Raw genomic sequence first — 71,657 nt, forward strand, 5'->3', positions numbered from 1 at the left:
AAGATCCCCCCTCAATCTTCTAAATTCTAGCGAGTACAAGCCAAGTCTATCCAGTCTTTCTTCATATGAAAGTCCTGACATCCCTGGAATCAGTCATGCCAGTCTAGTTTAGTTTAGAGATACAGCGTGGAAGCAGGCCCTTCGGCCCACCTAGTCCACACCGGCCAACGATCATCTGTGCACTCGTTCTATCCCACTCGCTGGGGACAATTTCACAGATGCCAATTTACCTATAAACCCGCACGTCTTTGGGATGTGGGAGGAAACCGGAGCATCCGGAGAAAATCTATGTTGTCATATAAACTTAGGAAATAGGTGCAGAAGTGGGCCATTCGGCCCTTTGAGTCAGCACTGCCATTCAATATGATCATGGCTGATCATCCAAAATCAGTACCCCGTTCCAGCTTTTCCCCCCCATATCCCTTGATTCCGTTAGCCACTGGGAGAATGGGGTCACAAGGAAAATGTGCGGGCTCCATACAGACAGCATCCGAGGTCAGGATCGAATCCGGGTCTCTGGCGCTGTGAGGCAGCGGCTCTACCCGAGGGTTCAGCGACGGGGCAGAGAAGGGCCCGAATGCCTTGTTGCCGATACGACTCCTCATGTTCGGCGGGACGACGTCATTCTTTCCTTTCATCGTTTTGGGCAAAAACAAACAGACAGAAACTGGCAGCAACAGACTGAGAAATCCTACCTTCTGATTGGTGGGTCGCAGGTCAGGGGTGACGGTGAACACATTAATCAGCACTGTGTGAGGGAGAGAGAGAGAGAGAGAGAAAGAGAGAGAGAGAGAGAGAGAAAGCAGCAGTGAATATGTTGAACAGTTGATACTTAAACCAAACAAGTACTGAATGTTACCCTGATCCCAGGGAGAGATAGGTTGAATGGTGGAGTAGACTTGATGGGCCAAATGGCCTAATTATACTCCTATTCCTTATGACCTGATGACTTTATGACCTTCCATTCAACCCTGTGAGCTTAACATGCTCCTTCAATTCTTGCACCTCGATTAGATTCAAGATTCAAGAGAGTTTATAGTCATATAGGACAATGAAATTCTTGCTTTGCTTCAGCACAACAGAATATCGAAGGCACGAATACAGAACAGATCAGTGTGTCCATATGCCATTGTATAAATATATATTATCCCCAATTTAATTGATTAGTGCAGGTGTCAGAGGTTATGGGGAGAAGGCAGGAGAATGGGGTTAGGAGGGAGAGATAGGTTGAATGGTGATGTGGGCTTGATGGGCCAAATGGCCTAATTATACTCCTATTCCTTATGACCTGATGAATTTATGACCTTCTATTCATCTCCATCCCCTTTCCCCACCCTTTCTTCCTCCTGGGGTCTAAGACAAGGTGATGCATCCTGAGATACAGGTGATGGGGGTTGCAAAGGTGGGTGTGGTGGGTCCACCTTTCTGCTTTGGTTTATAGACGGGCTTGTCCGTCTGGATGAACACTGAAGATCCCTTGGAGTCGATGGTGACGGTTGTGAAGTTGTGGAAGATGTATCCACTGTCGGTGAGATGCCGGTTGCCCCACACCTTTAGCTGAGCCTGTCCACTGAAACCTTGCGGTACCTAGAAGACAAAGGAAAGAGGTTTAGTGGGGACATTGGGAGGGAAGTGATTGCATGGATGGTGGCGCAGCGGTAGATTTGCTCATCACAACGTCGGGTTCGATCCTGACCTCAGGTGCTGTCTGTATGGAGTATGCATGTCCTCCCTCTGACCACGTGGGTTTTCTCTGGGTGCACAGGTTTTCTCCCACACTCCAAAAACATGCAGGTTAATTGGCTTCTGCGAAATCGTCCTACTTGTGTGGGATAGTGCGCATGGTTGCTGGTCAGCACCGACTCGGTGGGCTGAAGGGCCTGTGTCCGTGCTGTATCTCTAAACTAAACTATATGACTTTACAGCACCCGACAATGAAGGGTCCGTCAGATATCCAGACCCAACCCACCAGATACCTGTACCAGCCTCAGATCAACATTTGTAAGAAGGAACTGCAGATGCAGGTTTATACCGAAGATAGACAAAATGCTGGAGTAACTCAGCAGGCAGCATCGCTAAAGAAAAGGAATAGGGGACTGTAGCCTGAAGAAGGGTCTCGACCCAAAACGTCACCTATTCCTTTTCTCCGGAGATGCTGCCTGACCCACTGAGGCACTCCAGCGTCTATCTTCAGTGTAAACCAGCATCTGCATCTCTTTCATACGCACTTCATTAACAGTCTATTAATGGTGGCAATAAAGCTATTGCACACCACAAGTAGCCATAAATTACAACAAGATTTGCCTTTTAATGGTGAGTGTGAGGAGATAATCGCTCGCCGGGCGGCACGGTGGCGCAGCGGTAGAGTTGCCGCCTCACAGCGCTGGTGACCCGGATTCGATCCCGACCACGGGTGCCGTCTGTACGGAGTTTGTACGTTCTCCCCGTGGGTTTTTTCCGAGATCTCCACGCTGTATCTCTAAAGCTAAAAACTAAATCTGAGTGTCATGGCTTCGTCTATAGCCCGCAGGGAGCGTAGTTCACCCAGCTGAGTGGTAGCCAGCTTGTCGAGGGTTGTTAGACCTGTACTCATCCAGGCAAGTCGAGTGTTCCATCATACTGCTGGCTTCTGCTTTGTAGACAGTGGAGAGACGAACAGGAGCCAGACTGTGACTCACCCGCTGAAGGACACCCAGTCTCCCCTCTGTTCTCGTCTGTTCTCATTCCCACTGGTTCAGATGAGAACCGTGGGCGGGCGGCAGCATCTCCAGGATGTTGACGATGGGGGGGAACAGGCCCTTCGGTCCACGCAGTCCGCGCTGACCAGCGATCACCCCGCCCATTAGTACTACCGTACACACTTGGCTTTACAGTTTACAGAAGCCAAACCTGTACGCCTTTGGAGTGTGGGAAGGAAACCGGAGCACCCGGAGAAAACCCACGCAGTCACGGGGAACACGTGCAAACTCCACACGGGCACGGCGACCGAGGTCAGGATCGAACCCGGGCCCCTGGCGCTGTAAGGCAGCAACTCGACCCCTGCCCCACCCTGTGCCGCCCTCTGCAAAAGTCACGCCTTTGAATACCAGATCTCCCTGAAATAGTAAATCCGACAAGGCCCCCCATGGCAACCAGCGATGGGCATCAAGGGTGGAGGGTGGTTGCCATGCAGATCCCAGCTGTGGCGCCACCATTGGTGGGAGGAATCAACCACAACACCACATGTGTACATACAACTTCCAGCACAGCCACTCCTGCAGGAATTGATGAGATAAATTCAGGGGATGTGTACGCACACGCACACACACACCAGAATGTAATGCAAACTCAACACAATCTTGTTTTCTTTGGGCATCCACTCTGTCAGTGCAGTTATTGCAGTGCTGTCATTAACTGCCTCACTGGCAACCTCTGTTGACAGATATTAGTACCGCAGGCACATTCCATCAATGCACCCAGTGTAGCTCCATCTGTTCAAGAGTCAAGAGTGTTTTATTGTCATATGTCCCAGATAGAAGAATTAAATTCTTGCTTGCAGCAGCACAACAGAATATGTAAACATAGAACACTGTAAACAATATGATAAACGAGAGAATTAAAAATAACAATTTCAGTGTGTGTGGGTATATATCCCCACGATCCTGTTTATATCAATGGGACGACGGTGGAGAGGGTCAAAAACTTCAAATTCCTGGGCGTGCATCTTTCCGGGACCCAGCACACTGATGCAATTATATAGAAGGCACATCAGCGCCTCTACATCCTGAGAAGATTATGGAGAGTCGGTATGTCAAAGAGGATTCTCCTGGACTTCTACAGGTGCATGGCAGAGAGCAGTCTGACTGGTTGCACCGTGGCCTGGTTTGGCAACTTCAACGTCCAGGATCGGAAAAGACTGCGAAAAAGTTGTGACCACAGCCCAGTCCATCATCGGCTCTGACCTCCCCACTATCGAAGGGATCTATCGTAGTCGCTGCCTCAAAAAGGCAGCCAACATCATCAAAGACCCACACCATCCTGGCCACACACTCATTTCACCATCGCCATCGGGGAGAAGGTACAAAAGCCTGAAAACTGTAACGTCCAGGTTCAGGAACAGCTTCTTCCCTCCAGCCATCAGGCTATTAAACACGACAACATATAAGCTCTGAACTACAACAGACTATTATTATTATTGAACTATATTTGTTTATTTATTAAGTATGTGCGACTATGTGTACACACACACTGAACTTTTTTTCTCCCGTTATGTACTGTGTTTACATATTCTGTTGTGCTGCAGCAAGCAAGAATTTAATTGTCCTGTCTGGGACATATGACAATAAAACACTCTTGACTCTTAACTCTTGATATACATATACTCACAAATACACATATATACAGTAGATAGATCATATATAGTGGGAAGATGCTGGTTTCAACCGAAGATAGACACAAAATGCTGGGGTAACTCCAGAATACTGCTCAGAGAATCACCTGAAATTTTTCTTATTTTAAATAACCCCATTAGAAGCAAAATATAATGTCAGACACAGGAAATTGCAGATTCTGGAATCTATAGCAAGAAAACAAGCAGCCGGAGAAACTCAGCGTGTCGGTCAGCATGCATTGAGGGAAATGGATAGGCAATGTTTCGGGACCTGAAAGACTATTTGTTCGTTTCACTCCACAGACGCTGCCTGACCCGCTAGGTTCCAAAATGTAATGTCAAACTATGAGAAATGTTATGTCAGCCTCAGATTGTGTATGGTTTATAGAATCATAGGTATTTCGGTACATTGGCTCACAGTATCCAACATAAGCAGAGTTTAGTGAATTCCACTTCCTAGCTTTAGGTCTGTTAAGGGCCTGTCCCACGAGCTTGCGACCTGCATGCGGCAAGCGTGACCAAACCGGAAGGGGGACCGCGTGGAGGTCGAGTGATCCCGGTACAGGGTCCGTCCCACCAGCATGCGGCGAGTATGACCAAACCGGAAGCCGCGCGGAGGTCGAGTGAGTGACGTGAAGTTCGAGCAATGTCCGCGGGAAGTTCACGCGTGACGTACGGCGTCAAGATGGCTGCGGGCCGGCCGCGCGGAATTTTTGAACACGGTCAGTTTTTCGAAGCCCCGCGCGATGTCGGGACCAGCTCCGCACAACTCCATACGGCTCCGGCGATCGAAGTGGGACCGGCCCCGCGAGGCCGTACGGCTCAAGCGACCACGTTAGGTCGCGCTTGCCGCATGGAGTCGCGTGCTCGTGGGACAGGTCCTTAAGTCTGCAGGTCATAGCTCAGTTTACCTTAATTTTACTTTAGTTTAGAGATGCATTGCAGAAACAGAAATAGATGGAGAGTGGGAAGATGAGTTGAGTTTATTGTCTCGTGTACAAAAGTACAGTGAAAAGGTTTTGTTGCGTGCTGACCAGTCACCGGGAAGACAACACGTGATTATAATCGAGCCATGCACAGTTTACAGGTACATTACAAAGGGAATAAAGTGAAAGACGTTTAGTGCAAGATAAAGTCCGAACAAAGATAGTTCGAGGGTCTCCAATGAGGTAGATGGCAGTTCAGGAGTCTGAAGAAGGGTTTCAGCCCAAAACGTTGCCTATTTCCTTCGCTCCATAGATACTGCTGCACCCGCTGAGTTTCTCCAGCACTTTTGTCTACCTTCGATTTTCCAGCATCTGCAGTTCCTTCTTAAACATGAAGTCTATGCCTCCAAGTTACTCATCTCACTGCTAAGGGAAATGTCCTGTTTACCCTGCCTAGGCCTCTCATCATTTTATACGTCCTTCTGTAATGTGGTGACCAGAACTATTGAATTGCTCTAGCTGTGGCCAAACCAGTTTTATTCTATTCTAACAAGGTCTTCCTACTCTGGCATTACAAGCTTCAGCTAATAAAAGCAAGTCCCCGTCCCTAACCCTTCCTAACTTATTGACCCGTAATGTTCCTGTCAACAATTTCTTCACTTGCACTCCGAGAACAGCATGGCCTCCACTAATATGTTACCTCGCATTTCTCCAATTCATCCTTTTCTGTCTACCTATTTAGAAACATAGAAAACAGGTGCAGGAGTAGGCCATTCGGCCCTTCGAGCCTGCGCCGCCATTCAATATGATCATGGCTGATCATCCAACTCAGTATCCTGTACCTGCCTTCTCTCCATGCCCCCTGATCCCTTTAGCCACAAGGGCCACAACTAACTCCCTCTTAAATATAGCCAATGAACTGGCCTCAACTACCTTCTGTGGCAGAGAATTCCAGAGATTCACCACTCTCGGTGTGAAAAATGTTTTCCTCATCTTGGTCCTAGCAGATTTCCCCCTTATCCTTAAACTGTGACCCCTTGTTCTGGACTTCCCCAACATCGGGAACAATCTTCCTGCATCTAGCCTGTCCAACCCCTTAAGAATTTTGTACGTTTCTATAAGATCCCCCCTCAATCTTCTAAATTCTAGCGAGTACTAAGCCGAGTCTATCCAATCTTTCCTCATATGAAAGTCCTGACATTCCAGGAATTAGCACACTGAAGCCTTCCCGTGGCCTTAAACTTTCCCCCTCACTGCACCGTGGCCCAATGGTTGAGTTGCCGCCTTACGGCGCTCGCAACGCTGGAGACCCTGGTTCGATTCCGACTACTGCCCGTACCGAGTTTGGACCTTCTCCCCGTGACCACGTGGGTTTTCTCCGAGATCTTCGTTTTCCCTCCCACATTCCAAAAAGACGTTCTTGGTTTGTCGGTTAATTGGCTTAGTATAAGTGTAAATTGTCCCGAATGTGCGCAGGGTAGTGTTAATGTGCGGGGATCGCTGGTCGGTGTGGACTCGGTGGGCCGAAGGGCCTGTTTCCGTGATGTATCTAAACAATAAACCGCATGCTGACTTTAGCATCAGCTTCTAACTTCCTCGCTCTGACCTCTGCATTTACTTGCAAATAGTTTTATCTTCATGATCTCTCAGGAGTGCGCACAATCTGCTCCCTTTCCAGGTCAAGGTGATTTGGAATTACAGTGCAGGACCTGCAAACTCTGACAGAGAAGGGGCAGATGGTTTTTGGTGCAGCAGGTGGGTGAGTTGTTCGAGATGTTACGCGCTCCCTCCACTGTCATGAAGATTTGACATGTTTAGTTCCTGCCTAGTTCTTCTTAAGGGGTTGGACAGGCTAGATGCAAGAAGATTGTTCCCGATGTTGGGGAAGTCCAGAACAAGGGGTCACAGTTTAAGGATAAGGGGGAAATCTTTAAGGACCGAGATGAGAAAAACATTTTTCACACAGAGAGTGGTGAATCTGTGGAATTCTCTGCCACAGAAGGTAGTTGAGGCCACAGTTCATTGTCTATATTTAAGAGGGAGTTAGATGTGGCCCTTGTGGCTAAAGGTATCAGGGGGTATGGAGAGAAGGCAGGTACAGGATACTGAGTTGGATGATCAGCCATGATCATATTGAATGGCGGTGCAGGCTCGAAGGGCCGAATGGCCTACTCCTGCACCTATTTTCTATGTTCTATGTTTCTTCCCCATTTTGAGCAGACATGGGCCAGGGAGCTCCAGGAATGTGTGAGGTCAGTTTTTCTCCCCCCCCCCCCCAGTCTATATTGAAACTTGAAGGACATGGCTGAAGTGTTTTCTCCTTCATCCTTGTAGTCTCTTGGTGTGACAGAGTTTGGCGAAGAGTGGAGGCATGTTGAGAAGATCACTTGTCTACTGGGGCTCCTTGTGGGTGATCGGAGCCCAAACGCTGAGGATATTGGCCCAGAGAGGGTGTCAACTTTGGTTTTGCCACTCCACAATGGCACTTGAAACGACTTATCCGGTCGCTTGCGATGCCTTTGCAGGCGAGAGGACTGGGATCACTACTCCTCTGCAGGCCACAAGATCAATGCCAGTTTTAAGCACTCTTTCCCTTGGTTGACCCAAAGACGTGCTTGCACGCTGGAGGCGATAGTGAGTTTCCTCATCGATGTCTGCCTTCAACCACAGATCCTTCCTGAGATATGGAAAGTGATCCGCATTTTCCGAGGACTAGTCTTGGACCTTGGTCATCGGTGGCGGGCAGTGGTGGTGGCTGGTGGATCAGCTTGGCAGAGGATCTTTGTCTTCCAGTGGTCTAATGCAAGGCCCGTTGATTCATAGGAATCTGTAATGTCTTGGAACTAGGTCTCTGAATGAACACATACACACGTCATCTGTAATTCAATGATTGATGTAGGTGAAGATGAAGGTTGGGCAATTTCTTGTTCGTTTGTAAATTAACTCCAAGTCAGCATCAACCATCTATACTTACCAAGAAAAATAAAGAACTGATCCCTATGGAGCTCCACTATAGTCATTAAAACTCTCAACTATAGCCCCGTGCTTTGTTGTTGAGCCAATATTAATAAAAGATGCAAACTTTCCCTTGGACTCTGTGGGGATTAAACTTTGTGAACAATCCGTCAAGTGGAAAAGGCCAAACACTTACTAAGAGTTACTGTACAGCCGTCCACCAATGCCCTTCAGTTTTGTTTAGTTTAGTTTGGAGATACAGCACATAAACAGGCCCTTTGGCCCACCGAGCCCGTGCCAGCCCAGTGATCTAGCACTATCCTACACACTAGGGATCATTTACAATTTTACCGAAGCCAATTAACCTATAAACCTGCACGTCTTTGGAGTGTGGGAGGAAACCAGAGCACCCTTCCACACAAGAGCCGTCATCTGGTTAGAACGCAACAAAGGCTTTTCACTGTAACTCGAGACATGTGACAATAAACAAAAACTGGACTGGTCAATGGCTGTCAAATGGCTTCTGCCACAGCTAAGTATGTGTATATGTGTGTGTGTGTATGTGTGTATGTGTGTGTGTGTGTGTGTGTGTATATGTGTGTGTGTGTGTGTGTGTGTGTGTGTATGTGTGTGCGTACATGTGTATGTGTGTGTACATGTGTGTGTGTGTGTGTGTGTATACGTGTGTGTGTGTGTGTGTGTGTGTGTGAGTGTGTGCGTGTGTATGTGCGTGTGTGTATGTGTGTACATGTATGTGTGCATGTGTGCATATGCATGTGTGTGTGTACGTACGTGTGAGTGTGCATATGCATGTGTTTGCATATGCGTGCGTGTGTGTGTGTATTTATATAGATATATATATGTGTGTGTGTGTGTGTGTGTGTGTGTGTGTGTGTGTGTGTGTGTGTGTGTGTGTGTACATATATACATTTCTTGTTTATTATATTTCTGACACAGTACCACATTAACATATCCTGTTGTGCTGCTGGGAGTAAGAATTTCATTGTTCTGTCTGGGACAAATGGCAATAAAACATTATTGACTCTTGACTCAATAGTGAGAAGACAAAGTTAATCTTTTCCTGGGTTCCAAATTGGTTTCAAGTGATCTCCATGAAAACACTTCGCAGGGAGTCTGAATATCACAAGACCATGATCAAAAGGAATAGCCGAGAATATGTTTGGGATTACAGGAGCCATTAGGGCCTGACCTGAAGGAATTCAGGCTGTGCTACTTGTCACAAAGCATCTGAGATGAACAGGCTCCGTTTAGTATACAGGTTGGTGCACAACGTTAGGTTGAGGTTTGTCTGTTTGGGGTTGGCAGTGACGTTCATGAAGCTGTGATTACACTCACAGTGGTCAGTGATTCATGCCTTGGACACAATCAGCCGTGACATGCAGTCAAAGTCAAACCCAACCCGTAACCAAGCAAGCTTGCGATCTAGCATCTAACAGGCACCGACACTCCCTACAACAGATACCACCTCTACCCTGGGACAGGGGTCCACAGACCCTGACACTCCCTCTGACAGACCCCAACTTTACACCGGGACAGATCCCAACTCTCTTCTGGAACACGGAATGCACAAACCAACTGCCTGAGGTGCAAGTACCTAACGTTCACGAGATTGATCCCTGGGATAGTGGGACTGTCATATGAGGAAAGATTGAAAAGACTAGGCTTGTATTCACTGGAGTTTAGAAGGATGAGGGGGTGATCTTATAGAAACATATAAATTTATAAAAGGACTGGACAAGCTAGAAAAATGCAGGAAAAATGTTCCCATTGTTGGGCCAGTCCAGAACCAGGGGTCACAGTCTTAGAATAAAGGGGAGGTCATTTAAGAGAAAAAACTTTTTCACCCAGAGAGTTGTGAATTTGTGGAATTCCCTGCCACAGAGGTAAGTGGAGGCCAAGTCACTGGATGGATTTCCGACAGAGTTAGATAGAGCTCTAGGGGCTAGTGGAGTCAAGGGATATGGGGAGAAGGCAGGCACGGGTTATTGATAGGGGACGATCAGCCATGATCACAATGAATGGCGGTGCTGGCTCGAAGGGCCGAATGGCCTCCTCCTGCACCTATTTTTCATGTTTCTATGTTTTTATGTTCTCCTTCCCTTGCCACGGTTCCCACCCACACTCCATTTGCATTAACCAAGTGATCACCAGTCTGTGATGAGGAAGGATCTTGCCCAGCCCAATTAGGACATCCATTATTACCCAGGCTTCAGCTACGAGCCATTGTGCAAATGCAGTCTCTCCACGGCTTCAGCAAGGTGATTACTGCTGCACTGGCTGCCACACACCTCCTACAATCACTGTACAAACAGCCACGGGGGAATCAGGCCTCCTATGCTCCTCACGTTCTCCGGCCCACTCCCCATCTCCAACCCACCTGGTGCAACATATTTGGGATCAGAGGAAAATGTTCCATGACCCAGGCTATTGGAGAGGAATAGATCGGATAAACGCGCAGAGTCTTTTGGCCAGAGAATGGAATCGAGAACCAGAGGAGATAGGGGAAAGATTTAATAGAAACCTGAGGGCCAACTTTTTTTTTTTAAACAAAGGGTGGTGGGTGTACGGAACAAGCTGCCAGAGGAGGTAATTGAGGCAGGTACGTTTAAGAAACATTGAGACAGGTACATGGATAAGACAGGTTTAAAGGGATACGAGCCAAATGCAGGTGGGACTAGTGTAGATGGGGCATGTTGGTTGGCGTGGGCAAGGTGGGCCGAAGGGCCTGTTTCCACACTGTATCACTCTATGAGAGATCGCAGGCACAGCTCGGCTGATGGATGGAAGAATAGAAGCCTCGGCTTAAATTTCACCTTTTGCTTTCTTCTCCAGATGCTGCTGAAGTCTCATGAAAGTGGCCAACAATCTCAGACCAGCTGCACTCTGGGGGGGGGAGACAATGAAAGGATGGTAGATGCTACATTGAGCACCAGTGTCAACCCGTGCCTGTCTCCACAGGAGGAAGATAGGGACACAAAATGCTGGAGGAACCCGGCACCTTGGACGGCATGGTGGCGCAGCGGTAGAGTTGCTGCCTTACAGCGGCTTGTAGCGCCAGAGACCCAGGTTCGATCCCGACTACGGGTGCTGCCTGTACGGAGTTTGTACGCTCTCTCCGTGACCTGCGTTGGGGTTTTCTCCGAGATCTTCTGTTTCCACCCACGTACAGGTTTGTAGGTTAATTGGCTGGGTAAATTGTCCCTAGTGTGTGTCAATGTGCGGGGATTGTTGGTCAGCGCGGACTCAGTGGGCCAAAGGACCTGTTTCCGTGCCGTATCTCTAAACTAATCTAAACTAAACTGTTAGGAAAAGTGATCAGTAGGGAGGTAGAGGGAGTAAGACTGAGAATAGACACAAAAAAGCTGGAGTAACCCAGCGGGTCAGGCAGCATCTCTGGAGAGAAGGAATTGGTGACGTTTCGGGTCAAGACCCTTCTTCAGACCGAGAGTCAAGGGGAAGGGAAATTAGAGATATATGGACGGTGATTATGGAGAGATATAGATCAAATGAATGAAAGATATGCTAAAAAGTATCAACGAGAACGGAACCAGGCCATTGTTAGCTGAGGGCTTGGTGAAAACTAAGAAACGGACAATGAAACTCAACAGGACAACTTTGAACCTCGTACAACAACTTGGGTGGGGGAGGGAGGTTGGGAGGGAGGTTGGGAGGGACGGAGAGAGAGAGAGGGGATGCAAGGGTTACTTGATGTTAGAGAAACCAATATTCATGCCACTGTAAGCTGCCTGAGACTGAGATGGAGAGATTGACAATAAACTAAACAGAGAATGAGAGGACAAGATGGTGAGGCCACAGAGAGAGAGAGGGCAGCGAGAATGGTGAATGAAGGAGAAATTTAGGTCAGAGCAGGGATGGATCAAGAGGCAGGGGGGGCATCGTGAATTACAGGGAAAGATACTGCAGATGCTGCAATCCTGAGCAAAAATAAATGTGTTGGACTAAACTCAGCGGGTCAGCCAGCATCTGCAGAGGGAAATGGATAGACGGTGTTTCGGATCGGGACCCTTCTTGAGACTGATGAGAAACTTTGGAAGTAATGGGATAATCTGAGGGTGAAAAAAAAAAGGTATTCTTGGAGAGAAACATAGAAAATGGGTGCAGGAGTAGGCTATTCGGCCCTTCGAGCCTGCACCGCCATTCAATATGATCATGGCTGATCATCCAACTCAGTATCCTGTACCTGCCTTCTCTCCATACCCCCTGATCCCTTTATTCACAAGGGCCACATCTAACTCCCTCTTAAATATAGCCAATGAACTGGCCTCAACTACCTTCTGTGGCAGAGGATTCCACAGATTCACCACTCTCTGTGTGAAAAATGTTTTTCTCATCTCGGTCCTAAAAGGTTTCCCCCTTATCCTGAAACTGTGACCCCTTGTTCTGGAGCGAGGGACAACAAACGTCACACGCAGAATAATAAGCACAGGATCTGCATTGTTGCCAATTTCACCACAAAAAAACCTCTGGCCAAAGCCTCTAGGCTCCTTCTCCCAACACCAATCTGTCTGTAAATAACGGCAGCCTTACCTGTAATGTGACTGTCCCCTTTTCTGCAAAAGAAGAACAGACAAATATGTGTTTTGATTACCCGAATACTCCACAAATACAGAAACACCCTTCATTAAAGTTGGGGATGAAGCAAACTTTCTGTGATCCAAACTCACCATAGACGGAGCCCTGACTATGAGCCACAGTTTCTCCTTTCACCACCAGTTGGACGTGGACATTGGTTTCTGATAAAGGCTTGAATATTGTAAAACTGACGACGGCATCGACCCCTGCCCTGAGGACTGAGGGAGCAGTCACCAGGTAACCCCTAGAACAGAGCAGCAGAAATCCGGGTCAAACTCTGCCAAGCACACACACACACACACACACATGCGCACGCACACACACACACGGGCACGGGCACACACGCGCACACACATTCGCATGCACACACACACACGTGCACACACACACACACAAGCACACACACATTCGCACAAACACACATACATGGGCATATGCACACACACACACACACACGTGCGCACGCACACACACTCCAGAACATGCCGCAATGCAAACTCCCCTTTCTCTCCCTCTCACTTTCTCAGCATGCACGAGTGCACACACACAAACACGTACACACATGCACGCACACACAAACACACACACACCAGAACGTGCCCCAATGCAAACTTCCCTTTCTCTCTCTCTCTCTCTCACACACACACACACACTTTCTCTCAACATACACACGCTTTCACATTCACTTTTTGTCACAGACACACTCATTCTCAAACACACCCACAATATCTCGCTCAAGTGCTAATTCCACACACACGCACACACTCATATGCACGCGCTCACTTTCCCTTGCACACTTCTCTTCATGTGCACATACATGTTGTCTTGCATGCACACGGTCTTTCACACGCACACTCTCACGTGCACTCACTTTCTGTCACACACGTTCTCCTGCACACACACACCCACTTTCTCTTGGACAGGCACACACTTTTTCACAGACACACACACTTTCTCATTACCACACACACCTCACGCACACACATGCATTTTCTCAGGCACGTGGACTCACACACAGACAAACCTTCTTACAGACACTCACTTTCATCTGCACATGTACAGCTTATCATGCAAACTTTCTCCTAAACTGCCTCACACACTCACCCTTTCTCACACACAAGCCTTCTTGCACACACACCTTCTGATGCACACCAGCATTTTTGCATGCGCACAAACTCTCCATGTACACATTCTCACACACATTATCACTATTTGCCCACAATCGCACAGCTATTTCCCCACACATGCACACGTTCTCTCACGCACACACACATTCACTCACATATGCACACACATATTTGCACACACACTGGCACTCACACTTTCCCACATATGCACCCACTCTCACGTTTTAACACGCGTTTACACAATATTCACTCACACATTCCCACTTAGGGTCGCATTTCTCACACACATGTACACATTTTCTCACACGCATTCACACATTTACTCTAAAACACTCAGACTCACATATACTCACAATTGCACAGAATCACTTTCACTTTCACTCTCACACACATTCTCCCACACACATTCTCTCATAGGCATCCCCACTACTCTCTTACACACATTCCTACTCTCCCATACATCCACACTCATTCACGTGAACTCGTACACACTCACACACACACATTTGCACTAACTCTCTCACACACGTGTTCACACTTACTCTTTCGCACCCATTCATACTTACTCTTCCATACACACTGACTATATCACACCCATTCACACCTATTCTCTCACACCCATTCACACTTATTCTCTCACACGCGTCCACACTTATTCTCTCACACCCATTCACACCTATTCTCTCACACCCATTCACACTTATTCTCTCACACGCATCCACACTTATTCTCTCACACCCATTCACACATACTCTCTCTCGCATTCACACTTACTCTGTCGCACACACGCGTTCCCAAACACGCGTACATTCTCTGTCTCTCTCTCTCACACACACACACACACACACACACACACACACACACACACACACAGAAACACTCACTGTTTCTGTTGGCACCAGGAGAGGAAACAGTAGCCCACGAGATTGGCTAAAATCCACCAGCAGCGGCTGAGGCGCCTCATTTCCAGAGCTGGGAATGAAACGCGTTTCCAACGCCGTGCGCTCAGCGAGTGCCGAGGGCCATGGAGAGCGGACAAGCCGCAGCCCGGAGCCACCTCGGCTTCAGCTCCGCGGCTTCAGCTGCTCGCTGCGGGAACCAGCGAGGAGGGGAGGGAGGGAGGGGAGAGGGGGGAGAAGGGGAAGGGGAAAGAGAGAGAAGGAGGGAGGGGGGGGGGGGGGTAGAGAGAGAGAGAGAAAGAAAGAATGGGAGGGAGAGAGAGAGAGTGAGAGGGAGAGGGGGGTGGAGAGGGAGAGGGATAGATAGATAGATAGAGAGAAGGAGAATGAGAGGGAGAGAGGGGGTGGAGAGGGAGAAGGAGGGGGAGAGAGAGAGAGAGTGAGAGAGAGAATGAGAGGGAGAGGGAGAGGGAGAGGGAGAGGGAGAGGGAGAGGGAGAGGGAGAGGGAGAGGGAGAGGGAGAGGGAGAGGGAGAGGGAGGTGGAGAGGGAGAGGGAGAGGGGGAGGGAGAGGGGGAGAGAGAATGAGAGGGAGAGGGAGAGGGGGAGAAAGAGAGAGAGTGGGAGATAGATAGAGAGGGGGAGTTATTTTTCGCGCAGAGTCCCGGCCTGTCTAGATGCTACTCGCAAGGCTGCCCGCAGTCGCTGTGTGTGTGCGGGACAGAGGAACCGCTCGCCGGCGCAAAGTTGCAGTCTGGGCTCTGTCCGCTTTGGGATGGGGGGAAAGGGCTATTGTTTCTGCGGATGTCTCTGAGCTTCCGTGCGGTTGGTTGGCTGCCTGTCCCCGGGACCGATCCCTCTGCCCGGCCACACACGTCCCATTGGCTCTGGCCCGTCCCTTTACGCCAATCCCAGCCCCCCTGGCTCCAGTTGTCTGCCCGCCCCCGGAGCCGGCAACTTTTACTCAAGTGGAAACTGACCGGTGAAACTGACAGACGGCGCCGCCGGGGAACCCCAGCCCCTCACCCCCCCCCCGGGGGGACAACCCCGAGCACAAGGCTCCCGTCTGAAGAGCTGTTCATCTTTCCCCAGGGGAAAAAAAGGGGGGATCTTATAGAAACTTACAACATTCTTAAGGGGTTGGACAGGCTAGATGCAGGAAGATTGTTCCCGATGTTGGGGAAGTCCAGAACAAGGGGCCACACACAGTTTAAGGATAAGGGGGAAATCCTTTAGGACTGAGATGAGATGAGAAAAACATTTTTTTTCACACACAGAGAGTGGTGAATCTGTGGAATTCTCTGCCAGTTGAGGCCAGTTCATTGGCTGTATTTAAGAGGGGGTTAGATGTGGCCCTTGTGGCTAAAGGGATCAGGGGGTATGGAGAGAAGGCAGGTACAGGATACTGAGTTGGATGATCAGCCATGATCATATTGAATGGCGGTGCAGGCTCGAAGGGCCGAATAGCCTACTCCTGCACCTATTTTCTATGTTTCTATGTCTAAGAAGGGTCTCAGGTCAAGTCAAGAGAGTTTTTAAGAAGGAACTGCAGAAGGTACACAAAAATGCTGGAGAAACTCAGTAGGGTGCAGCAGCATCTATGGAGCGAAGGAAATTTATTGTCATGTGTCCCAGATAGGACAATGAAATTCCACAGCACAACAGAATATACTAGGCATGAATACAGAACAGATCAGTGTGTCCAGATACCATTGTATAAATATATACACACATATGGATAAAGCCGAAACATCACCCATTTCCTTCCCTCCAGAGATGCTAGACAAAAAATGCTGGAGAAACTCAGCGGGTGAGGCAGCATCTATGGAGCGAAGGAAATAGGCGACGTTTCAGGACAAAACCCAGTTCTTCAGACTGAGTAAGTCAGCGGATCGGACAGCATTGATTTCTCTAACTTCAAGTAACCATTGCATCCTCTCTCTCTCTCCCTCTCTCTTATCTCTCCCCCAGCCTTGTCCATGTACAAGTTTCAATGTCGTCCTGTTTAGTTTCATTGTCTGTAACTCATTTTCACCTCCTCGCCCACAGCCAACAATGGCCTGCTTGTGTTTCCTTGATCAAGTCACTTTTTTTTGTTGCATATCTTTCATTCATTTGTTCTATCTCTCTCCCTTTCTATCTCTGGTTTCCCCTTTCCCCTTGACTCTCAGTCTGAAGAAGGGTCTCGACCTGAAACGTCACCTATTCCTTTTCTCCACAGATGCTGCCTGACCCGCTGAGTTACTCCAGCATTTTTGTGTCAAGAGTCAAGAGAGTTTTATTTGTCATGTGTCCCAGATAAGACAATGAAATTCTTGCTTGCTGCAGCACACACAGAATATGTCAACATAATACAGGACAGGAGATAAAAGTTCAGTGTGTCTATATACTATGCTAGCTTCCTTAGAAGACTTAGGAAGTTTGACATACCTCCCCCCCCCCCAATAAAAAAACCTCTCACCAAACTCTACAGATACACCCTGGAAATAAAACATGCTATTGGAGAGAGACACAAAGTGCTGGAGTAACTCAGCGGGTTCAAGCAGCATCCCTGGAGAAAAGGACAGGTGACATTTCGGGTCAAGACGTCACCCATTCCTTTTTCTCCAGAGATAGACAATAGGTGCAGGAGTAGGCCATTCGGCCCTTCGAGCCAGCACCGCCATTCAATGTGATCATGGCTGACCATCCCCAATCAGTACCCCGTTCCTGCCTTCTCCCCATATCCCCTGACTCCGCTGTTTTTAAGAGCCCTATCTAGCTCTCTCTTGAAAGCATCCAGAGAACCTGCCTCCACCGCCCTCTGAGGCAGAGAATTCAGACATGCTGCCTGTCCTTCTGAGTTACTCCAGCATTTTGTGTCTTTATCTTCGGTGAAAACCAGCATCTGCAGTTCCTTTCGAAGCGTTTTATCGGGCTGCGTTACAGCATGGTTTGGGAACAGCTCCATCCCAGAAATTGAAGAGAGCTGTGGACGCAGCCCAAACCATCACAAAAACATGTCTGAAGACTGGTTTTCTCCAGGGATGCTGCCTGACTTGCTGAGTTACTCCAGCACTTTGTGTCTATCTTTGGTATAAACCAGCAACTGCAGTTCCTTTCCACACACAAGCCAACCTCCATTCCATTGACTCCATCTACACTTCACTCTGCCTCGGCAAGGCCAGCAGCATCATCAAGGACCAGTCTCGCCCCGGCCAGTCCCTCTTCTCCCCTCACCCAACAGAAGTGTGAAAACGCACACCTCCAGATTCAGGGGCAGTTTCTTCCCGGCTGTTATCGGGCAACTGAACCAACTGTGGGATTCTCTGCCACAGAAGGTAGTTGAGGCCAGTTCATTGGCTATATTTAAGAGGGAGTTAGATGTGGCCCTTGTGGCCAAAGGGATCAGGGGGTTTGGAGAGAAGGCAGGTACAGGATACTGAGTTGGATGATCAGCCATGATCATATTGAATGGCGGTGCAGGCTCGAAGGGCCGAATGGCCTACTCCTGCACCTATTTTCTATGTTTCTATGTTTCTATCCTATCACCAACTAGAGAGCGGTCCTGACCCACTATCTACCTGGACAAAATTGCTGGAGAAACTCAGCGGGTGCGGCAGCATCTATGGAGCGAAGGAAAGAGGCCACGAAACGTGGCCTCTTTCCTTCGCTCCATAGATGCTGCCGCACCCACTGAGTTTCTCCAGCAATTTTGTCTACCTTCGATTCTCCAGAATCTGCAGTTCCTTCTTGAACACCACTATCTACCTCATTGGAGACCCTCGGACTATCTTTGATCTACCTTGCACTAAATATCATGTATCTGTACACTGTGGACGACTCGATTGTAATCATGTACAGTGTTTCTGCTGAGCGGTTGGCACACAACAAAAAGCAATTCTCTGTAACTTGGGTACACTGGGTGATAAAATACTAAACTAAACTAAACACCTCTGTTCCTTTTACCAGGGCTGGACCAAACAACCGAATCTCCTCCGCGCAAAGGACACAAAGTGCTGGAGCAACTCAGCGGGTCACACAGCTTCTCTGGAGAACATGGATAGGTGACGTTTCGGGTCGGGACTTGGACAATCAGTCTGAATTAAAGTCCCAACTCCGGAAGGTCACCTGCCTGTGTTTGACCCTCATCGCTTTGTCTGTATCCGTGTATCTGTCGCAATGTTTCTCAGTCACTGCCTCAACTACCTCTTCTGGCAGCTGGTTCCATACACCCACCACCCTTTGTGTAAGAATGATACCCCCCCTCAGGTTCAGTATTAAATGATGGGTCTTTGGCTGGAGATGAGGAAAAGCTTTTTTACCCAGAGAGTTGTGAATCTGTGGAAATTCTCTGCCTCAGAAGGCAGTGGAGGCCGATTCTCTGGATGCATTCAAGAGAGAGTTAGATAGAGCGCTTAAAGATAGCAGAGTCAGGGGATATGGGTGAGAAGGCAGGAACGGGGTACTGATTGGGGATGATCAGCCATGATCACATTGAATGGCAGTGCTGGCTCGGAGGGCCGAATGGTCTCCTCCTGCACCTATTTACTATTGTCTATTATGGAGGGCACTGTATAATAAAATAATAATAATACTAATAATAATGGATGGGATTTATATAGCGCCTTTCTAATACTCAAGGCGCTTTACATCGCATTATTCATTCACTCCTCAGTCACACTCGGTGGTGGTAAGCTACTTCTGTAGCCACAGCTGCCCTGGGGCAGACTGACGGAAGCGTGGCTGCCAATCTGCGCCTACGGCCCCTCCGACCACCACCAATCACTCACACACATTCACACACATTCACACACAGGCTGTGTGTGAATATGTGCCCAAGGACACAACGACAGTATGCACTCCAAGCGGGATTCGAACCGGCTACCTTCCGGTTGCCAGCCGAACACTTAGCCCATTGTGCCATCTGTCGTCCCAACTAATGAAGACAATCATTTATTTGCATCTTCGTTGATCTCTATGGCACAGTCTGGGACCTTTCTCCATTGTCAAAAGTGTTTTATTGCCATTATGTCCCAGATAGAACAATGAAGTTCTTCCTTGCAGCAACACACTGTAAACAATATAATAAATGAGGGGAAAAAAAGATGCAAGCAGCGGAACTAATCCATCATATCACTGCTAGAGTATCTCGAGTGAGCCTCCTACTTGCCCGATTGCTCAGACTGAACATGGCACCCACTCACCTCCCTCCCTACCCCACGACCTGTTCTGGTTTTGTTTCGGCTCCACTGCCCTGTGTACAAGTTGAACATCTAAACAAGCAAACTTCAAGCTCCAGCAGTGCCACAGTCTCCCCCTGCTGCCCAACTGCTGTAACAACGAGCGGCAATCCGCCCCTCTGCTCTGTGCTGGCCCTGACACTCTACACAGCCACCTGGGAGGGAGGGAGGGAGTGGCTGGAGATGTCGGGCAGGAGGAGCAAGGAGCCGGTGGGAGGGTGAACCAGGGTGAAGCCTCCAGCGCCTTCAAGTTCGACTGCGGGAGCCGCCCCCGGGAGGCTGAGATGCCCGGGCGAGGAGAGGAGAGAGGAAGGGACGCGGGTTCGCTGGCCGAGCCGGCCAAAGGCGACGGAGCCTGGGGCTCGCCTGGATCGAGCGGGCGGACGGAGCGGACTTTGGAAACGGCGCCAAAACATGGCGGCGTAAATATGCGGTAGAACTGCTGCCTCACGGTGGATCTGCAATCATTCATTATAATTGCTCCACTGTGGTCAAAGGAAGAGCATTCACGTCGTGGCCCTGTTTTCACCAATCTTTCCACCACCACGCACAAGAAACATAGAAAATAGGTGCAGGAGTAGGCCATTCGGCCCATCAAGCCTGCACCGCCATTCAATATGATCATGGCTGATCATCCAACTCAGTATCCCGTACCTGCCTTCTCTCCATACCCCCATACAAGAAGCGACAAGACAGACACCATTGTACGCAGATGCCGAGAGATGCGTTCAGCTCTGACTGAACAACTTCTAACCGTGTGTGTGGACTCGATAAGAAGAAGATTGTTCCACTCTTGTACACATCTCCTCCAAAAGCAGCATTTCTTACTCTAACTAAGCTCTCCTTTATCCCTGTACTGTATCTGCAGACTAGGGACGGTTTGATTGTGATCATGTACAGTATTTCCGCTGACTGGATAGCACGCAACAAAAGAGCTTCTTTCCACTCTACCTCGGCACACATGACACGAAACTAAACCCCGGGTACCGTCTGTAGGGAGTTTGCACGTTCTCTCTCGGTGACCACGTGGGTTTTCTTCAGGCGCTCCGGTTTCCACCCACAACCCAAAAGCGTGCAGGTTTGTAGGTTAATTGGCTTTGGTAAATTGTCCCTAGTGTGTAAGATAGAATCAGTGTAGGGGTGATTGCTGGTCGGCACGGACTCGGTGGGCCAAAGGGTCTATTTCCATACTGTATCCCTGAATAAAAACACCTCCAATCACCCTCTCCCACCATTCCCTTTCTCTTCAAGGTTTTGCATCTTTGCTTCAAACATCCCTCTGTTCACCTCAACCCCTCCTTGCACAACAAGTCCACACTGGGTGTGCAAGCAAAGAATTGTACTGTGCCTTGTCACATGTGAAAATAAAGTGTTCCATTCAATAACGTATTCCATTCTATTCCATTCAATAGACAATAGACAATAGGTACAGGAGTAGGCCATTTGACCCTTCAAGCCAGCACCGCCATTCAATGTGATCATGGCTGATCATCCCCAATCAGTACCCCGTTCCTGCCTTCTCCCCAAATCCCCTGACACCGCTATTTTTAAGAGCCCTATCCAGCTCTCTCTTGAAAGCATCCAGAGAACCTGCCTCCTCCGCCCCCTGAGGCAGAGAATTCCACACTCACAACTCTCTGTGAGAAAAAGTGTTTCCTCGTCTCCGTTCTAAATGGCTTACTCCTTATTCTTAAACTGTAGCCCCTGGTTCTGGTCTCCCCCAACATCGGGAACATGTTTCCTGCTTCCAGCGTGTTCAAACCCAGCGTGTCCATCCATCCTTCCCACTCCCTGGGTAAACTTCTTCTTGCGAATGAAACATAAATAAACCAAAGGAATAGTTAGATCTCGAGCCGGGTGTTGTCCCTGGGTAAAGTGGCTTCCACATAATTCCCCATTGGACATCCTGATTGATTTAGACAGCATTGAGTCCAGATCTTCCTGAATCTTTACTGAACTATCCGACCAACAACTAGAGAGCAGAGTTTAAGAAGGAACTGCAGATGCTGGAAAATCGAAGGTACACAAAAATGCTGGAGAAACTCAGCGGGTGAGGCAGCATCTATGGAGCGAAGGAAATAGGCAACGTTTCGGGCTGAAACCCTTCTTCAGACTCCTGAACTGCCATCTACCTCATTGAAGACCCTCGAACTATCTTTGTTCGGACTTTATCTTGCACTAAACGTCTTTCACGTTATTCCCTTTGTAATGTACCTGTAAACTGTGCATGGCTCGATTATAATCACGTGTTGTCTTTCCGGTGACTAGTCAGCACGCAACAAAACCTTTTCACTGTACTTTTGTACACGAGACAATAAACTCAACTCATCTTCCCACTCTCCATCTATTTAATTTATTCAATCCCATCAATTGGACGTTCTACCAAGATCACCATCTATTATCCATCACTAACAAGGCTGGTCGTTTCGTTCAGTGTTGTTCATTATTGTCATGTGTACCGAGGTACAGTGAAAAGCCTCTTTGTTGCGTGCTAACCAGTCAGCGGAAAGACTATCATGATTACAATCGATCCGTATACCGTTTAGTGCAAGATAAAGTCTGATTTAAGATAGTCCAAAGATCTCCAATGAGGAAGATGGGAGGTCAGGACCGCTCTCTAGTTGGTGAGAGGACGGTTCAGTTGCCCTGATAACAGCTGGGAAGAATCTGTCCCTGAATCTGGAGGTGTGCTTTTTCTTGGCTGATGGGAGAAGGGAGAAGAGGGAGTGACCGGGGTGGGTCTGGTCCTTGTTCATTGTTCATCACCTGCTCAGTTTTACAGCACTTTGTGTTTTTATAGTAAACCAGTGTCTACTGCAATGTTCAGTGCAAGATAAAGCAAGTTCCTTGTCTCTTATTCAATTCCTGGTGTGACAGCTCCACCTACTGTTGACTACAGGCAAGGCAGTATAGAGGGCAGGATTATTGGCACACTTTGTTGGCAATCCAATTTATTTAAAAATATCCAGATATAATAATAATAATAATAATAATAATAATATCTTTTATTGTCATTGCACGTCAGTGCAACGAGATTTAGTATGCAGCTTCCAACTGATGTAAAAGAAAAGTAAAATAAATAAATAAGCTGTGTGGCATGACCATCCGAGGGAGGCAGTCCAGGGGGGATGGGGGGCACTCAGCAGGGCCGGTTCAGAGCCGCTATAATAAAGCTGTTTCTGAGTCTGGAGGTTCGGGCGTAGAAGGCCTTGTAACGTCTGCCGGAGGGGAGTAGTTCGAACAGTCCGTTACAAGGGCGTGAGGAGTCTTTATGGATGCTGACGGCCTTCCTGAGGCACCGTGTGTGGTAGATGCCCTCCAAGGCTGGTAGCTCTGTCCCAATAATCCTCTGCGCTCTGTGGACGACGCGCTGAAGAGCTCTCCTCTCCGCCTCCGTGCAGCTCATACCACAGAGATGCCATACGTTAATATGCTCTCTGTGGTGCAGCGGTAGAACGTTGTCAGCAGCTGTTGGAGCAGACCAGTCTTTTTTAATGTCCTCAGGAAGAACAGTCGTTGCTGTGCCTTCTGTATTCTGTATTCCCCATTTATAGGTTTGTTTTTTGTCCTTAATTTCCCTCTCTTTACACCTCCTCCAGGTAGATCAGCTGCCATTAACAAGCCTTTACCACCTTGGCCTTGGCCAGCATATCTTTGACCATCTCTTGATAATTATCCTAAAGACCTCATCCCACTTAGGAGACCGAAACAGCAACCTCTGGTGACCTTGCCCGCCACCCTAAAAAAAAAATCAAGGTCGAGGTGACCTGCAACCTCCTACCACCTCCCATGCATATGTTGAAAACCTTCCTCGACTATGAAGAAAACCGGCTTCGACTAGACCTGCGACTACAAAAATGATCGATTTTTAAAAGGCAACCTATTTTTAGTCGAGCCCGGTTTTAAACATGATGTAAAAATAGCAGCAACCTAGATGGAGCCTCGACCAAAACCTCCTGTGACCTCATGGAAACCTTGGGTGACGGGCAAGGTCAGCAGAGATTGATGTTTAGGTCTCCTAAGTGGGACAGTGGCCTAAGTTATTTTCTCTCCCTCCTCAAAGTCATAGAGTCATTGTGTGGAAACAGGCCCTTCAGCCCAAGTTGCTCACGTCGACCAATATGCCCCTACACTGAATATGGACCACCTCCGCTGATTTCACTGGTATCATGTTCTCTACCATCTACACTGGTGTCATGTTCTTATCTTCAGTTTTCCTAGTTGTCATAATAGATAATCAGTCTGAAATCTCAGTCCTGCTTCTCTCTTCACTGAGTGCTGAGTGGTCTACTGTGTATTTCCAGCATTGTCTGTGTTTATACTGGAATTTTAGGCATTTTTTTGGGTATCCGAAACAAAATTCTAATATTCATTAAACAACACAATGTCAGGCAGCATCTGTGGAGAGCATGGATAGGTGACGTTTCAGGTCGGGACCCTTCTTCAGACTGACGGGGGGAGGGGGTGATGAAAGCTGTGAAAGAGGGGAGGCAGGATGAAGTGCAGCAAGTAATAGATGGACACAGGCGAAAGGAGCTGGGTTAATGGTTGGATCAACGACTAATGATTAAAACAGAAGGTGTGAGACAGCAGATCGTAACCATATACTCAGGACATTTACAAAGTCATAATAATAGAATCCAATGGGTTTTAAAAAAAATTAGATTTGACAGATTGAAGTGTATTTTCTGGACGTGACTAGCTGGGTTGACAAAACAGTAGTCAGTTTATTGGATCTGTGTTATGCTGGCAAGGCCGAAATACCTTTGCGGAGATGGTGGTACTCTGCCTTCTTCAATCGCTGTGGTAATTCTGCTGAAGGCTTTGGTTTTAGATAACAATTTTAATACAACTGATCATCTGGATGCTTTAGTTACCAGGTTCAGGAATAGCTACTTCCCCTCAGCCATCAGGCTATTAAACCTGGCTCGGACAAAACTCTGATTATTAGCAACCACTTTCTGTTATTTGCACTACCAGTTTATTTATTCATGTGTGTATATATTTATATCATGGTATATGGACACATTTATCTGTTTTGTAGTAAATGCCTACTATTTTCTGTGTGCTTAAGCAAAGCAAGAATTTCATTGTCCTATACAGGGACACATGACAATAAACTCACTTGACTTGACTTGACTAGTTTGTTTAATTTAAAGATAGTGTGGAAACAAGCTCTTCGGCCCATCGAGTCTGCGCCGACCAGCGATCCCCGCACATTTACGCTAACCTACACGCACGAGGGACAATTTACAATTATACCAAGCCCATTAACCTACAAACCTGTACGTCTTTGGAGCGTGAGAGGAAACCGGAGCACCCGGAGAAAATCCACGCAGGTCATGGGGAGAACGTACAAACTCCATACAGACAGCACCCGTAGTGAGGATTGAACATGAGTCTCTGGCGCTGTGAGGCAGCAACTCTACCGCTGCGCCACCGTGCCGTTCCATTTTCCCTGGAATGTCGGATGTCGAGGGGAGACGATAGAAGTATATAAAATTATGAGAGGCATAGATGGGGTAGACAGTCAGAACCTTTATTCCCCAATGTGAAATTGTGCAACACTAGCGGGAGTAGCTTTAAGGCGAGTGGGGGAAAGTTTAATGGAGATGTGAGGGCAAGTTTTGGGGACCTGGAATGCATTGCCAAGGGTAGTGATGGAGGCAGATAGAATCGCCTCTCCCTATAGCTGAGGTCCTCAAGTCCTGGCAACGTCTTCCTAAATCATCCCTGAACCCTTCTCATGTCCACCTTGTCAAAATCCTCTTGTTTAGGGGGAGGAAGAGAACTGACACACCAGCACCTTGGGGCACATGGACTATATGGACATTCTCTCTGGATCACCGAGTGGGGATCCTAAAGTGAGTAGGGAACAGTGGAGCAGTGTTTGTTACTGGGCTCACAACCCAATGCTCTTGGCAAACAATCAAATCCCACAGTAACTATTGTAGAGGTTAGATTGAATGACTTTGAAATTAAATGAAAAAAATTATCTCATTAATAGTGACTAATATCCTTCCTTCAGGGTAGGTAACCTGGTGCCGTTACCTAGCTGCTTTATGTGTTTCTGGATTCACAGCAATACACGCAGAGTTGTTGCCTCACAGCGCCAGAGACCCAGGTTCGATTCCGACCTCGGGTGCTGTCTTTACGGAGTTTGCACGCTCTCCCCATGACCTGCGTGGGTTTTCTCCGAGTTCTTCGGTTTCCTCCCACACTCCAAAGACATACAGGTTTGTAGGTTAATTGGCTTGGTATCAGTGTAAATTATCCCGTGTGTGTAGGATAGTGCTAGTGTGCGGGGATCGCTGCTAGTCGGTGCAGATTTGGTGGGCCGAAGGGCCTGTCTCCACGCCATATCTCTAAATTAAACTAAAGCTGACAATTCACTACATTCAGCAAGATAATGATAGAACTTAGAACAGTACAGTACAAGAACGGGCCTTTGGCCAAGTTAAATCATCCCATCTGTTTTTACACAATCCATCTCCCTCTATTCCAGGGGGTTCCCAACCTTTTTCGTCCCGTTTACCCCTGGCAACTTTAATAGCACATAACAATGTTATTTCACTTATTTATGAACAACTAATGATGAACAGATACCGGTATACCAGAACCAAACACAGTCAGTCAATGAGAGAAAATATGTACAAATCCAGAATCAACAAATGTACCCCCTGTAGGCGATATTTACCCCAGGTTGGGAACCCTTGCTTTATTCCTTGCACTTCCATGCATCTATCTAAAAGGCTCTTAAACGCCACTATCGTATCTGACTCCACCTCCCCTAGCAATACATTCCAAGCCCCCACTACTCTCTGTCTAAAAACTTTCCCCACACATGCCTGTTAAACTTTCCCCCCTCGCATCTTATAGCCATGCCCTCTAGTGTTGGACGTTTCCAACCAGGGAAAAAGCTTCTGACTGTCTACCCTATCTACTTACTTTGTTGGCTGCCAAATACACAGTTTCTCTGCGGATGTTAAAATATTTTCAGTTATAGGCAGAAACCACATGGAAACAGGCTCATCATATTTACACCACCCATACATTTTTACACCAATACTACCCTAACTCATTTCATTCTCCCCACAGTTTTAAATTAGAGATTAAGTGTGGAAACAGGCCCTGCAGCCCAGAGTCTGCACAGACCATTGATCGCCAGCTCCACTCCCTACACACTAGCGACAATTTACAGAGGCCAATTAACCTACAAACCCACACGACGTCTTTGTGATGTGGGAAGAAACTGCAGCATCCGGAGAAAACTCGGGCCTGTTCACAGGGAGATCATGGAAACTCCACACAGACAGCACCCGATGGTCAGGATTGAACCTGGGTCTCTACCTGCTGCACCTCTCTGCCGCCCAAATTCACCCTGTCACTGACGCATTTGGGGTAATTTTCAGTGGCAAATGGACCTACACAACCTGTACCATTTTGGATGGTGACAGAAATTCAGACAGCACCAGAGATGGTGCAGCTCCACTAGCTGCGCCACTGTGACACCCACTGTGCCATTTTTCATCTCAACGGCCATTTTCCAGGAGGGAGCATTGGCGTGCAGGGTGGTCCGTTTTATTAACATCACACAACAAACATTAAAAGAAACAATAAAAGTTTACCTTAAAATATTTTTAACAAAACAATTTTTGTACAAAGAAAAGAAAGTACTGAGAAATCAAAAATTATGGGGAGAGCCACTTAAATTGACCTCTACAGTCTCGGGCTATCTGGATGATGTTTAGGGCAGTAGGTGAGGAGAGCCCGTTCAGCGGTTGATCGATGGCATCTTGCACCCCTGGATGATGCTTGACCTCGTCCTGCCTCTCTGTTTTATCGTCACCAGTTCCAGCAATTCCGGTGCGGGCTGGATGTCGGGGTCGGGCTCCACGTAGCTGCTCTTCTGGAAACACACCGAGTCCCCGTTCACCTGCTGCCCGTGCCGCCGGCAGAGGTCGGCCGCTGTGTCCCCGGTGTCCACGGCCAGGATCTCCGCCAGGGCCTGCAGCGGGTAGCGGCAGTTGCAGCAGCTGTAACCGTGGCTGAAGGCGCGGAGGAGCCTGTGCTGCAGGCTGGCGATGTGCCGGTACACCGCGCAGCTCTCCACGAAGGGCAGGCTGCGCACCGCACGCAGGCAGCGCACGTAGTTGCCCTCTGTCAGCGCACGGTTAATGCCCAGTGCCGTCCGCATCTCCGGCGAGTCTTTGATGTGGGAGGGCAGCTGCAAGGCGTGATGGAGGGCTTGATCCGAATCTGTGGGGGGGACAGGCAGAGTCTGTGCTAACTGCATACAGAGGTAGCCAGGATACACATTCCCACTAACACCCTCTCCCTTTACCCCACACTTCCACCTCCACCCCTCCCACCCCATCCCCCTCTCCCTCACCATCCCCACCCTTCACACCTTTCCCTCCTCTCTCCCTTACCCCACACCTCCCTCTCCTTCTCTCTCTCCACAGATGCTGCCTGACCCGCTGAGCATTTCCTGTTTTTATTTCAGTTGCCAACATTTGTAGATTTTTTTAATTTTTCACTTTCCACTGTCTCTGTGTTCCCCCCACTCCCCCCTTCACTGCACTCTCCCACCCCCACCTGCCTCCTCCAGCGCTTTAGCTCCTCCCCAACACTCCATCCTCCACACCACTTCCCTTCTCATCTACCCCTTCCACCCATCTCCATCTTGCTCGCCCACCGCCCACTCCCTCATCCACCTCACACTCTCACCCCTCCCCATCAACTCCTCCATCCCATCACTCTCTCCCATCCACTCCCCACCCATTTTCCACCCCCATCCCTCCCCACCTCCCTCATCCACTCCATTCTATAGACAATAGGTGCATGAGCAGGCCATTCGTCCTTTCGAGCCAGCACCGCCATTCAATGTGATCATGGCTGATCATCCCCAATCAGTACCCCGTTCCTGCCTTCTCCCCATATCCCCTCTCAGCTATTTTTAAGAGCCCTATCAAGCTCTCTCTTGAAAGCATCCAGAGAACCGGCCTCCACCGCCCTCTGAGGCAGAGAATTCCACAGACTCACCACTCTCTGTGAGAAAAAGTGTTTCCTCGTCTCCGTTCTAAATGGCTTACTCCTTATTCTTAAACTGTGGCCCCTGGTTCTGGACTCCCCCAATATCGGGAACATGTTTCCTGCCTCTAGCGCGTCCAAACCCTTAACAATCTTATGTTTCAATGAGATACCCTCTCATCCTTCTAAACTCCATAGTGTACAAGCCCAGCTGCTCCATTCTCTCAGCATATGACAGTCCCGCCATCCCGGGAATTAACCGTGTAAACCTACGCTGCACTCCCTCAATAGCAAGAATGTCCTTCCTCAAATTAGGGGACAAAAACTGTACACAATACTCCAGGTGTGGTCTCACTAGGGCTCTGTACAACTGCAGAAGGACCTCTTTGCTCCTATACTCGACTCCTCTTGTTATAAAGGCCAACATGTAATTCCCTTTCTTCACTGTCTGCTGTACCTGCATGCTTACTTTCATAGACTGATGAACAATGACCCCCAGATCCCGTTGTACTTCCCCTTTTCCCAACTTGATGCCATTTAGATAGTAATCTGCCTTCCTGTTTTTGATACCAAAGTGGATAACCTCACATTTGTCCACATTAAACTTCATCTGCCATGCGTTTTCATCTCCCTCCTCCACCCTCTCCCCTCTCCCCCCCTCCCATAGAAACATAGAAACATGGAAAATAGGTGCAGGAGTAGGCCATTCGGCCCTTCGAGCCTGCACCGCCATTCAATATGATCATGGCTGATCATCCAACTCAGTATCCTGTACCTGCCTTCTCTCCATACCCCCTGATCCCTTTAGCCACAAGGGCCACATCTAACTCCCTCTTCAATATAGCCAATGAACTGGCCTCAACTACCTTATGTGGCAGAGAATTCCAGAGATTCACCACTCTCTGTGTGAAAAATGTTTTTCTCATCTCGGTCCTAAAAGATTTCCCCCTTATCCTTAAACTGTGACCCCTTGTCCTGGACTTCCCCAACATCGGGAACAATCTTCCAGCATCTAGCCTGTCCAACCCCTTAAGAATTTTGTAAGTTTCTATAAGATCCCCCCTCAATCTTCTAAATTCCAGCGAGTACAAGCCGAGTCTATCCAGTCTTCCTTCATATGAAAGTCCTGCCATCCCAGGTATCAGTCTGGTGAACCTTCTCTGTACTCCCTCTACGGCAAGAATGTCTTTCCTCAGATTAGGAGACCAAAACTGTCCCCGTCCCATATTTCTCCCCCACCCTCACCCCATTTCCATCTCACTCCCATTCCCTGCCCCATCACATACCCAGGTCGTAGAGCAGCGCCAGGGCCTGGAACTCGGCCTGGTTCTCGTACACGTCTCGGCCCTGGCTGTAGGCGGCCAGCAGGCGGCTGAAGCACTCGCGGACCTGGGCCTCGACGGAGCCGGGCTGGCTGTGCCGGGGACGGGGTGAGGGCGGCGGGCGGCCGAGCCAGAGTTGCCCGCAGAGCAGGAAGCGGAGGCTGTGCTCCAGGATGGTGGCGGCCGGGCGGCCCCCGAGGCGCTGGGACACCATGTCCTGGCGGACGCTGCGCAGCCGGTCCATCACAAAGTCGTGGACAAGGGGCCAGGGCTCGGGCAGAACTCCAGCCCCCGGCTCGGCCGCGGCCTTGACCCAGGCCCCGACCTCATCCCCGGGCTCGTCCCTGACTCCAGCCCAGGTTCCGACCTCATCCCCAGGCTCGGCCCCGACTCCAGCCCGGGGCTCGGCTCCAGTCCAGGCCCCGACCTCATCCCCGGGCTCGGCCCCGACTCCAGCCCGGGGCTCGGCCCCGACTCCAGCCCAGGCGCCGACCTCATCCCCGGGCGCGGCCCCGACCTCATCCCCGGGCTCGGCCCCGACTCCAGCCCAAGCGCCGACCTCATCCCCGGGCTCGGCCCCGACTCCAGCCCGGGGCTCGGCCCGCGGCACCACCCTCGCCACCAGGTGCCGCACGGTCCGCAGCAACACGTCTGGCGGCCTCAGCTGGTCTGGAGCCGCCGCCTCGCTGCCCGCCGCCGGCCGCCGCCACTCCTTCACCGCGGCGCCGGTAGCGACCTCCAGCCGGTGGAGCCGCGCCTGGCCCTGCCGCTCACAGCGCTCCCTCTCCGGGCACATCCCGGGGCAACGCGCGGCCCGCATCCCCCTTCGGCCCGTCGGCTGCGGGCGGACCTGTTGCTGTTGCCGCCGCCTCACAGCGCCAGAGACCCGGGTTCGATCCTGACTCCCCCCCGGGCGCCTGTCTGTACGGAGTTTGAATTCTCCCTGTGGCCCGCGTGGGTTTTCTCCGGGTGCTCCGGTTCCCTGCCACACTCCAAAGACGTGCGGGTTTGTAGGCTATTTGTCCCCAGTGTTTCACAGAGGAAGGGGACTTAAATTTCTGGTGCCTTTCCCCACAGTGGAAATTTTTGATTCTGCTGTGGGGGGACGTTTGTGTTGAACTCTATAGGGAGGTTGCGCGAAAGGTCACTGGGTCATAGGGCTCGAAGCACGGAGCCGCTAAATCCAACTGGAAGACATCCGTCACTTCCGGTATATGTTATTAATGCTAGAAACGCGTGCCTTCCTACCTGTTAAAAACCGACAAAATGTTGCATTTTTGCGCTGAAAGAAATTGTGGGAGTCGGGGTAAGTGTGAGAGACATCGTACCCAACTTTAGAATTCCAAACGTGAAGCGAAATGAAGGTATAGAGAAGCGAGAACTGAAAGGACTACAGCAGCTAAAGTGCTTGGTAAACATTGAAAATATTGGGAATTATCGCGTTTGCTCACTGCATTTCATCATCAGTAAGGCATTATTTGTGTTTTTTCTTGATTCCTTTGGTATCTAAAAATTCTCAGAAGTGATAAATCTGGCTGTAAATTTTTCTTCAGATGCGTTTTCATTTTGTATGTAAAAACCCACGAGAACCATGGGCGATTAAAAAAAATTACACCCAGATGTATCACTTCTGAAACTTTTTAGATGCCAAAGGAATCAAGGAAAAACACAAATAATGCCTTAGTTGATGAAATGCAGTGAGCAAACGGCCAATGTTCGCCAAGCACTCTGGCTGTTGTTGTCCCTTCAGCTCTCGTTTCTATCTACCGTCATTTCTCCTCACTTTTGGAATTCTGAAGTAGGCTAAATGTCTCACACACTTATCCCGATTTCCACAATTATTTACAGCGCAAAAATTGACAATTTCAGCGGGTTTTTAACGGGCCCGCTACGCTGGAAACAATGGTAAGTGCCTGCCTGCAGTTCATCGCGTGTAATCCATTTGGAGTAGCCTAGCAACAGTACGGGTCATGGGTCGTGACCCGACTGCCGTGAAACCTCCCTATAATGTTTGTGTCCATTTTTTACATTTTTTTTTAACCTTTTTCTATGGTTTGTATGGAAACTTATTATCTATTTTATGTAAAGCACTTTGGTGTCAATGCGAGTTGACTTAAAACGTGCTATATAAATAAAACTTACAGTGTGTGTGTGTGTGAGTGTGTAGGATAGTGCCAGTGGACAGGATGGTCGCTGTAACTCTCAAATTAAATCTAAAACTAGAGGGAAGATGCTGGAGTAACTCAGCGGGACAGGCAGCACCTCTGGAGATAAGGGATTCCTTCTACACACTAGAACTAGACTGAGATGTATGATCAGCCATGATCATATTGAATGGCGGTGCAGGCTCGAAGGGCCGAATGGCCTACTGCTGCACCTATTTTCTATGTTTCTAGACGGGGCTGGAAGTTTCCCAAAGCCAATGTTTGATCGAGCCTCTGCCTTCACCCTCCTGTGGCAGCGGCAGGAATGGCTACCCCGATCTCTTTTTACCCATTCCCACCTCTGCCCGAAGAAGGGTCTCGACCTGAACATCGCTCATCCATTTCTTCTAGAGATGCTGCCTGACCTGCTGAGTTACTTGTTTAACAAAGAACTGTAGATACTGGTTTATTTTAAAAAAAGACACAAAATGTTGGAGTAACTCAGTGGGTCAGGCCGTATCCTGAGAATAGGTGCTGTTTCAGGTTGGTATTCTTCCTCAGGCTGAAGAAGGGTCCAAACCCGAAACATCACCTATCCATGTTCTCCAGAGATGCTGCCAGACCCGCTGAGTTACTCGAGCATTCAGTGTCTTTGTGTGAAAAGGTTACCCCACAGATTCCTATTAATCCTTCTCCCCTTCACCTTAAACCTATGCCCTCTGGTCCTCGATTCACATACTCCGGGCAAGAGTTGACAAAAAGGTTCTGACTGTATCCAAGGACTCTCATCATTTGTATCAGGTCTCCCCTCAGCCTCTGACACTCTAACGAAAACAATCTTAATTTGTCCAGCCTTCTGCGTGCAGCTAATATCCACTAATCCCAGTGAAATTCTGGTAAACATCTTCTGCACCTTCTCCAAAGTCACCACATCCTTCCGGTAATGTGGCGACCAGAACTGCACACATGCTCCAAATGTAGCCCAACCAAAGTTCCCATAAAGCTGCAACATGATTTCCTGACTCTTAAACTCAACTCTTATAAATGCCCCAACAGCTGAAGAAAAGCATTCCATATGTTTTCCTTACCACTTTACAAGTTGCCACTTTCAGGGAGTTATGGACTTGGACCCCACGATCCCTTTGTGAATCAATGCTGTCATCAGCCAGAATAAAACCTTCCAAACGTCCGCGTCACAGTGAATCCCAAGCTTCTTAATCTTCTGGATGCACCTACCATGAGGGACTTTATCCAATGCATTTTAGAGTATTTCCCTTGCGTTGATTTTCACCCAATCTTGCGATCCTTCACAGTGGGAATTCTCCACTGCCTCAGTCTCTCAATGGTTCAAATAAGACTTTTAGCGGGGGGAAAAGAAACTGCTGGAGAAACTCAGGTGGAATCTCTTGCAATCTCTTGCCTCTGATGTAGCCAAAATGTCCCAAGATGTTTCATGGGAGCGGTTAGGGCGGCACAGTGGCGCAACGGTAGAGTTGCCACCTTACAGCGCTTGCAGCGCCAGAGACCCAGGTTCGATCCCAACTATGGGTGCAGTCTGTATGGAGATTGTACCTTCTCCCTGTGGTTGCCTGGGTTTTCTCCGAGATCTTCGATTTTCTCCCACATTCCAAAGAAGTACAGGTTTGTAGGTTAATTAGCTTAGTATAAATGTAAATTGTCCCTAGTGTGTGTAGGTTAGTGTTAATGTGCAGGGATCGCTGGTCGGTGCGGACTCGGTATCTCTAGACTAAACTAAACAAATTAGCAACCAAGCTTGGGACTGAGGCAGCTAAAGAAATATTGGGTCCTGTGATAAAAACGATGGGGTTAAAGGGGCCATCTTAAAGGAGGAAGAAATCAGCAGAGAGATGAGGGAAATCCCAAAATGTAAGGCCCGTGTCACCAATTTGACTTTATACACAACAGGTGCTGTAGGCAAATTGGCCCTTCGAGCCAGCACCACCATTCACTGTGATCATGGCTGATCATCCACATTCAGTAGAGATACAGCGTGGAAACATGCACTTCAGCCCACCGATTCCGTGCCGACCAACGATCACCCCGTACACTAACACTATGCCACACACAAGGGACAATTTACCGAAGCCAATTAACCTACAAACTTGTACGTTTTAGCAGTGTGGGAGGAAACTGGAGAAAACACACGTGATCACAGGGAGAACATACAAACTCAGTACAGACAGATAGATAGATCCTTTATTGTCATTCAGACCTTTCGGTCTGAACGAAATTATGTTGCCTGCAGTCATACACAGAATCAATAATAACAAAACATACAATAAACACAAATTAAACATCCACCACAGTGAGTTCACCAAACACATCCTCACTGTGATGGAGGCAAAGTCTTAGTCTCAAAGTCTCAAAGACAGCACTCGTAGTCAGGATCGAACCTGGGTCTCTGGCGCAGTAAGGCAGCAACTCTACTGCTGCACCACTGTGCTGATCTATTTGGAGCTCGAAATGGTTAAATCTGATTTAAAAAAAATTATAGGGCTCTCTACAATAGAGGAGCATAACCAAGGACCAGTCTCACCCCGGCCACTCCCTCTTCTCCCCTCTCCCATTGAACAAAATATATAGAAGTGTGCAAACTCACACCTCCGGATTCAGGGACAGTTTCTTCCCAGCTGTGATCAGGCTAACAACAACTAGAGAGCAGTCCAGAACTATTTACCTCATTGGTGACCCTCAGACTATCTTTAATCGGACTTTACTGGCTTTATCTTGCACAAAATGTTATTCCCATTTTTCCCTTTATCATGTATCTGTACACTGTGGACGGCTCGATTGTAATCATGTATAGTCTTTTCGCTGACTGGATAGCACGCAACAAAGCTATTCACTGTACCTCAGTACACGTGACAATAAACTAAACTCGGGCTGTCGGAGGAGGTAGTTGAGGCAGGTACTGTCACAACTTTTAAGAAACAATTAGACAGGTACATGGATAGAAGGGTGAGTTTAGAAGGATGAGAGGCTATCTCATTGAAACATATAAGATTGTTAAGGGCTTGGACACACTAGAGGCAGGAAACATGTTCCCGATGTTGGGGGAGTCCAGAACCAGGGGCCACAGATTAAGAATAAGGAATAAGCCATTTAGAACGGAGACAATGAAACACTTTTTCTCAGAGTGGTGAGTCTGTGGAATTCTCTGCCTCAGAGGGCGGTGGAGGCAGGTTCTCTGGATGCTTTCAAGAGAGAGATAGATAGGGCTCTTAAAAATAGCGGAGTCAGGGGATATGGGGAGAAGGCAGGAACGGGGTACTGATTGGGGATGATCAGCCATGATCACATTGAATGGCGGTGCTCGAAGGGCCGAATGGCCTACTCCTGCACCTATGGTCTATAGATAGGACAAGTTTCGAAGGATATGGGCCAAACGCAGGCAGGTGGGACGAGTGTAGATGGGACATGGTGGTCGGTGTGGGCAAGTTGGGCCACAGGGCCTGTTTCCACGCCGTATGAGCTACAACCCGGAGTCCACCTGGACAAAGACAAGTTGACCACCGAGACTTTGTATTTATTTGTTTATTCCAAATGCTGTTTTGTTAAACTTGCATTGCTATCTCTAGAAAGGAATAAAGTACTAAGAGAGGCCCCTTCACTCTAAACCTCTCCCCAGCTGCACCTTTGCGATTGGTAGACACTCTCATATTGTAGCACGGGGGTGGGCGAGTAGACTTCGACAGGAGGGGGATCCTCTCGGCTGGCTAAGTCCGCCCCGCAGCTGCCAGGACTGCCCACGATCACACTGACCGGCGAGTCCAGCCAGTCGTCGCCCGAGTCCGGCTCACTCTCGCTGTAGTCGCTGTGTGATATCTCCTCCAGGAAGATCTCTGGATACTCCGAGTCCTGCCAGTGCCCGTCCTGTGCCTCGTTCAGCTCATCCGTTGCATTCACACCCATACCATCTGTTAAAAACTTTCTAATCTGGTAGCCCCGGTAGGCGGCTTGGATAATCACGGCGGCCTCGGCCTGTTTGCGGATCTGTGCCCGGGTCTGGTAGCCCTTCCAGGCGGCCTGGATCATCAGCGCCGCTTTCACCTCCTCCTGGTAGCGTTTGCGCGTTTGCAGGGACCTCTTTTGGCATTCCTGGTGCTGCTGCTTGAAGTGGCCGCACTTGGTCCAAATCTTACTCGAGACTATCTCGCTGCCGTACGGCGACATCCCGGACAAGTTGCTCCGAGATGCGGACACGATCGGCCTGGGGATGTCCACGCACATGTTGCCGTCGGTTAAGGTCATTCCCAGCGAGTGCGCGGCTCGGTGGCGCAGCGAAGTGTTGGAGTGAGTGAGCACCAGCTTAACATCTGCCGGAGATGTCTCCTCGCGTCCCCGATCCGTGTCTCCATCGGGGAGATGGTGCAGGAGGGGTTTGCAGTAAACGCCTCTCTGGCTTTCACGACGCCGCCTGTCCTGAGGGTGAGTGGCGCACAGCTCCACCTGGACCCCGGGGTCCGACTCCTTGCGCGTTAAAGAGGCGCCGTCCATGTCCACACCCTTGGTTGGGCCCGCTGACCCCAAGGGAAAGGGCTTGCTTGGTAACCCGTAGGCCGAGATCGGCTGCATGGACGTGGCAATCTCCAACTGTTTGGCTTTGTTGATGAAATTGGACAGAGTCGAGGGCTGCTCGGCCAGACAGCTGGTGTATTTAATCAGTTTCCTGTTGCTCATGGGGCTGCTAGATGAAGAGGCCACCATGTACTCTGATTTGGTGACTCGGAGCACAGAATCCACGGGCCATTGAGAGTAGGAACTGATACTTTTGTTCAACGGGTAGAAGCCTTCATCTTCCATGTCTATATTTGTGCCATAACTGTACCGGGGTCGCCTCGAGTTGGGGGGTCTATTTCCTTGATTGTTCTCCCGTTTCTCTGTCTCGGGTGGACCGACCCCGTGTTTTGCTTCGGGCTGGAGCTCCGGCGAGACCCTCTTGCCCCAGTTATCCAGGCCCTTCACGGCGTTGCCCTCGCCGTTACTCGCCGCGGCGGTCCCACTGTCCTGACCTTTGCACGACTCTGGAGAAGCGCTGGCGGCCACCGCGCCCTTGTTGTCCCTGGAGCTTTTCCTCGCTTTTCTCGCCAGCTGCTCGGGCTGGAGAGGGACATCCCCGACTCCGCTGGGCATCTGCTCGGCGGCCGGGGGAGGCTTGGGGTGGTGCGTCTTGGACGGCGCGGCGAGGTCGGGCTCCGCGCTCCCCTGCAAGCCTTGGTCGGGCTGAAGGCCGCCCTGATCCTTCGCCGCCGCCTCCTCCTCGCCGTTCGCCTGCTGCTGGTCCTTGGGCAAGCTGCTCTTGTGGTGCTTCAGATGCTTCCTCCTCACCTCGGGACTGATGACGTTACTCATCACCGTGTACTCCATCTTCTGCGAGGTTCTCAGGTTGGGCTCGGCGGGCATGCAGTGGGGACCAGCGCGTTTCTCCAAGTCGCCCCTGGTCTCTCCTTTCTCCAAGCTGGCCCGATAGCTGTACTTCGGGCGGCGCGACGAGGGGTTGATGGACGAGCTTTCCGAGACGTCCCTGTCCTCCGACGAGGTCATCTTGTGCTTCTCCGGTCCACCCTGCCTGCACTCTGGAGGGTCTCCCGGGAGAGAGATCTCCCACCGGTCGTCAGCCTTCTCCCCGCCGCCCTTGCTGTCCCTCTCCCCCCTGTGGGCGATGATGCACCCTTTATCTTCCCGCGACCTCCCCCTGGTGCCAACCACCTCTGCCGCCCCCCTGTCGCCGGGGGCGTCTGAGACCACCTTCACCTTGTCATCGTCTCGACCATCCGCCATCTCCTCCTCGGCGGCGCGGACCGTGTGCGCGCTGTTGCCATTCCCACTATCCTCCTTAGCGCTCCTCCTCGGCCTCCTCTTGTGTTCTCCCGGTGCCCGGCTGTCCTGGTGCGGGGTCGGGGCGAACATCTTGGTCTCCAGGGACGGCGGAGCCAGCTCGGACATGTAGAGGTGGACGTTGGGACTCTGCCGACTCTCCGACCGCTTCCTATTCGAGTCCCTGGCCTCGGAGCGCGGCGTCTTGTCCGCGCCGCGATGCTTGGCGTGGTTCCCTTTGGGCTCGGCGCTGGAGAGCAGGATCTGGGCCGTGTGGTAGCTGGGCTCCGTCAGGGACTCCGGCGACGGGTAGCGTTTCCTCTCGTGGTGGCGACGTTTCTCCACTCCATCTTCCTTCTCCATGCTCTCCCGATAGCTGTACTTGGGTCGGCACAGCGGGGGGCTGATGTAGGGGTCCACCCAGCTCTCCCTCTCCTCCGACGCCGGCCTGATGTTCTCCGACCCTCCCTTCCTCGACTCCGGGTGCGCCCCGGGGTGAGACGCCTTGTCCGACCGATCGAGGAGCTTCTCGCCGCCGGCCTTGCTGTCCCTCTCGCCCCTGTGCTGGGTGTGAGCCGAGCCGTGCCTCTCCTCCCGCGACCTCCCCTTCGACCCCGAGTCGACTGTTGTCCCTCTGTTATAAGCCACGCCAGATCGAATGGACTTCCCCGATTTCTCATCCTTGATGATCAGGTTGTCCTCGCCGCAACTTAGTGGAGTTTGCGTGATGATCACCGAATTACCATGGTCCATTAGTTGCCCTATAACACACACGCAGCATCCCGTTAGCAAGTGTTATTCAAGTCGTCTAAACACACCCCTGTCCCACGGTACGAGTTCATTCCAAGAGCTCTCCCGAGTTTGCCCTGATTCGAACTCGGAGATTTACGGTAATGGCCACTCGTCGGTACTCGGGGCTCTCGTGGACATTTTTCAACACGTTGAAAAATCTTCACGAGTCTTCCCGTGCTTACCTGCCGTTAGCGAGTCTTCCCGAGTACATGCCGTTAGCGCTAAGAGACGTCCCCGAGCTCCGACGTACCAGCTACGTTCATTCTCCGTGCTTACCACGAATTTGATTTTGTTTTTAAACTCGTGAGAGCTCTTGGAATGAACTCGTACCGTGGGACAGGGCTACAGCATCTGTGGAGAGAAGGAATGGGCGACGTCTGAAGAAGGGTCTCCATCCGAAACGTCACCAATTCCTTCTCTCCAGAGATGCTGCCCGTCCCGCTGAGTGACTCCAGCTGTTTGTGTCTATCTTCGGTTTAAACCAGCATCTGCAGTTCCTTCTTACACAGAACACAAGGCGATATCTTCTAACCCAATTAAAGATTAAAGGGCCGAATTCCACCAGAGGTCACAGCCTCAGAATAAAAGGATGGACTTTAGAAAGGAGATGAGGAAGAATTTCTTTTGTCAGAGGGTGGTGAATCTGTGGAATTCATTGCCACAGACGGCTGTGCATGCCAATGGATATTTTTTTAAGGTGGAGATTGACAGATTAGTACGGGTGTCAGGGGTTATGGGGAGAAGGCAGGAGAATGGAATTGAGGGGGAAAGATCCATGATCCATGATTGAATGGTGGAGTAGACCCGATGGGCCGAATGGCCTAATTCTGCTCCTTTAACTTACGAATGGATTTGAGGCCAATAGTAATGTCATATATTGCCGAAATTAACGGTGGTAATATTGGGGAAAGTTATTGTAGACTAAAATGATACCTCCCTAAAAGTAGGTTTTTAGGTCGATAGGGTGGTGAAGAGAGATTCAGCGTGGAAACAGGCCCTTCTGCCCATCGAGTCCTTGCCAACCAGCGATAACCCGTACACTAGTTATATGTTACCCCAATTCCGTATCCTGCACACTGGAGGCAATTGGCCGAGACCCATTAACTTACAAACCTACACGTCTTTGGAATGTGGGAGGAAATCGGAGCATCTGGAGCAACCCACACAGTCACGGGGAGAACGTATAAAGTCCATACAGGCAGCGCCTGTGGTCAGGACCGAATCCACGTCTCTGGCATCGTTGCGCCACTGGACTGTTCAGCGTTGATGAATTGCTTCTGGAGCGTCCCCGTCCCCTCCCGAGTGTCCCATCCCTGTCCGGGGGTGACCGGAGATGTCTGGGGTGACCGTGGACTGACGGGACACCGGCCCGGAGCAGTGGCGGCACAAGGCACATGGGCAGCGCGGAGAAGAAGGGCTAACTTCACTGCTCCGGGCCGGTGTCCCGTCAGTCCAGGGTCACCCCGGACATCTCCGGCTGCCCCCCGGACACGGATGGGACACTCGGGAGGGGACAGGGACAGTCCGGTAGCAATTCAAATATGCTTGCAACGCCGGAGACCCGGGTTCGATCCTGACTGCGGATGAAACGCAGGTCTGTATACATGCAGCTGCACAGTTGCCGAGAATGTTTATCGCGAGTGACCTTGGACAAATCCAACGAATCCTTGCGTTTTTCAGAATACCAAACTCACTTATTGTGTTCAGCTGTGGTCACCCTGCTATGGCAATGGTGTCTTTAGCTGGAAAGAAGGCTGAGATTTACAAAGGATGTTGCCAGGACTTGATGGTCTGGGCTATAGGGAGAGGTTAAGCAGGCTAGGACTTTGGATTGCAGGAGGTTGAAGGATGATCTTATAGAAGTGTGTAGCATAATGCCAGGAATAGATAGGGTGAATGCGTAGTCTTATTTCTCAGGGTAGGGCTTTCTCAGAACTAGAGGGTTTACGATTAAGGTGAGAGGGGAGATATTTAATAGGAATTTGAGGGGAAACTTTTTTACACATAGGGTTGTGGGTAAATGGAACGAGCTGCCAGAGGAAGTAGTTGAGGCAGGTACGATAAGATTTTAAAGACACTCAGACAGGTACATGGATAGGAAAGGTTTGGAGCAATAGGGGCCAAAGGCAGGCAAATGGGACTAGCCTGGATGGGACATTTGGTTGGCATGGACCTGTTGGGATGAAGGGCCTGGTTCCGCGCTCCATGACTTTATGACTATCTATCTAAGTTTGGGACCCTTCAATAACATCTCTGCCAGTAATGCACCCTCGGATATCCATTACTTAATATACAAACTCGGTTTGAGCCCTGTTTAGATTCCAGTCCTAATGGTATTTGTTGCTGTCTGTTAATCCATAAATAAACCCCACAAACTTCTTTAAATAGATTCCAGGCAGGATGTACCATCAGGAGGTAAGTTAGATGATAGGTTCCTCAGGCCCCGATTTCGATCGCAGCCTTTAACTTACCGGTAAGAGTCAGATTATTCCAGAACTAACCCTATAATTTGATCCAAGTATAACTCATTCCTGTGTAAGAAGGAACTGCAGATGCTGGTTTACACCAAAGATAGACACAAAATGCTGGGGTAACTCAGCGGGACAGGCAGCATATCTCTGGATAGAAGGAATGGGTGACGTTTCGGGTCGAGACCCTTCCTCAGACTGAAAGTCACAGGAGAGATATAGACAATAGACAATAGGTGCACTTGGCCCTTCGAGCCAGCACCGCCATTCAATGTGATCATGGCTGATCATCCCCAATCAGTACCCCGTTCCTGCCTTCTCCCCATATCCCCTGACTCCGCTATTTTTTAAGAGCCCTATCTCTCTTGAAAGCATCCAAAGAACCTGCCTCCACCGCCCTCCGAGGCAGAGAATTCCACAGACTCACCACTCTCTGTGAGAAAAAGTGAAATAAAAGTGAAAAAGAGAAATATAGACGATGATGTAGAGAGATAAAGAACGAATGAAAGTTGTGCAAAAAAAAGTAATGATGATAAAGGAAACAGGCCATAGTCTCAGACCTTTTACAAACGTCACCCATTCCTTCTCTCCAGAGATGCTGCCTGTCCCGCTGAGTTACCCCAGCGTTTTGTGTCTATCACAACTCATTCCTAGTTCCTATTTAAAATCCCTTTGAGCTCCCCAGATAGATTTTACATTATAACATTCCAAATTTTGCAATATATGGTACATTTGTGAGCAACATTATTTTTTGGGGAAAATATACCTTCATAGTCAATCCTTTTAAATTCTTCATCTTTCTTGTCTATTTGGACCTCCTCTCCAATCGCTCGCCTCTGGATATGTTCTTCCCTCTCCCTGCCTTCTTTCCTTTCTGCCTTCCTGCTCTCTTTGTGCTTGCTTCTCCGTCGTTCTCTATCTCTGTCCTTCTCTTTGTCTCTTTTCCGTTCCTTTTCTTCAATCCTTTTGTCATCTATTTTCTCTGCACATATTTCCACAAATTGCTCTTCTTCCATCTTGCTTTGCGAAGTGTTCTTCTCTATGGCAAAGAGAAATTCAGATCATTCTTAGAGTGCTATACAGCATCTAAATCAGTCATTATTAACGTGTCATAGAAACATAGAAAATAGGTGCAGGAGGAGGCCATTCAGCCCTTCGAGCCAGCACCGCCATTCATTGTGATCATGGCTGATCGTCCCCTATCAATAACCCGTGCCTGCCTTCTCCCCATATCCCTTGACCCCACTAGCCCCTAGAGCTCTATCTAACTCTCTCTTAAATCCATCCAGTGACTTGGCCTCCACTGCGCTCCGTGGCAGGGAATTCCATGAATTCACAACTCTCTGGGTGAAAAAGTTTTTTCTCACCTCAGTCTTAAGAACAAGGGGTCACAGTTTAAGGATAAAGGGGAAAACTTTTAGGACTGAGATGAGAAAAACATTTTTTACACAGAGAGTGGTGAATCTCTGGAATTCTCTGCCACAGAATGTAGTTGAGGTCAGTTCATTGGCTATATTTAAGAGGGAGTTAGATGTGGCCCTTGTGGCTAAAGGGATCAGGAGGTATGGAGAGAAAGCAGGTACAGGATACTGAGTTGGATGATCAGCCATGGTCATATTGAATGGCGGTGCAGGCTCGAAGGGCCGAATGGCCTACTCCTGCACCTATTTTCCATGTTTCAATGTTTCTATGTTTCTAAATGACCTCCCCTTTATTCTAAGAATAGTGTCAGTTTACACCCGTTTATATCAGGGCGGAGATCCTGATCTCCTCTCAGCTCTTCAGAACACCCTCAATAGACAACGATGAGCCGGGGGATAGGATGCCCCAACCTCGACACAGTGTGCTGCAGTACCTCAGCGGGTCAGGCAGCATCTCTGGAGAAAAAGGATGGATGAAGCTTCGGATTGGGGACCCTTCTTCCTATCCCTAACCCTAAGCCTAATCCAAGGTACACAAAAATGCTGAAGAAACTCAGCGGGTGTAGCAGCATCTATGGAGCGAAGGAAATAGGCAACGTTTCGGGACGAAACGTTGCCTATTTCCTTCGCTCCATAGATGCTGCTGCACCCGCTGGGTTTCTCCAGCATTTTTGTGCACCTTCGATTTTCCAGCATCTGCAGTTCCTTCTTAAACATTAAGCCTAATCCAGTCTGAAGAAGGGTCCCCCACCCGAGAAACATCACCCATCCTGTTTCTCCAGAGATGCTGCCTGGCCCGTTGAGTTACTCCAGCACTCTGTGTCTATCTCCTTGTGTCTAGTTCTTTGCTCTGGGTCTGTAACAGCCATTGGTGTAACATCCATTGAAAGCAGCAAGCTAAAAAATCTGAAGAAGGGTCTCCACACCCAACTAATCACCTACCTCTGTTTTCCAGTGATGCTGCCTCCTGACCTGCTGAGTTACTTCCAAGCACTTTGCTCAACTTTTAGCAGAAATGATGTATCAGTTTTAACACTAAAGATCCGCCCATGCTATTTTGCAGCAGATGACTAGAGATTGGAGCAGATGACTAAAGGTTTGGTCAGTCAAGTACACCTGAAAGGCAGAAGATGGATAGATTTAGGGAGGGAATTTCAGAGTTCAGGGCTTCAGCTAACCAGGGCAGAAATGTTTGCGGTTTGGAGGATACCCCAGTGAGAGGGATGGTTGAGGCTATGAAGGGATTTGAACATATGACAGACATAAGTTTGGTGTGATACAGTGTGGAAACAGGCCCTTCAACCCAACTTGCCCACACCGGCCAACATGTCCCAGCTACACCAGTCCCGCCTGCCTGCGCTTGGTCCATATCCCTCCAAACCTGTCCCATCCATGTACCTGTCTAACTGTTTCTTAAATGCTGGGATAGTCCCAGACTCAACTACCTCCTCTGGCAGCTTGTTCCATACATCCCACCACCCTTTGTGCGAAAAAGTTACCGCTAAGATTCCTATTAAATCTTTTCCCCTTCACCTTGAACCTATGTCCTCTGGCCCTCGATTCCCCTACTCTGGGCAAGAGACTCTGTGCATCTACCCTATCTATTCCTCTCATGATTTTATACACCTCTATAAGATCACCTATGATCGTCCTGCGCTGCAAGAAATAGAGACCCACCCTACTCAACCTCTCCCTATAGCTCAGATCTCTCTAGTCCTGGCAACACCCTCGTAAATCTCCTCTGAACCCTTTCAAGCTTGACAATATCTTTCCTACCCAGAACTGAACACAATATTTCTAAATGTGGCCTCACCAACATCTTGTACAACTGCAACATGGCCTCCCAACTATTAAACTGCTTCATAGAAAATAAAACAAAATAAATAAGATGGGCATATTGAGAAAGGATAAGCTAAATAAAAGAACAAAGCTCACAAAGAAAGGTGAAAGCATGAGAGAGGACCAAGAGTGTACAATGAGGTTCAAAGTCGATCAGAAGTCGAAGGTATTTAGATGCAGATGTCCCAGGACTCCGATAAGAAGGGGAATGATAGGGAGAGAGGGATGGGGGGGGGGGGGGGGAGTGGGGGGGATAATAATAATAGGGAGAGAGATAGAAACTTCTGCATTGCTTGGGGAATGTTGGACTGTGGGCAGAGTCTAAGAATTACAGCAGACATTAAAACAAGAAACTGTAGATGCTGAATAGTTTAAAGGGAAACTGGAAATACTCTATGTGTTAGTTTTTAGTCTTAGAGATACAGCATGGAAACAGGCCCATCGGCCCACCAGTTCGTGCCGACCAGCGATCGCCCCGTACACTAGCACTATGCAACACACTAGGAGCAATTTACAGAAGCCAATTAACCTAAAAACATGTACGTCTTTGGAAAGTGGGGGGGAAACCTGAGCACCTGGAGAAAGCCCATGTGGCCAGGTACAAACCCCGTACAGACAGCACCCGTGGTCAGGATCGAACCCGGGGTATCTGGCGCTGCGCCACTATGCCGCTCCTTGTGTTCCCCACAAGATCCCAGTATCTGGAGTTCCCTGGTGGCCACGCTCCCAAGCCGGGAATACTCAGCAGGCCAGACAGCATCCGTTGAAGGAAACACGATGCTGCAGATGTTAAAATAGGAACTGGAAGTTGAAAAGCTCTGATGAAAAGCCATCTACCTGAAACGCTGGGTAGATTTCTGTACAAAGATGCTGCTCAATCTGCGGAGTGCCCCAACAATTCGTGTCCTCACCCCACTCCCAGCCTGACAGAACCCAGCTATATGTGTCGGCTTTGGTCGGGCCTTGGAGTGCAGGTTCAGAATTTTATACAGGTCACTAATATCTCTTACATGGTTTGCATCCTCCTCAGTTTTAGATCAATATTTGGTGATATTTGCTCAGCCAGGGCAACAGCATGTTTGAGATTGTGATATCATTGGCATTAGCTGGGTTGGGCAAAATATCACAGGGGAATTTTATATTAAAATGGCTAAATCACTGGAGGGAATTGGGATCGGATGGCAGTGGGATAGGTTGGGATGTTAGATGTGAATTGGGTTTTAATATTATACCAGAGATAACAAGGGTGACAGAAGGCCTGGGATCTCTCTCTGGGACCCGACTGGTCCCGACCCAAAAGGTCATCTATCCATGACCTCCACAGATGCTGCCTGACCCGCTGAGTTACTCCAGCACTGTGTTTATCAACTAGCATCAGCAGAGTTCATTGTGTCGACAGTAATAGAGCCAGGCAGACTGACAAAGATGAATATAGGTTCAAGAAGGAACTGCAGATGCTGGAAAATCGAAGGTAGACAAAAATGCTGGAGAAACTCAGCGGGTGAGGCAGCATCTATGGAGCGAAGGAAATAGGCCTATGTCCTCCAGCATTTTAGTCTACCTAAGATGAAAATAGGTGTTTGTAGGATACTAACCGAAACCTCATCTTAAGATCATTCATCACAGAACAGTAACAACATGGGAGGCGGCCATTCAGCTTGTTGAGTCCGTGATAGATATTTTTGTAAGGGCTAACGACTAGTTCCAGCCCACATCCTCTACCACCCCCCCCACACCTTGAGTTTGGCCGTGTCTTTTATCACCCGTCCTAATAATACCTAGTTCAGTATCGATTTTAATTTGTTAACCTTCCTCACTTTTACCTTGACTACTCATCTGGACGCCCGCAGCAGTGGCTGCGGAGGGTTGATGTCCCGACCACGGGGGGAAATGGAGGAGGACTGGCCAAATTTTGTGTCTTCTTTGTGTGCAAGTGACGAATAAAACTGATTGAATTGAATTCCTGTGAAGCCCCCCTCGGATGTTTACAATGTGAAAGGAGCTATGTGAATGCAACTAGTTGTAGTGGCAGATGCGGCAAAATTCATCATGTATTATCAAAGATGTAGGGACATGTATTGTCTTTCCGCTGACTGGTTAGCACGCAACAGAAACTTTTCACTGTGCCTTGGTACACGTGACAATAAACTAAACTCAAACTCATCAGGAAAAGGTGGGGTGAAGATTCACAATTGCGCCTTCAAGCCAAAACGTTGCTACTGTTTGGTGTGTCTGGTGGAATCCGAGTTATCCAGAACAGGTTGAAACATTAGGATGGCACAGTAGTGTTGCTGACTTACAGCGCCAGAGACCCGGGTTCAATCCTGATCTCGGGTGCTGTCTGTATAGAGTTTGTACCTTCTCCCTGTGACCATGTGAGTTTTCTCCGGGTTCTCCGGTTTCCTCCCACACTCTCCAAAGACGTACAGGTTTGTAGGCTAATTGGCTTTGGTAATAAATTAGGTTCAGGAATAGCTACTTCCCCACAGCCATCAGGCTACTAAACTTGGCTCGGACAAAACTCTGAACACTAATAGCCCATTATCTGTTATTTGCACTTTATCAGTTTATTTATTCATGTGTGTACATATTTATATAATGGTATATGGACACACTGATCTGTTTTGTAGTCTACTATGTTCTGTTGTGCTGAAGCAAAGCAAGAATTTCATTGTCCTATCAGGGACACATGACAATAAACTCTCTTGAATCTTGAAAAAAAAAAATTGTAAATTTTCCCGAGTGTGTGGGATAGTGCTAGTGTGCAGGGTGATTGCTGGTCGGCACGGCTCGATGGGCCAAAAGGCTTGTTTCCACGCAGTATCTCTAAGGTCTAAAGCTGCTCACACTAGTTTGCACCTACCTGGAATTGCTGGATCTACCACCTCAGGTGTTCTGATTCAGGTTCTATCCACCAACAGCACAAACCTTTCCAAAATCTCCTGGTTCAATGAACGAGGAGACTATGAATGCAAGCAGGACGGGAGTTGCCCCAACATGGAGCATGGATTTGATGGATGCCACTTGATTCAAGGCATTTCACCTTCAACTTCTCTCTGAAGAAATTAGCCTGAGTTCAGGGAGTCTTTCTGCAGAGTTGATGCCCGTTTAGGAAAATGGTAGCAGAGCGAGATGTGGGGACTAGTGTCCTCGTCTCATGATATGACTTGCAGTTTGCTGGCTGCAGACCGCATGTGTCAGGCTGAGGTCACAAGGTGACAAGTTGTTACATTCGATGAGGTCACAAAGGCCAGGAAGCGTGTCATGTTGGCCATGAGGTCATCGCTTTGTCGGAGGTCGGCACGACTGCTTGACCTCCACAAGTCCATAGGCAGAGTGCTGGCGGAGCTCGGCGGGTCAGACAGCATCTGCGGAGGGAATGGACGGGCGACCTTTAGGGTCGGGGGGTTTTCTTCAGGCAGAGGTGGGAGTGGGGTTTTGTAAGAAGTGGGGGGAGGGGGGGGAGCAGGGAGCAAAGGCGGGGTTGACGAGATCGGGGTTGTCATTCCTGCCATTGCCAAAGGAGAGGCATGCATGGATCAGGCCTTGGCTTTGATACAAGGATCTTGTGCAGAGCTGGATACTATCCAGTCTAGATCCCTCCAGCCCTGTCCAGGCCAGGGAACCCGCCCTAGCCCTGTCCAGCCAAGAAGATTCCCCCACTCCTGTCCAGCACAGGAGATCTCCCGCTGTATACTATTACATTGTTGGTTACATCGTGTGCTCTGGGGTAGGATTGGGCTCACTAATTATCATCCACAATGGGTGAAAGTACGCCACAGCTTCATACTTTCACACCACCCCCAGTCCATCAGCCCTTGAACAACGGAGATCACGGTTGCAAAAGCCATGAACTGGAACAAAGTTAAACTTTCTTCTCTGTGACACAGTCTCTGAGACTAACTGAGGCCCTCTACAATGTCCCCCATGTTGGGGTGGGGGGGCGCGTCCAGAACCAGGGGTCACAGTTTGAGAATAAGGAATAGAGCTATTTTGGACTGGGATGAGGAAAAACATTTTCACCCAGAGAGTTGTGAATCTGTGGAATTCTTTGCCACAGAAGGCAGTGGAGGCCAATTCACTGCATATTTTCAAGGGAGAGTTAGATTTAGCTCTTAGGGCTAACGGAATCAAGGGATATGGGGGAAAAAGCAGGAACGGGTACCGATTGTGGATGATCAGCCATATTCGAAGGGCCAAATGGCCTACTCCTTCACCTATTTTCTATGTATCAATGTTACACTGATGCTGTCATCAGTAAATCATCAGACCAATGTAGCTGAAGTTCAGTCCTGTCCAGATGCACCATTCCCTGAACCTAGACAAGACTATTTCTTGCTATTGCCATTTTATCAACGACTTGTTCTGTTAAAAAAAATATTTTAAATTCCTTTTGCGACCTGGCTCTTTACTGTGGCATCAAACATCACCCGTTGAAAGATTTTTTTACAGTCAGTAAAGCTGTGGTGTCCCAAAGGTAGAAACGAGGAATTCCTACACTCCCTACGCATTAGGGGCAATTTACATAGAAACATAGAAAATAGGTGCAGGTGTAGGCCATTCGGCCCTTCGAGCCTGCACCGCCATTCAATATGATCATGGCTGATCATCCAACTCAGTATCCTGTACCTGCCTTCTCTCCATACCCCCTGATCCCTTTAACCACAAGGGCCACATCTAACTCCCTCTTAAATATAGCCAATGAACTGGCCTCAACTACCTTCTGTGGCAGAGAATTCCAGAGATTCACCACTCTCTGTGTGAAAAATGTTTTTCTCATCTCGGTCCTAAAAGACTTCCCCCTTATCCGTAAACTGTGACCCCTTGTTCTGGACTTCCCCAACATCGGGAACAATCTTCCTGCATCTAGCCTGTCCAACCCCTTAAGAATTTTGAATTTGCAGAGGCTACAAACCTACATGTCTTCAGGATATGGGAGGAAACCCGAGCACTTGGAGGGTGAACCTGTAAACTCCACACGGACAGCACACGCTGTCAGGGTCGATCCCGGGTGTCTTGTGCTGTGAGACAGCAGCTCTATCCGCTGTGCCTCTGTGCCACCCATTGCTTCTAATTCATTAGGTCTTTAAGACCTAATCTTGGAACTAACCTCCCTGTGGTTTAATGTGATGCCGCACTCTGGGAAGCTGGGAGAGTGTTACAGTGTGGTATGGTATCTTATCTCACGCCAGGATCTATCCATCCTGTCTGGTTTATTTCATATACTGTTCACTACATTGCCACCAATGGCTTCTCAAAACGATTCCTGATTCTGAATGTAGACAAAAATGCTGGAGAAACTCAGCGGGTGAGGCAGCAACTATGGAGCGAAGGAAATAGGCAACGTTGCGGGCTGAAACCCTTCTTCTGAAGAAACCTTCTGCTGAAACCCTTCTTCTGAACCCTACAGTCTGAAGAAGGGTTTAGGCCCGAAACATTGCCTATTTCCTTCGCTCCCTAGATGCTGCCTCACCCGCTGAGTTTCTCCAGCATTTTTGTCTACCTTCGATTTTCCAGCATCTGCAGTTCCTTCTTAAACATCCTGATCCTGAATCGTGTGATCAGTCAATCCTGGAGATTAACAATGAACAAATCCTGGTCATTAACACAATTTATTCCCAATACTTTCTTCATATTCTGGGTAAACAGCGTAGTCTATTGATATCTCCCGTGCGTTGTCACCTCCAGCGGTCAGTTAAAACTGAATACATTGCCCATCCTGAGTCTGAAGAAGGGTCCCGACTCGAAACGCCACCTATTCCTTTTTCTCCAGAAATGCTGCCTGACCCGCTGAGTTACTTCAGCACTTTGTGTCTATCTTCTTCTAACCCTGTCTTCCACTGAGGTATTTCTAGATATCCTAGTGCATCATTGTGGCACGGTGGCGAACTGGTAGAGCCGCTGCCTCACGGGCTCGAGCCTGACCTCGGGTGCTGTATCTGAGTGGAGTTTGCACGTTCTCCCTGTCACCAGGCGGGTTTCCTCCCACATCCCAAAGACGTGTGGGGTTTGCAGGTGAAATGGCCTCTGTGAAATTCCCCCTAGTGTATAGGGAGAGGACGAGAAAGTACGATAACATAGAACTTGTGTGACTGGGTGATCGATGGTCGCTGTGGACTTGGTGTAGGCCTGTTTCCATGCTGTATCTCCAAACTAAAGTAAACTAAAAGGATGGTAGACAAAAGTGCTGGAGAAACTCAGCAGGTGCGGCAGCATCTATGGAGCAAAGGAAATAGGCAACGTTTCGGGCTGAAACCCTTCTCTGCAGTTCCTTCTTAAACTAAAAGGATAATATGTATGGACAGCAATTAATTAGGAAAGTTAACGGAATATTACTAGTTACTAGTCTAAGTGGGACCCGTTGGGTCCCAGCATCACACGGGAGGGCTGGTCTCCCAACGCAATATTCCACCTCTCCACCAATTCCAATATTGATGGCCAGTGGGGGGGGGGGGGGATTTCTGAAGCGCAAGCATGGGTGTTGTGGGCTGAAGGTACTGGTTTCCAGAGGGCTAGTATGGACATTGTGGGCCGAATGGATTCTTGGGCTGGCAGTCACTCAAGCCTGTTGTGCTGGCAGCTCACTCACTCACGGCTGGTGGGCTGGCAGTTGACTCATGGCTATTCCTTGAAATTCCATTTCAAGCAGTGTGCAAGGCCACCAAATTCAAGTGCAGTTTCTTACCACTACAAGCAGGGTCCAAGGCCACCAAATTCAAGTGCAGTTTCATACCATTTCAAGCAGGGTGCAAGGCCACTAAAGACAGCGAGTCGTGACCTCTCCCCCTCCATCTTGCAGAGACTGAGCCACATCCGCACTTCTAGGTTTTATAGTCCCTCCCCCCCTCCCACCAGAAGGAGCGGGGCCTTCAAGGCATGATTGACAGGAGAGAGAATCTCAACATTTTTAAAACACTAATAACTCTTTTATTTTTCATCGATGGGAAAAATCCTCTTGTCCTGCGCAGCGGAGGGGGACTTCGGAGTAAGATGGCCAAAAATCACAGCCGTAAGTGGCAGCGTTTTTTTTTCTAAAATCAATATACAGAACAACAGGAAAAGGTCAAGATCAGACTTAGTAATATAGATTACAAGGTGGATCAGATGCAAAAGTAGAAGGGTTGGGTTTCAGTTCTACATCTGGAGACTACATCTGGAGTATCGTATATCTGCTGTTGCTTAGTGACTGGCTAGAGTTTAGAGATACAACGAGGAATCAGGCCCTTCGGCCCACCGAGTCCACGCCGACCAGCGATCTCCCGTACACTAATACTATCCTACACACAACGAACAATTTACAGAAGCCAATTAACCTACAAACCTGTACATCTTTGAGATGTGAGAGGAAACTGAGCACCCAGAGAAAACCCACACGGTTACAGGGAGAACGAACAAACTCCATACACACAGCACCCATAGTTAGGATTCAACCTAATGCGTATTTGGAACCATATGTGCAGACATGATTGTGACTGTATATAAGTCCATACATAGGGGCAATCAATGACAAAATAAGTTCGTCAAGTGGCAGACAAGTGTCTGGTTTAACATAGCGGGTGATTATATATTAAGTAGGTTTAAATATGATGAGCTTGCTTGGGTGCCTGTAAATGTGATGCTTCTGCGACAGAACTCTAGGATGATCTGATGTGATGCTGACAGCTGCTGTGTGATTTGTATATCTTGTTCGTATGTGTATTTTGTCTTGTTAATAAATGTTGAGTGCAAAAAAAAAAAGGATACAACCAGGGGTTTTGGTGCTGTAAGGCAGCAACTCTACCAGCTGCACCACGATCATGCTTTAGGATGTACAAATGCACAAACTCCGTACCGACTGCACCCATAGTCAGGATCAAACCTGGGTCCCTGGCGCTGTGAGGCAGCAGATCTACAGCTGAGCCACCGTGCTGATGTAGGATCATGCTGTATGGTCTTGACAGGACGAATGTGAAGATGTTTCCTTTTGTGCAGGTATTGCTTAATAATAAGGAGTCACTGATTAAAGACAGAGATGAGGAACTTTCTCTCAGTGGTGTGAGTGTCTGAAACTCTCTTCCTCAAAGGGTGGCGGAAGCAAAGTCTTTGAATATTTTGTAGACAGAGGTTAATAGATTCTTGATAAGAAAGTGGGTGAAAGGTTACCAGAGACAGGCAGGAATGCAAGGGGTGTTGAGTACAATCGGGTCAGCAATGAAATTGAAACAGGAGAAGACTCCAGAGCCATTCCTGCTCCTAATATGTACATATATCCTGGATCCGCTTAATGTCAACTCTTATTCTGAGGCACAACCTCAGGTGGTTGAGTTTCATGCACAAGAACGTACGGTTCAGAAGCAGGAATAGGCCATTGGCCCATTGAGTCTGCTCTGCACTCTGTGTGATCTCATCTGATCCTTTACTCAGACACAGCATAGTGTGGCATGGTGGCATAGCGGGTAGAGCCAAGGCCACACAGCCCCACAGTCCCGGGTGAGCCATCTTGCTAAATCTATCGACCACGGTCAGGATGGTGGTGTGACCACCGGATGGGGGCAGGCTGGTAACGAAGTCCAGGGAGATGTGGGACCATGGTCGATGGGGTACAGGCAGTGGAAGCAGATGACCCGCAGGAGCTTGGTGTGAGACCTTGTGCTGGTTGCAAACGGGACAGGCGTTGACAAACTCCCGAGTGTCCTTCTCCAGCGATGCCCACCAGAACCTCCGTAGCACCATCTCCTTGGTCCGCTGAATGCCGGGATGACAGGTGAGTCGAGAGCTGTGGGCCCACTGAAGGACGTCAGACCGCAGGGCAGAAACCACAAACAGGCGATCAGGAGGGCATGCACTGGGTCCCGGCTGGTTCTCCAAGGCCGCCTTGACCCTCTCCTCCACTTCCCAGGTGAGGGAGGCAACCCTGTGCGAGGACGGGAGGATGGTGTTGGGGCCAGAGGCAGGCTCCTCCTTCGCCAAGAACTGTCGAGAGAGGGCATCGGGCTTCACGTTGCGGGACCCAGGTCGGTAGGAGAGGGAGAAGTTGAAGCGGGTGAGGAAGAGAGACCAGCGGGCCTGACGAGAGTTAAGCCTCTTGGCTGACTGGAGGTATTCAAGGTTCTTTTGGTCAGTCCAAACCAAGAAAGGCTGCTCGGTTCCCTCCAGCCAGTGACGCCATTCCTCCAACGCCAACTTAACCGCCAACAGTTCTCGGTTGCCAATGTCATAATTCCTCTCAGCAGGGGTCAGGCGTCGGGAGAAGAAGGCGCATGGATGGAGCTTCTGGTCCCCGGAAGCCCGCTGGGACAGAACAGCTCCTGCCCCCACGTCGGAGGCGTCCACCTCCACCACAAACTGTCTCTCTGAGTCCGGAACTTGGAGGATGGGGGCCGATGTAAACCGTGTCTTGAGTGTCTGAAAAGCTTCGTCGGCCGCGGCAGACCACCAGAACGGAACCTTGGAGGAGGTGAGTGCCGTGAGGGGTACGGCCACAGTACTGTAGCCACGGATGAACCGTCGGTAAAAATTGGCGAACCCCAGGAACCGCTTGCGGGAGTCAGGAACAAGCCAGGTGGTGACAGCAGAGACCTTGGCGGGGTCCATCTTGATGTTCCCTTGGCCAACGGTGTATCCTAGGAAGGAGACTGACGGGGAGTGAAACTCGCACTTCTCAGCTTTAACGAAGAGCGAGTTCTCCAGGAGCCGATGTAGAACTGCCTGGACGTGGTGTACGTGTTCCTCCTTGGTCCGTGAAAAGATGAGGATGTCATCAATATAGACGAACACATACTTGTTCAACATGTCCCTGAGAACGTCATTGACCAAAGCCTGGAAGACGGCCGGGGCGTTGGTGAGGCCAAAGGGCATCACCAGGTATTCATAATGTCCCGTGGGAGTGTTGAAGGCGGTCTTCCACTCATCTCCCTCTTTGATGCGGACCAAGTGGTAGGCGTTGCGTAGATCCAACTTCGAAAAGATGGTGGCCCCCTCCAGGAGCTCGAAAGCAGAGGAGATGAGTGGGAGAGGGTAGCGATTCTTCACCGTGATGCCGTTGAGCCCCCGGGATGCAGAGATTTGTCCTTCTTCTCCACGAAGAAGAACCCAGCCCCAGCAGGAGACGAGGAGGGACGGATGAGACCAGCAGCCAAGGAGTCGTTTATGTATTTCTCCATGGCGCCTCTCTCAGGGGCGGACAGGGAGTAAAGGCGACCCCTAGGAGGAGCGGAACCAGGCAGGAGGTCTATGGCGCAGTCATAGGACCGATGAGGAGGAAGGGAGGTGGCCCTAGACTTGCTAAAAACATCCCCAAAGTCATGGTACTCGGTTGGGACCCCCGTCAGATCTGGAGCAGAACTGGAGCAGGTGGCCGGTTGAGGAGCTGAGGCTTGCTTCAGGCACACTTGGTGGCAGGAAGGGCTCCAACCCAAGATGACCCCCGTCCTCCAGTCGATGTTGGGGTTGTGTCGCCGAAGCCAGGGGTAACCCAGGATGAGGGGAAGATGGGGAGACTGCAGGATGTGGAACTGGATGGTCTCATGGTGATTACCAGACAGGAGCATGCGCACTGGGACCGTCTGGTGAGAAACAGTCCCCAGGAGATGGCCGTCGAGGGCGTTGGCGGGAACAGGTTCAGGCAGGGGAACACAACTGATGCCAAGCTGACGGGCTAGTTCCTTGTCCATAAGATTAATGTCACAACCAGAGTCTATGAAAGTGGCGAGGGTGTGAGAACCATCAGACAACAGCAGACGGGCATGACAAAGAGGGCGTCGGGCAGAGGAAAGTTCAGAGGTTCGACTCACCAGTAATTCCTCCGCTACTGGTGAGTCTGGCCTTTTACTGGACACTTGGAGATGTAATGACCCGCCAGGCCACAGTAGAGACAGAGGTTCCCCCGACGCCGACGTTCCCCGGGGGTGAGACTGGTGCGACCCACCTGCATGGGTTCGGGTTGCCTCGACGGTTGCCCCGACGAGGGTAGTCCAGTCTCCGGAGGAAAACGAGCTTGGGTGGATAGCTGGCGGTCCGCCTGTCCCTGTCGCCTCTCCCGACGTCTCGTCAGGATGCGTCGGTCCAGACGGGTCGTTAGCTTGATAAGCCCATCCAGAGAAGAAGGAAGGTCGTGGGACACCAACTCATCCTTGATATAGTCATTCAAGCCCAGCAAGAAACGTCACACTGGGCCGGGGCGTTCCAATCACTCTGACGGGCCCTGGTGCGAAAGTCGATGGCGAAGTCAGCGACGCTCTGGTTCCCCTGGCTCAACCCCAGCAGACCTCCCGCAGCGTCCGGCTCCATCGAAACCTCACCGAACACCTTGCGAAGCTCCGTGGCGAAGCCCTGGAAAGAGGAGCAAACCGGCGTGTGCCGCTCCCATTCAGCCGTTCCCCACAGCCGAGCTCTGCCAGTCAGGTGACTAATGGTAAACGCCACTCTCGCCACTTCCTGGGCGAAGGTGTAGGGCTGTAGGGCGAAGAGAATGGAACAGTTCGTGATGAATGGGTCGCAGCCCTCCGGGTCTCCAGCGTAGCGCTCTGGGGTTCCCACCCGGGGCTCAGGTGATGGTCCTGGCGGACCGGGAGCTGGTGCTGTCGGAGCCGGAGGCGAAGCATGGGGTGTAGCCTGGGTGAGGGTGGTCATCAGCTGTTGGACCTGGGTGGCTAGTGCAGCCAATGCTTGCTCTTGACACAGCCTGTCGAACCTCGGAGTTGGAGGCAGTGAGCATAGCTTCGTGCTGCAGGAGCGTGTGCTCAATCCTCTCAAAGCGGTTTGACGGAGACGTTGTGTGCGCTGAGTCCATTGTTGGCCAGATTGTACTGTAACGGGTATAGCTTGGACCCAATAGCAGCACAGAATCAGGCAGGTATAGTTGGTAACGAACTTTATTACGATACTGTAACACAGAGTAGTAACACAGGAATGGGTACACCGTACTCACACAGAGGCTCAGGATTGAGCGAGGGTTCCGAAGAGGGGCAGGCAGGAGACGTAGTCGGGGTAGCGGAAGGTCCGGTCACCAGGATATCCAACACACGATGCAAACAAACCAGCGAGGGACAGACGAAAGGAGAGTCGAAGCCAGGCAGGAAGTCGGGAAATTGCTGGAGAGTCTTGCATGAATGCTGAGAACAATCTGGCACTGTGTGAACGGTGAGGAGAGTCTATATACCGGGTTAATTGGTGATCAGAGGCAACTGAGTGCAACAGGTGAGGAGAGTTGGGCTGATGAGAGGAGAGTGGCTGGCAGGCAGGCAGGTGAAGTGGATGAGAATGAGGAGAGGGCAGACTGTGACAGTTTGTTTGTTTTCAAAACTTTATTTATTTTATTTTTTTCAGAAATACATCAATAATTGCAATTCTGAACGAAATTTCGTGGCATCTGGAGCTCAAGTTTCGAGCTCCAGATATTCCTGAGCATGTTAAACACCACCCTAGCCTTATTGATTCTACTTTTTATGTCTGCCTCTGCCCCACCGGTGATGTCCACAACACTGCCTAGGTATGTGAATGTTTCTGCCTCATCTAGAGCAGTGCTGTGCGTAAGGATAGGGTTGCTGGTTTTGAAGTGGATCCTCATCACCTGAGTCTTTGCTGTATTGGGTGCAAGACCAAGTTTTGTTGCAGCTTGTGAGAGTCTGTCCGAGTCCTCTCCTGCATTTGTATCTGTGTGTGTGTGTGTGTGAAAGGAGAGCTAAGTCTGTGTGGAGTTTACACGTTCGCCCTGTGACCACGTGGGTTATCTCTGGGTGTTCCGGTTTCCTCCCACATCACAAAGACGTGTGGGTTTGTAGGTTAATTAGCCTCTGTAAATTGCCCCCAGTTTATTGGGGGCGATGAATAAGTGGGACAACATAAAACTAGTTATAAAACCAGAACAGGGTGATTGATTTGGCCTATTGAGTCCACGCCAACTATCGATCATCCGTTCATTCTCCCTCAATGTTATCGCACTTTCTCATCCATTCCGTACACGTTGGGGCCAATGTACAGAGGGCCAACTAACCTACGATACATTAGAACTTTATTTATCCCAGGAGGCAAATTGATCAGCCAACAGCCATAAAAACATAAAATACACAAAACACATGAAAGGCTTACGGGATGTGTAAAGATAACGGAGGGCGGGAGGAGAATCAGTCGCTGCCTACCCCATGGCAGTTGCATGGAGGAGTTGTACAGTTTGATAGCCACAGGGAGGAATGATCTCCTGTGAGCTTCTGTCCTGCATCTTGGTGGAGCCAGTCTGTTGCTGAAGGTGCTCCTCAGGTTGACCAGTGTGTCATGGAGGGGGGTACACAAAATTGCTGGAGGAACTCAGCGGGTGCAGCAGCATCTATGGAGCGAAGGAAATAGGCGACGTTTCGGGCCGAAACCCTTCTTCAGACTGATAGGGGGTGGGGAAAGAAAGAAGGACAAAGGGAGGAGGAGGAGGAGCCCGAGGGCGGGCGGATGGGAGGAGACAGCTAGAGGGTGAAGGAAGGGGAGGGGGGGACGGGACAGCACGGGCTAGCCAAATTGGGAGAATTCAATGTTGATGCCAAGGGGACGCAAGGACCCCAGACGGAATATGAGGTGCTGTTCCTCCAATTTCCGCTGTTGCTCACTCTGGCAATGGAGGAGACCCAGGACAGAGAGGTCGGATTGGGAATGGGAGGGGGAGTTGAAGTGCTGAGCCACCGGGAGGTCAGGTAGGTTATTGCGGACTGAGCGGAGGTGTTCGGCGAAACGGTCGCCCAACCTACGCTTGGTCTCACCGATGTAAATCAGCTGACATCTAGAGCAGCGGATGCAGTAGATGAGGTTGGAGGAGATACAGGTGACCCTTTGTCGCACCTGGAACGACTGCTTGGGACCTTGAATGGAGTCGAGGGGGGAGGTGAAGGGACAGGTGTTGCATTTCTTGCGGTTGCAACGGAAAGTGCCCGGGGAGGGGGTGGTGCGGGAGGGAAGTGAAGAATTGACGAGGGAGTTGCGGAGGGAGCGGTCTTTGCGGAAGGCAGACATGGGGGGAGATGGGAAGATGTGGCGAGTGGTGGGGTCACGTTGGAGGTGGCGGAAATGGCGGAGGATTATGTGTTGTATTTGCCGGCTGGTGGGGTGAAAGGTGAGGACCAGAGGGACTCTGCCCTTGTTGCGTGTGCGGGGATGGGGAGAGAGAGCAGTGTTGTCATGGAGGGGGTGTGAGTTGTATAGGGAGGTTTCACGGCAGTCGGGTCACGACCCACGACCCGTACTGTTGCTAGGCTACTCCAAATGGATTACACGCGATGATCTGCAGGCAGGCACTTACCATTGTTTCCAGCGCAGCGGGCCCGTTAAAACCCGCTGAAATTGTCCATTTTTGCGCTGTAAATAATTATGGAAATCGGGATAAGTGTGTGAGACATTTAGCCTACTTCAGAATTCCAAAAGTGAGGAGAAATGAAGGTAGATAGAAGCGAGAGCTGAAGGGACAACAACAGCCAGAGTGCTTGGCGAAGATTGGCCGTTTGCTCACTGCATTTCATCAACTAATTATTTGTGTTTTTTCTTGATTCCTTTGGCATCTAAAAAGTTTCAGAAGTGATAAATCTGGCTGTAATTTTTTTAAATCGCCCATGGTTCCCAAGTGGGTTTTTACATACAAAATGAAAACGCATCTGAAGAAAAATTTACAGCCAGATTGATCACCTGAGAATTTTTAGATACCAAAGGAATCAAGAAAAAACACAAATAATGCCATACTTGATGAAATGCAGTGAGCAAACGCGATAATTCCCAATATTTTCAATTCCGATATCTGCATGGCCAATGTTTACCAAGCACTTTAGCTGCTGTAGTCCCTTCAGTTCTCGCTTCTCTGTACCTTCATTTCGCTTCACGTTTGGAATTCTAAAGTTGGGTACGATGTCTCTCACACTTACCCCGACTCCCACAATTTTTTTCAGCGCAAGAATTCAACATTTTGGTGGTTTTTAAAAGGTAGGAAAGTACGCGTTTCTAGCATTAATAACATATATCGGAAGTGACGGATGTCCTCCAGATGGATTGAGCGGCTCCGTGTGTCAAGCCCTATGACCCAATGACCTTACGTGCAACCCCCCTATTGTCCAGGATGCTCCGCAGTTTGAGGAGAATCCTCTCCCCTCCAAGACCAACCTCCCATGAATCCAACTCCAACTCCGCCTCCAAGACGGAGCCAGCCTTCCTGATGCGTTTGTTGATCCTATGGGCGTCCGCAGCCTTCACTAAACCAAAGCCAAACCTGCAAGTCTTTTGGATGTGGGAGGAAACCGGAGCATTCGGAGGAAGCCCACGCAGGTCACAGGGAGAATGTATAAACTCCATACAGACAGCGCCCGTAGTCAGAATCAAACACAGGTCTCTGGCGCTGTGAGGCAGCAACTCTACCGCTGCGCCTCCGTGTTGCTTCTTATTCCATCCTATTTGTACAGGGAACTGAGGTCCCAATGATAGGATGGAGAGTGCAGGAACTGGGACCCTGGCAAGGGGAAGAGAGTGCAGCAAACATGAATTAATGAGCCCAATACCAAACCCATTGCCATTTATGGATTAATTACAATAAAAAGGATCTGCAGATGCTGGTTTATACCAAAAAAATTGACCCCGAATGCTGGATTAACTCAGCAGGTCAGGCAGCATCTCTGGTGAAAATGGATAGGTGACGTCTCGGGTCGGAACCCTTCTTCTTTTCTTCATTTGAAGAACTGTCCTGACCTGAAACGTCACTCATACATTTTCTCTAGAGATGTTGCCCGACACCCTGCAGAAGGGTCTCGTCCCGAAACGTTGCCTACTCCTTTTCTCCAGAGATGCTGCCTGGTCTGCTGAGTTGCTCCAGCACTTTGTGTCTGTTTATGTAAACCATCATTTGCAGGTCCTAGTTTCTACTGTAATCACCCTTTGTATAGGGAAGCGACGGAGATGGCCTCACAGTGCCAGACACCCGGTTTGATCTTGACTGTCCTGTATGGAGTTGGTACATTGGTTCTCCCTAAACCCACGAGGGTTTTCTCTGGGTGTTCCAGTTTCCTCCAAAACACCAAAGACGCAGATGTTTGTAGGCAGAAGCCAGACACAAAAAGCTTGTATAACTTAACGGGTCAGACAGCATCGCTGGAGGAAAGGAATAGGTGACCATTCGGGTCGAGACCCTTCTTCAAAGTCTGAAGAATGGTCTTGACCCAAAAAGTCACCTATTCCTTTTCTCCAGAGATGCTGTCTGACCCACTAAATTACTGTAGCTTTTCGTGTCTGTCTTCAGTTTAGACAATAGACAATAAACCAGCATCTGCAGTTCCTTCAGACACACGAGGTTTGTAGGTTAATTATGTTCGGTAAAATTGTAAAATAGTCCCTATTGTACAGGGTAGTGTTAATGTATGGGGGTCGGGGTTGTTGGTAGGCGTGGACTCAGTGGGCCGAAGGGCCTGTTTCCACGCTGTAAGTGAAGTAACCGGGGTAGTTAGTCAATGTGGGGATATCTAGAGGCAGGGTTACAGGAAAATAAGGAGAAGGATGGAAATGGGATTAGTGGGAATGCACTGAGAGGCAGGCTTGATGGATCAGACAGCTTTGTTCTTGGTTGCAGTCAGGAATGAAGTCATTCTGGGCTGCATGACTCACTTGTCCCAGAGCAAGGTCTACCTCCAAAGTCTAAATGAATGAGTTCTGGTGGAACGTCAGACATCTGGATATTATTTCCCTCACGGCGACTGCCGAACTTCTACCAACACATCACGTGTGCCACCAGGGGGGGAGAGAACTTTGGACCACTGCTACACTCCGTTCAGGAAAGGCTATAAGGCCGTTTCACTCCCTCCCCTAGGAAAATCTGACCACGGTGCCATTTTCCTGTTGCCGGAGTATAAACAGAGGATAGTTCGGGAAGCGGTAGAGACGAGGGACGTAAAGCGGTGGTCGGACCAGTCAGAGGCCATGCTGCAAGATGCACTGAGTGATGTCGACTGGAATATGTTCGAAGCAAGTTCCAGTGACGTCTGTGAGTTCGCGGAAGCAGTCACGGACTTCATCGCAACAGTAACCGACGACATTGTCCCCACGGTAAGGGTAAGCACCTTTCCGAACCAAAAACCCTGGGTAGACAGGTCAGTTCGTGTGGCCTTGAATGCTCGCACCACTGCCTACAACTCGGGCCTGGCATCAGGAAACATGGACGTCTACAAGGCAGAGTCGTACCGACTGCGAAGGGCAGTGAAGGACGCAAAGAGGAGGTACAGAGACAAGATGGAGCTACAGATGGAGCAGCAGGACACCAGAAGCCTGTGGCAGGGGCTACGGATTGTAACCAACTACCGGAGCACCCCTCCCTCATCCGCAAGTGCCGACACCTCCCTAGCTGATGACCTGAACTCCTTTTACGCTCGTTTCGAGAGGGGCAACACCACTCCAGGTCTGCCGACTATCGACAATACCGCCAGCGGGCTGGCTACCGAAGCTGAAGGGAGGAATGTGCACACATTCTCGCTGTCCGAGCATGACGTGAGGAGGGCTCTGACACGGGTGAACACGAGAAAAGCTGCAGGCCCCGATGGCATCTCGGGGCGAGTACTCAAGTCCTGTGCTACGCAGCTAGCTCCAGTGCTCACTACATTATTCAACCTCTCCCTGAACAAGTCCGTGGTCCCTGCCTGCTTCAAAAAATCTATCATTGTACCGGTACCTAAAAATGCCTCCCCAGCCTGTCTGAATGACTACCGTCCGGTGGCCCTTACCTCGGTAGTCATGAAATGCTTTGAGAGGCTGGTGAAGAAACACATCTGCGCCTTCCCCCCTCGGAACATGTTGCAGTTGCAGTTCGCATACCGTCCGAACAGATCCATGGACGATGCGGTCTCCCAGGTCTTGCACACCGCTCTCTCTCCCATCTGGACAGCCAGAAGGGGGGCTACGTGAGGATGCTGTTCATAGACTACAGTTCAGCCTTCAACACGATAGTCCCCACCAGACTGGCCGGGAAGCTAATGGAATTGGGGCTCAACACCTCCCTGTGTGCCTGGGTCCTGGACTTTCTCACCGCCAGGCCCCAGGTAGTCAAGATGGGAGGGAATACATCGAAGTCCCTCACCCTGAGCACAGGATCGCCCCAGGGTTGCGTCCTCAGCACCCTATTGTACTCCCTGTCCACACATGACTGTGTGGCTAGGTTCAGCTCCAACTCAATAATTAAGTTTGCTGATGACACTGTGGTGATGGGCCTGATCTCAGACAACGATGAGAAGGCCTACCGGGAGGAGGTGGTTGATCTAGCACTCTGGTGCCAGGATAACAGCCTCCTCTTGAACATCAAAAAAACGAAGGAGCTGATCGTGGACTTTAGGAGGGCACATCATCCGAGGACGTACACTACATTGAAGATAAATGGGGATCCTGTGGATAGGGTGAACTGTTTTAAATATCTGGGAGTCCACATCTCCGAGGATATGACATGGGCATCACACGCCTCAGCACTCGTGAGTAAGGCAAGGCAGCGCCTTTACCACCTCAGGCAATTGAGGAAATTCAGAGTGTCTCCGAGGATCCTCCAGTGCTTCTACGCAGTGGCGGTGGAAAGCATCTTGTCTGGGAACATTACCATCTGGTTTGGGAATTGCTCTGCCAAGGACAAGAAGGCTCTGCAGAGAGTAGTGCGTTCGGCCGAACGCACTATGGGAACTTCACTTGCCCCCCTGCAGGAACTATACATCAGGAGGTACAACTCCAGAGCCAACAATATCATGAGAGACCCCTTCCACCCCTGCAACGGACTGTTCCAGCTGCTACGGTCAGGCAAACGCCTCCGTTGCCATGCGGTGAGAACAGAGAGGTTGAGAAGGAGTTTCTTCCCAGAGGCCATTCGGACTGTAAATGCCTATCTCACCAGGGACTAACTCTACTGAACGTTTTTCCTTCCATTATTTATTATGTAAAGGTATATGTGTGTTATGATTGTGTTTATAGTTTGTTTGGTTGTTTGTCTTTTTGCACAAATGTCCGCGAGCATTGCCACTTTCATTTCACTGCACATCTCGTATGTGTATGTGACAAATAAACTTGACTTGAATTGACTTGCCCAACCTTTCCAATATCCTTTAAGTTTCAGTCTTTCTTCACCTGGTTCCAGATCAGAGGTCACCACAAACTGTAGTGGAGTTTTAAGCAAAGATCCTAGAGGAGCTTTGGTTTTAAGGAAGTCACCTACAATACAATACAATTTATTTGTGTCATTTGAACCTCATTGGGGTTCAAACGAAATTTGGTTTCTGCAGTCATACACACAAGAAAAAGAACCAAGACACAACACAATTTACACAAACATCTTGGCAGAGGTGGCCAAATCTCATTAGATTCTACCTGGAGGGTTAAACGGGCAGCATCCTACCTCCCCACTGTGCACTAGCACCCTGACTCCCACCACACACATTGCCAAAGGTGAGGACTTTGGTTTGGCAACACAAAGAACTGCAGATGTTGGAATTGATGTTGTAAACGATACAGCATGGGAATGGCCCACCGGTCTCCGCCAGCCATCGATCACCCGTCACGCTAGTTCCATGTTATCCCACTTTCTCATCTGCCCCTTGCACACTCAGGGCAGTTTACAGAGGTCAAATTAACCAGCAACCCCGCACGTCTTCGGGATGTGGGAGGAAACCGGGGCACCTGGAGAAAACCCACGCGGTCACAGGGAGAACATGCAAAACTCCTCACAAACAGCACCCGAGGTCAGGATCAAACTTGGGTCTCTGGTGCCATGAGGCAGCAGCTCCACCAATAGGGAATGGGGCCGAAGATAGTTCCCGACCCGAAATGTCGACTGACATTCATCTCTGCAGATGCTGCCCGACGTTAGTTCCTCCAGCACATTGTGTTTTGCCCCAGGATTGTTTCATTATCGTATCGGCTGATTCCTGGCTGCTGGAGTAGAAGGCCAACCTTTAATTGCAGCGGACTCCGGAAATACTGCGGGACAGGCGGCAACTCGGAATTGGGATAACATGAATCGCATTTGCAAGAAGATTAGAGGAAGCAGTTATCCCCAGAAAACAGAGAGTGTGGACCCCAGGCAACCGAACCATTCTATCACCAACTAGGGAGCGGTCCTGACCTCCCATCTTGCTTCCCAAGATGGTGCCCAACACAGGCGACAATTTGCGGGCGAGCCACAGAAGCGGATCTACAAACTCACATAACAATCGTTCCACACTTTTAAATCTGTAATACACTGTAAATGGATCGATTGTAATCATGTATTGTCTTTCTCCTGACTGGTCAGCATGCAACAAAAAGCTTTCCACTGTACTTTAGGTACACGTGACAATAATAAACTAATCTGAAGGGACCCAACTCCCGCAGGTGAGGAATAAACATAGAAACATATAAAATAGGTGCAGGAGTAGGCCATTCGGCCATTCGAACCAGCACCTCCATTCAATATGATCATTGCTGATCATCCAGAATCAATCCCCCGTTCCTGCTTTCTCCCCATATCCCTGGATTCTGTTAGCCCTAAGAGCTATATCCAACTCTCTCCTGAAAACATCCAGTGAATTGGCCTCCACTGCCTTCTGTGGCAGAGAATTCCACAGATTCACAACTCTCTGGGCGAAAAGGTTTGACCTCATCTCGGTCCTAAATGGCCGACTCCTTATTCTGGAACCGGGACCCCTGGTTCTGGACTCCCCCAACATCGGGGGACGTTTTGTCCTGCATCTAGCCTGTCCAATCCCTTTAAGAATTTTATGTTTCTATAAGACCCCCTCTCATCATTCTAAATTCCTGTGATTTCCATAAGAGACGTGGCTTGAAAGACCTGAATCGACACGGGAGGGTGAAAGGAACAGAGGATGGGGAGAGAAGGGCAGACGTTGAAGGGAGATAGAGAAGAGGTGGAGGATTCAAGCACACCCACCCATAGTCTCCACGAACAGGTTTATGAGTGGATTGGAAATGAGTGGATAGAGAAAGGTTGAACAAGTTAGGTCTTTATTCTTTGGAGCGCAGGTTAAGGGGGGACTTGATAGAGGGCTTTAAAATGATGAGAGGGATAGACAGAGTTGACGTGGATACGCTTTTTCCATTGAGTACGGAAGATTTAAACAAGAGGACATGATTTGAGAATTAAGGGACAGAAGTTTAGGAGTAACATGAGGGGGAATTTCTTTACTCAGAGAGTGGTAGCTGTGTGGAATGAGCTTCCAGTGGAAGTGGTGGAGGCAGGTTCGATTTTATCATTTAAAAATAAATTGGATAGCTATATGGACGGGATAGGAATGGAGGGTTATGGTCTGAGTGCAGGTAGATGGGACTAGGGGAGAATAAGTGTTCGGCACGGACTAGAAGGGTCGAGATGGCCTGTTTCCGTGCTGTAATTGTTATATGGTTATATGGAAATGGTCTAGATTAAGTTGGTGGCCCATTCACAGTGAGGGAGGCCTAGGGGGAGAGACGGCAGCGGTTGCCAAGCCACTGGGTATTGCTAAAGTGGAGATTGGTGAGCCCTTGATTAGGAAAGGGTTACGGAGAGAAGACAGGAGAATGGGGTTGAGGGGGAAAATTACATCAGCCAGTCTGAAGAAAGGTCTCGACCCCGAAACGTCACCCATTCCTCATCTCCAGAGATGCTGCCTGTCCCGCTGAGTTACTCCAGCTTTTGTGTGTCGGCCTTTGGTTTAAACCAGCATCTGCAGTTCCTTGCAACACATTAGATCAGCCATGATTAAATGTCGGTGCAGACTCGATGAGCCGAATGGCTGGTGAATCTTTGGGATCCGTTGTCACAGGCACGTTATTGGGTATTTTTAAGGCGGAGGTTGATGAGTATAGGTGTCATGGGGAGAATCCAGGAGAGTGGGGTTAGGAGGGAAAGATCGATCAGCCATGACTGAATGGCAGAGTCGACTTTTGATGGGCCGAATAGCCTAATTCTATCCCTTTGTATTATGGTCTTATGAAAGGTACGGGCAGAGCACAACATGCTGGAGTGACTCTGAGGGTCAGTCAGCGTCTGTGGAGGGAATGGTTATAAGAAGATCAGGGCCGGGACCTTTCTTCAGTCTGAATCCCTCCATAACTTGTTGAGCAAGATTCCATCACTTGCAGATTCTTGTGGCTTGGATGGACAATAGACAATAGGTGCAGGAGTAGGCCATTCGGCCCCTCGAGCCAGCACCACCATTCAATGTGATCATGGCTGATCATCCCCAATCAGTACCCCGTTCCTGCCTTCTCTCCATATCCCCTGACTCCGCTATTTTTAAGAGCCCTATCTAGCTCTCTCTTGAAAGCATCCAGAGAACCTGCCTCCACCGGTTCTCTGGAGGCAGAGAATTCCACAGACGGTTCACAGGGTTATAAGACGTAGGGTCTGAATAAAGCCATTCGGCCCATCCAGTCTACTCCACCATTCAATCATGGCTCATCTCTCTCAACCCCATTCTTCCCCCCGTAACCCCTGACACCCCGGGTTGGGTGGAAAGCGGGCGCTGAATTTCAACACGTCTCAACAATAAGCAGCGCGATATTTGTAGGCTCATTTGCTTTTATTAGTATAGGGCCAGTGGGGTTGCGAGCTCCCTGGGTATCTGTGGCCGCCTCTCTCTCAGCTCTGCTCGGCCGCCGTCGCTTTCACGTGGATGGTCACTTTGCGGGGGTTGTAGCAAGGGTTACGCTTGACATAGATGGCCGGCTTGTCGCCCTTGAGCTGCGCCCTCCAGCCGGTCTCCTGTGGCCGCTGGCCGCCGCCTCCCGCCGCCGCCCGGTGCGCCCTGGCCGCCTTGGGGTGCGGCTTGCCCCCTCCCCTCTCCCTGCCCCCCTGCGGGTTCCTGCCGATGCTGCCCAGGAACTTCCTGATCTGGTAGCCGCGGAAGCAGGCCTGGATCATGACCGCCGCCCGGGCCATGCGGGTGATCCGGCGCCGGGCCAGGAGACCCCTCCACACGGCCTGGATGGCGGTGGCCGCTCGGTCCCTCTCCTGGTGCTGGCGCCGGGTCCGCACCGAACGCCGGGCCCACTGTTCGATGCGGTTGTGGAGGCCGGAGGCGGCCGCGCTCGGCACCGGGACGCCGGGCGTGCAGAGCGGGGCGAAGACCGGCGCGTCCCGCGCTCTCGCCTTCATCTCCTCCGCTGCTGGAGGTGCTGGCGGCAGAGGCGGGGGGGTCTGCTCGTTGTGGACCCGTGGTTCAGGCTGCCTCGGGGCACGGTGGGTGGCGGGAACAGGCGGGGAGGGGGCGGTGGTCTTGGCCGCCTTCTTGCCCGCGGCTTTGAGGTTGACCAGGGGGAAGATGCCTTCGCTTTCAAACTCTCTCCGCGTCTGGTAGCGCCTGAAGGTGGCCTGGATCTTGGTGGCGGCCGAGACTTGCTCCTGCAGCGCCCGCCGGGTCCGGTGGCCCTTCCACGCAGCCTGGATGGTCCCGGCCGCCGCGCTCTCTTCCCGCAGCCGCTTGAGCGATCGGCGCGCCGGCTGTCCGGGGGGTGGAGGACAACCCGCCGCGTCCTTCGGTACCTCCAGCTCGGACAGGTCGAAGTCCGACAGCTCGGGATAGGGGTAGGGGTGGGGGTGAGGATGGGCCCCCCCCGGCCTGGGCTCCTGGTAGCGGATCAGCTTGCGGGGGCCCGAGGTGTTGTAAGGGCTCGAATGCACCAGGTACTGGGAGTCGGGGCCCGGCGGCAGCAGCGTGTCGGTGTCGGCTCCCGGCGCCCTGAAGGCGAACCTCGGGCGCCCGTCCTCGCCGCGCTCCGCTCTCACCACCACCACCTCCTCCACGCTGCGCTTCTTCAGCGAGCGGGCCGAGGCGAGGGAGGCCGGGGTCGAGGAGCAGCAGGACACGGTGTCCACGCCGCCCCCGCCCCCGGTGTCGCCGCCGCCGCCGTTCATGATGTAGCCGGGGGGCAGATCGTCCGATTTGGGATCCTCGTCGATGATGGAGAGCGGTTCGCGGAGGACGCTCTGCTCGCCGGAGCCCGGGCACCAGCCGCGGGTGATCCACGTACCGACCTCCGCCGGCCCCCCCCCGCCGCGCGGTCCCTCCGGGTGCTGGATGGAAGAAGGCTCGTTGACATCATCGCCGGCCTTGTCGCCGTTAACGGGGCGGGTGGTGCCGCAGTTGTCGGGGCCGGCGCTGCCGCCGTTGAAGGAGCGAGTGGGGTTGCCGCCGTTAACGGGGAGATCGGTGCCGCCGCTGTTGCTGGCGTTGGCCGAGAGGTAGCTGCCGTGAACGGCGCGGACGCTGTCGTGGTTACCGCTGTGACCGGAGCGGTTGCTGCCGTTCGCGGAGCGGACGCTGCCGGTGTGGCCGCCGCCGGTGGTACCGGAGCCGGAGCAGTTGTTGTTGTTGTAGTTAACGGAACGGACGCGGTCGTGGTTGGTGTTGTTACCGGAGCGCACGCTGCCGGTGTGGCCGCCGCCGCTGCCGGTGCCGGCGCAGTCGTTGTTGTAGTTGACGGAGCGGACGCTGTGGCTGCTGCTGCCGGTACCGGAGCGGACGCTGCCGGTGTGTCCGGTGTGGCCGCCGGCGCAGTCGTTGTTGTAGTTGACGGAGCGGACGCTGTGGCTGCTGCTGGCACCGGAGCGGACGCTGCCGGTGTGGGTGCCGTCGTTGCTGTTGCAGTGCACCGAACGGATGCTGTCGTTGCTGCCGGTACTGACCGAGTGGACGCTGCCGGCGTGACCCCCGTTACCGGGGCGGACGCTGCCGATACCGGCGCAGATGCAGTAGCTGATGCAGTCGCCGGAACGGATGATGTTGTTGTTGTCGTTGCCGGAGCGGCCGCCGCCGGTGTTGTTGGTGCCGGTACCGGTGCGGGCGCCGCCGGCTCTGTTGTTGTTGGGGCCGGTACCGGGGCGGGCGCCGCCGCCGGTGTTGTTGGTGCCGACGCCGTGCACGGAGTGGGCGCTGCGGGTGGGGGCGAGGAGGGAGCTGGGCAGCGACACGTCCAAGCCGTTCAGCGGTATCCCGGACGCGGCTCCGTGGGACCGGAGTTGGCCGTGTTCGTAGGACAGGTTGAAGTCCACCATGTCCGACTCCTGGTCGAGCGGCTCGGGTTGGTGGGGCCGGGGCGGGTTGAGCTTTTTGCGCTCCCGGTAACCCCTGAAGAAGGACTGGATGTAGACCACGGCCCCCACCAGGGTGTCCATGTCCCTGCGCGCCTTGTAGCCTCTCCAGTTGGTCTGGATCCTGGTGGCGGCCAGATCGCACATCGCCCTGGGCAGGCGGTTCTGCTGCGTCTGGTCGCAGACGAACCTGGGCGTGCGGGCTCGGGGTTGAGTTTGGAGTTGGCCGCAGATGTCCTTCGGGCGGCGGCTGGGCTGGCAGCGGGCGCCGTCCGGGTGCTTTTTGATGGGGAGAGGCTGGGGGTTAGAGGCGGCCGGGCGCTTCTCCGGCACCGGTATCGGTACCGGTACCGGCACCGGCACCGGCACCGGCCACCGCCTGCCCTCCCGGCTCCGTGGCCGCGGCGGCGGCGGCACCCTCCGTGGGGCTGGGGGCGGCGGGGGACACAGGGCCCTGGGATCCTCCCAGCTCAGGTACTGCCCGTGTATGCGGAGGCGGCGGCTGACCGGTTCCCGCAGCACATGGCGCACCCGGCAGCCACGCCAGAAGGACTGCAGCAGGATGGCGGCTCCCTGCTCGATGTACTGCTGCTTCCTGGCGCAGTAGCCGCGCCACAGCGCCTGGATCTTGGCCGCCGACAGGTTCATCAGCTTCAGCAGCTCCTCGGCGATGAAGGCGTCCTGCACCACGCAGCAATCCACCGGGGCCCCGAGGGCCAGCGCCGGCGCCGGCGCCGTCACCAGGCAGCGGAATTCCAGCGGCCCGTCGGCTCTGCCCAGCCGAGGGCCGCGGTTCACCGGCAGAGGGACGGGGCGTGCGGGCTCCATGCAGTCAGAAGGGGGGGGGGGGGGGAAGAGGGAGAGAGAGAGAGAGAGAGAGAGAGAGAGGGGGGACAAAGATCTGACGGTTCACACGGAAATTAGAATCTGAAAAATAAACAGAAACGTTTGGAAATGTCAGGTCCACAGTTTTACGCGAAACATCTCTGGCACTGGGTGTGTGTGGGGGGCGGTGAGATGGGGAGGAGGTGAGGTGGGGGGGTGAGATGGGGAGGGGGAGGGGTGAGGTGTGGGATGGGGGAGGGGGTGAGGTGGGGGGGTGAGATGGTCAGGGGGTGAGGTGGGGAGGGGGTGAGGTGAGGGGGTTGGTAGGGAGGGGGTGGTGGTGAGGGCGTGAGGTGGGGGGTAGGGAGGGGTTGAGGTGGGGGGAGGTGAGGTGGGGGGAGGTGAGGTGGGGGGGTGGGGGAGGGGGTGAGGTGAGGTGAGGTGGGGGGTGGGGTGGGGGCCGTTGGTTCCCCGCTTCCTCATGAGAACCAACGCGCCAGAAGGACACAAAGTGCTGGAGTTAGTCATACTGCCGGGCCCGGGTGTGTGGAAGAGTTCTAATGTGCGGGTGATCGCCGGTCAGCCTGGGTTCGCATTGACTGACCAGCAATAAACCCCGTATGGTAGCACACTGGGGGGCAATTTGCAGAAGCCAATTAAACTGCAAGCCTACATGTCTTTGGAGTGTGCGCCCGGAGAAAACCCACGCGGTCACAGGGTGGTGGGGGGGGGGGGGGGGGGGGGGCGCATATTTACGCACCTTACGCGGGGCTCACTCGAAGGCGCCTGTACGGACGCGGGCCGAGCACGTTTACTAGTCTACAAGGGCCGCGCACTTATATA

At 50.6% G+C, this 71,657-nt stretch overlaps 2 protein-coding genes across 5 annotated transcripts in view; both read right to left on the reverse strand.

The window, feature by feature from the left end:
• cpamd8 (C3 and PZP like alpha-2-macroglobulin domain containing 8) overlaps positions 1-15,112 on the reverse strand; it is a 137,927-nt gene extending 122,815 nt beyond the window's left edge. Inside the window, exons 1-5 of the mRNA XM_033047088.1 lie at positions 14,876-15,112; positions 12,957-13,108; positions 12,820-12,842; positions 1,422-1,587; positions 696-748 (exon numbers count right to left, since the gene is read on the reverse strand). Coding sequence (XP_032902979.1) covers positions 696-748; positions 1,422-1,587; positions 12,820-12,842; positions 12,957-13,108; positions 14,876-14,955 — 474 coding nt within the window. The 5' untranslated portion in view covers positions 14,956-15,112. The remainder of the gene's footprint in view (positions 1-695; positions 749-1,421; positions 1,588-12,819; positions 12,843-12,956; positions 13,109-14,875) is intronic.
• A 12,558-nt stretch (positions 15,113-27,670) lies between these two features.
• sac3d1 (SAC3 domain containing 1) lies at positions 27,671-31,361 on the reverse strand. Of its 4 annotated transcripts, none has more exons than XM_033047093.1 (3): positions 30,984-31,361; positions 30,431-30,791; positions 27,671-28,370 (listed from the first exon to the last, which is right to left on the reverse strand). In XM_033047093.1, the coding sequence occupies exons 1-3, from the start codon at positions 31,284-31,286 to the stop codon at positions 27,886-27,888; spliced, it is 1,149 nt and encodes a 382-aa protein (XP_032902984.1). In that variant the 5' UTR covers positions 31,287-31,361; the 3' UTR covers positions 27,671-27,885. The 4 variants fall into 4 exon arrangements, with proteins under 4 accessions (XP_032902984.1, XP_032902983.1, XP_032902981.1 ...); XM_033047092.1 differs by having other exon boundaries at positions 30,431-30,893; XM_033047090.1 differs by having other exon boundaries at positions 30,431-30,929; positions 30,978-31,361.
• Positions 31,362-71,657: the final 40,296 nt, after the last annotated feature.

The sequence above is a fragment of the Amblyraja radiata genome, chromosome 29 (genome assembly GCF_010909765.2).
Source record: "Amblyraja radiata isolate CabotCenter1 chromosome 29, sAmbRad1.1.pri, whole genome shotgun sequence".
Lineage (NCBI taxonomy): Eukaryota > Metazoa > Chordata > Chondrichthyes > Rajiformes > Rajidae > Amblyraja > Amblyraja radiata.

Bases quoted from the DNA above. Each gene is read 5' to 3' on its own strand.
- sac3d1 (XM_033047089.1), bottom strand. From the start codon at position 31,286: ATGCGGGCCGCGCGTTGCCCCGGGATGTGCCCGGAGAGGGAGCGCTGT. The intron at 28,371-30,430 runs GTATGTGATGGG...TCCCCCCCACAG, and splicing joins GGCGCTGCTCTACGACCTGG to ATTCGGATCAAGCCCTCCAT.